Source organism: Amaranthus tricolor, chromosome 11 (genome assembly GCF_026212465.1).
Source record: "Amaranthus tricolor cultivar Red isolate AtriRed21 chromosome 11, ASM2621246v1, whole genome shotgun sequence".
NCBI classification, from domain to species: domain Eukaryota; kingdom Viridiplantae; phylum Streptophyta; class Magnoliopsida; order Caryophyllales; family Amaranthaceae; genus Amaranthus; species Amaranthus tricolor.
The window spans coordinates 15,615,214-15,687,302 of record NC_080057.1 but is presented as its reverse complement, the minus strand read 5'-3'; the positions used below and the strand labels follow the sequence as shown (position 1 = coordinate 15,687,302).

The following is a 72,089-nucleotide window of genomic DNA, read 5'->3' as shown; positions in this document are numbered from 1 at the left end:
GTTGGGTCAAAGCAGCGATATCCCTTTTGGTTAGTACCATAACCCATAAAGATACACTTAACAGCCCGGGGTTCAAGTTTATGCCGAACAGGTTTTGGCAAGTGAACAAACACAACACACCCAAAGATTCGGGGGGGTAAGGAGTGGAAAGAAGGAACAATGTTGTAGGAATGAAGGACTTCAAGGGGAGATTTGAACTGAAGGGCTTTGGAGGGTAGTCTGTTTGTGAGGTAGGTGGCAGAGGCAATGGCTTCAGGCCAAAAATAAGATGGGACATGGGCTTCAAACATAAGAGCACGGCCTATTTCTAGGAGAGTGCGATTCTTTCTTTCAGCTATGCCATTTTGTTGTGGGGTATGGGGGCAAGAGGTTTGGTGAATGAGGCCATGGGTAGTGAAGAATGTTTCCATATGTTGGTTCATGTATTCCCCCCCATTGTCGGATCGAAGTATCTGAGGTTTGGCTTTAAATTGGGTGACAATCATGTTGTAAAATTTGACAAAAACATCAAACACCTCAGACTTGTGTTTCAAGAAGTATATCCAGCACATTCTAGAACAATCATCAATAAAGGAGACAAAGTATGAATAACTCTGTTTATTAATTTCAGGAGCAGGGCCCCAAACATCAGAATGTATTAACATAAACGGTTCACTGCTATGATTGGAACTAGGAAAGTAGGAATGTTTGTGACTTTTCGCAAGAATACAAGCTTCACAATCTAAGACTACAGTACTTTTAACTAATGACGGAAAAAGATGTTTCAGATACCCTAGTGATGGATGTCCGAGACGTCTGTGCCATGTCCATAACTGATGATCTGTGAACCCTTGAGCAAGCAAAGTGTGACCCTTTTGAATCGCCTCGTCCACATAGTATAGACCATCGCGTTCAGTACCACGACCAATAATCTTCCCTGTCTGAGCATCCTGCACAATACAACCAGAAGAAGACATAAGCACAGTACAGTTTAATTCCCGAGTCAATTGACTAATAGATAATAACTTGTGAGATAGGCTAGGGATTAAAAGACAATTGTTAATTTTGAGAGAGGGAGAAATAGTAACGGGCCCAGCTTGGTCAACACTCACGCACTCCCCATTAGCAGTTTGAATGTAGGTTCGGGTTTTTGGATGGGTAGATAAAAGGTCACGGGGGTCAAAGGTCATAGTATCAGTGGCCCCGCAATCAAATATCCATGGGGATGATGGGCAAGGTTTGCATATTAGACCAAGTTTATTATAATTGGTTTTGTGAGTGATGGGCCGGTGGGGTTTAGTGGGCTTAGGGTTTTTAAAGGATGAGGCTATAAAAGAGTGGGAGTGGTGCCCTTTCCCTTCCCCACTTGCTTCCAGATCCTTCCCTTTCCCCCTTTCTCTCTCTTCTGATACGTCATTTTGTGCGGAGTGGTGCCCTTTCCCTTCCCCACTTGCTTCCAGATTCTTCCCTTTCCCCCTTTCTCTCTCTTCTGATACGTCTTTTTGTGCTTTCTGTTTCGTTTCACCTTCAACACCATTTATGTCTTCCTTTGCTTCTGTGTGAGTGGTTGGTTTGTTGGTGGGAGAAGAAGTGCAGGTGGCCAAGTGAGCCTTGCCGCCGGTTCGTGACGGAGCCTTGGTGGCGGCTTTTCGCTGCCGGTGTTCCTCCCACCATTCCGGGAAGCCAATGATTTTGAAGCATCCTTCCTTTGTATGACGGCTCCCTCCACAGTGACTACATCTCAGGTGAGTTTTATCCTCCATATTACGCCGGAATGAGGTATCCGACCGGTGTTTAACGGCCAACCCACTCCCTATCTCTGAGGGAATTTTTCCCGATGATGAAGCGTGACTCATAATCCCACGCCTTGAGATTTCTCGTCTGATTGTAGCATAGGCCACTTTCACTGTTGGAAGTGGATCTTGATGTAGCAGGTCACGTTTTTTTTTGTCAAAAGTGTCATGAATTCCGGCCAAGAATTGAAATAGCCGTTGCTTTTGAATAAAGGTGTTAAAGATTGTTATATCCTCTGCATGTATCATGGGATTTGGTTGTCTTCGATCTATTTCTTTCCAGATAGTGTTAAGTTTCCCATAAAAGACCTCTAAAGGGTCTTGATTTTGCTTCAAATTATTTGCTTGAGAACTCAGATCGAAGATCTGGAGTTCGTCCCTTCCACTGCTTAATAGGACCTCGATCCCTCTCCATAAATCTTTTGCAATAGTGTAGTCTAAGAATTGGTTTACAAGGTCTGTACTGATATTCGAAATAATCCAAGACAAGACTATCAAATCTTTTTGTTTCCATGCTCTGTAATTTGGATCTGAGATGCTAGGAGGATCGTCGATGATGTGATTGAGACGTCCCCTGCATTCTAAAGCTATTTGCATCATTTTGCACCAAGTAGTATAATTCTGATAATCTAGTTTTTCGGCCAATTTCAGGTCAGGGGATATGGTTTCAAGGTTTGTGTTTGGTTTATTCATTTGTTGAAACAGTTTGAACATTTGTTCCATCTGTTCCATGGTTACGAGTTGGTTTGGGTTGGTTTCTGCCATTGTAGGTATGTGTTTAGGGTAGATGATGATAGCCAATGGTGTTGTCGGCCCCGGAAAACACCTTTGGCTCTGATACCATGAAGAATTAAGACAGTTAAGTTTAGGGTTTATGAATACTGTTTGTATTAATTTTTATTGTTTACAGATTCAATATTTATACAAGGATTAGGCCCTAATTTAGGAAGGAAACTAAGCTTGGAGAAACAGTAATTTCCCTAATTACAATGATCTAAATAAACCAACTAAATATCTTCAGAATAACTTGATTATTCCTACAGTTTTAGCAATTTTTTTGTGTGTACTTAAATAAGAATCTTTGAAATAGAGCTTGTTTTGTATAATATCACTAACATAATATGTATAAATGTCTAATAGGAGTATTATTTTGTAAGTTAGTTTTTGTTGTGTACCTAAATAAGAATCTTTGAAAAAGAGCCTTTTTTGATAGCATCACTAACTCGATAAGTATAGAATGTAGTAATTCAGATGATTGCATTTGCCTTTTTCACTAGATGTTTCCACGGATGGTAAGTGGTGCTTCATTGTCATGTGGGTGGTTCCTCATTCTAGCACGTATGTGGTCCGTTGGGAGAACCTTAAAGAACGCCTCGTCTCATTTTGTCCATCATGCTCCTTGTCATATTATTACGCTCCTCCAGCACCAAAGAACTCCTCATCCCTCTACTTGCTGAAGTTTTGTTGCCTTGATCGAAGAGGGTTGTTATATGGTATTATCTGATGGAAACATCCTTTTCTTTTTTTTCAGTGTTGTGTGTTTCTCTACTAATATGCTTCCTGTTTCTTATTTAGATGTTACCCATGTACTCTGTGAGCTTGAGCTCTCTATTGAGAGGGTAAAAGTGACGACAACTCCAGATGGAAAAGTTTTAGACCTCTTTTTTATCACTGATAATCTGTAAGTATTCTTTTGTTTTATGATTAATTTGTCTGGTTCTTCGACAACCAAATCCCATTTATGATTTTAGTTTTAAATTTTCACTCATTGAAGTAGTTGTTCTTCTTGCTCATTCTTTCTAATCATGTTATCTGTGGAAGGGTGCCGCCAAAATGTTTTTGTTTTTTGGATGTAAATGAATATGTTTTTTATCATCTTATTATCTGCTAAGTTTTCTTTATGTTTTTCATCTACTTAGCTGGTATTTTTTTGTTGTGATCTGTATTTGATTAAGGTATAAAACAATAAGTTATGACTTGTTATATCCTTAACAACCACAGAATATCTCATACTTTAAAGTTTGTTATTTTTATTTGGAGAAAAGGGATTTAAAAAGGAACCATGCTTATTGATGTGAACGGAGGAGAAACAGTTTTGGATTTCCAGTCTACAGAAAAAGAAAGTTATCTTTAATGACTTAATTACAATGATTGCTGAGTGATGAATGATGGTTGTGACTCGATATGAATTACTTGGATTCATGTTCGTCATTAACATATTGTTGTAAGCATGTCTCTTTGTATATATCTCTTCTGTGTCTAGTTCAAGGCTTCAACCAAACAAATTATGTTGCTGTGTCATAGGAGGCCAGTGTTATGTTGTTGAACTTGTTAAACATGATATTTCTGTTTGACTTTATTGTTTGATCTGTAAAACAGGGAACTTCTCCACACAAAGAAAAGACAAGAAGAAACTTATGAACAACTACGTTGTGTTTTAGGTGAATCTTGTATTACCTGTGAACTTCAGTTAGCAAATTCACAACACGAATCTCGTCATGGGACCTCATCCGTCTCCCCTATCGTTGCCGAAGAGCTCTTTGCATCTGAGTATTCGAAGAAGGAATGTCATATGCAAGCCCTTAGCCCAGACTTGACTCAACTGAAAAAGGCTGTTGTCAATGTAGATAACTCTTTGAGTCCGAGCCAAACACTGCTTCAAATACATTGTGTTGACCACAAAGGTCTTCTTTATGATATAATGAGAACGCTGAAAGATCATGATATTAAGGTATTGGCTCCCTATCTTTTATGCTGTATTAATCACCATTCCACTGCAAGAGCTATTAATTGCTGAAGTGAATAATTACAACTGCATTTTTAAAACTCTGTTCTTTACTATTCCTTTTTTGGCATATGAGCAGTTCTTATGTGACAGAATGAAACTATTTTGGAAGGTATTGTCTTTGAGCCCATTTACTGGTCCAATGATATCCAAATTACTTCTGATTCTTATGAATGTCATATGCCTACTTGGGATTATGGCATTCATTGTTGTACCTCTTGGCATTAAGAGTAATGGAATGTCCACGACAAAGTCTAGGCATGCCTTTAAAAGTAATGTGGTCTGAAGTGTATGACCTATTAATGATGAATTTTTGCTTGAGTGAAGCTTAAGGCTGATTATCACTTGACGATCCGTCTTGAATAGGTTTCACTGTTGCGCGTTCTTGTCCTTCAAAGGGTTTGTCCTTGGGTTGTCAGTCTAATTAGGGTCTTGAATCTCCAATGCTATTGCACTATTAACGGTTTACAAACTTGTGGCTATTGCATCCTAATATCGCACTAAGCTTAAAAACCTTTGTAATGCAGTTGTGATGCAACCACTGGCCTGAGTGTTGACTCCATGATCTGACTAAGTGGAGGTTACTGGCCATATTGTGAATTGAATCATGAGAATTATAGTTGATAGGATCCAAGGGTTGTTGGCATGACTTGTCACTTTAGGCTACCAACCAAGATGCAAAGTATTAACTAGAAGTTTTTATTTTCGGAGTCATCTACACCCTCAGAGATGAGGTCTATGGCTCAAAACCGTATGATATACTGGCCAGACCTTTTCATTTGCCACAGTTCCAGCACCTACACAATTTTTAGCTCCTGGTCAGATTGAGTATGTCTATGAACTCTTTATTTCACCTCATGTATGATGAACTCATAGTGATGGACATTCAATAGTGCAATATGACACTTTCACACTTCATTTTTGGCCAAAAGTATGCATGATGTTCATACTATTATTAAGTTTTATACTTGGAACTTGTTTTTGTGTACACATTAGCTGTCTGAATCCAAGGAACATATAAGATATACTATCAAGCTATAATAGTTTTGACACTAACAATATGTTTGGATAGCATTTAGCAAAGAGAGGAAGGGCAGGGAAGGGGAGGGGAGAGGAGTGTAAGGAGGGAAGGAAGGGGAGACTATAGAGTTTGTTAGTACAAAATGTAGGAACATTTCCCTTCCGATTCCCTCCTTTCAATTTCCCTCCCCCTCCCCTTTTGGTATGCAAAAGAGGGAAATGTCATCCCTCCATTTCCTTCCCCTCGCCTTTTGGCACCCAAATGAAGGAAATGTTATCCCTTCGTTTCCTCCCATCCCTTTCTTTTCATTTCCTTCCATCCAAATATAGTGTAAGCTCTATGTTTGTTGGGATGCCCAATGAGTATTCCATTCTCTATTGAATTAAAAAAGGAATAATGATTGCTACCTACTAAACCAACAAACAGAGAAGAAAGAAAATAAAAGATTGTTAGCACCTTCACTTCCGCAACCTTATGAAGTTCATAGGGTGCTAATTAGGGGGATAATTGTAGAGGATTTGAGACTTCATGATAACATCCGGGGATTAACTTGTGTACTTGAAATAGTTTGATCTTATTTGTAGTTTCACTATAATGTCAGGACCACTAAGATATATAACCCTTGAAATTGGCTATATTTTTCCAATTTATATTAGATGGCATATTCATTCAATTTTTCAATTTTCTTGAGCCTTTCCATTGCTGTTGAGGAATTTTGTCTCCTGGCCATTCCTTATTATACCTAATTTGAGGGTTTGCAAGAAAGGGAAAGGGTATTTCTGCAATATTTGCATCTCGACACCATTTCAAGTTCAGCAGATCTTATGTGCAGGTTATATGATCTCTAAACACGCCGTTATTCCATTTTGAATCTCATTTCTTGAATGGTTCAACTGCTGGAGGCTGTTGGGGGAAGCATTTAGTTTTTTAATTTCCATAATTTTCTTTCAAGTGCCAATGTCACTCAAGAAATACTTTATTCGCTCCTCCAATTTGTTGTATCTTCTAGAGACATTATGTGTCCTCCATTGTCTAGTTTCAGGAAAAGTGTTTTAATCATGGCTTGAGGTCGCAATGTTGCATCTCTAGACAAAGCCATTCTCAAGAGTGGTCAATAATGTGGAGGCTATTATCAATACCAATTTGTAGGTTCTAGTTCAAGATGGCCTCTGTATTTATTGAGATAGCTGGAATACCATGGTGTTGCAGTTTTCTAGGCTACAAAGCAAAGATGTATGCTATTCTAATCCCTATTTAGGCACATGTGTGGCTTGTAGCTCCCAGCTGTGGTGGGTTACATGCAAGTTAGGCAACATTACTTATGTATTGCATAAGTGATAAGCCTGGTGAAGTGTCATTGTAAGTTGAGGTTTTCATTTACTGTCGGACCTTGAGTCCACTTGTTCTTTTCACATGTATTCCTTTACCCAAGAGTCTGAAGATGGAAAGACAGGTCAAATATATCTAGTTTCTCTGCTCCTCAGTGATGGGCATCGCCCATGTCGGATCGTCTGTCGTCTAATAGCTTGGCTCTTTGACTTGGTAACCCGTGTGTCAGTCATTGACCTGCTTGTTGCTAGAAGATCATTGCTTGTATGCATTTTGATTTTAGCCTTTTTTTTCCCTTCTGTAATTGGGAAGGAATGCATATCATATGCACTCACTAATTGTTCTCAACCCAGATTTCATATGGTCGAATGTCAGCTGTTACAAAGGGACATCGCGACATAGATTTATTCATCCAACAGAAAGATGGAAAGAAGATTGTGGATCCTGAGCGAGAATACTTATTATGTTCCTGCCTTAAGATGGAAATGCTTCACCCATTGCGTGTACTCATTGCGAATCGTGGGCCTGACACTGAACTATTGGTTGCTAATCCAGTTGAATTATCCGGACGGGGGAGACCTAGAGTTTTTCATGATGTCACTCTTGCTCTTAAAAAGCTTGGCATCTGCATTTTCTCGGTAAGAGTAGAAACAATACTTGATTTCTTAGTTCTTTTACTCCATTGTTAATTTGTTGAGTTCATATACCGGAATATATACTCGCGGTAATGTTCGCCAAACTCAAGTGTTAATGAAAAATTATGAAGAAAGATGCTCGCAGTTTGAAAATAATGATAATCCTATGAACCTTTTGAAGCAACTTATGTTGAAAAGAATGATATAGATATTTTGTTACCACTACCAAAAAAACCACCTACCAGATATGCTGGTGTCCAACAGCAATGAACAAACATAATATCTATTAACTTATTATAACTTCTAATCATCTGCAGGCTGAGATCGGAAGGTATTCTGCATCAGATCGGGAATGGGAGGTTTATCGGTTTCTTTTGGATGAGAATTGTGAGCATCAAATGTCGACAAAAGGAGCGAGGAATCAGATTGTTGACAGAGTTAGAAGAATACTAATGGGTTGGTGATGGGGTTGAGGGGAGCTCATTGCTATCAAATTTTGGTTCTCAAATCCCAACCTTTTGCACCTGCACGGTTGTATTGTGTTGGTGAGCAATCAAAATCTTTGGTTTAGACTTTAGACAATCATTCATTTGCAGGCGCAAGCTATATGTGTGATATAGAAGTAGGTAGTTCATGGTGTGTGATCGGCTGATGGCTTTGCCGATGATACTGATTGCTGAGTTGCCTTACGCAGTCATTGGGCATCCAAATTATGTTTCTGAAAGCTGCTAAGGCACTTGGGGCCTAGGGGACTCAGATGACAGGATGTGCAGGGAAATGCTAGTGATTGATCATTGGATCGGTGAAAAGCTACATCGACCCTCATTCCTGCCATTTGCAATCTATGCTGGCCCGTTGATGTAATAAACATTGGTTTTGAGTTTATTTATGATAATAATTTTAAGAGTAGAGTTGGATTTTCATTCGAGGTTCGAAGCACTTACCTTCAAACATGGTTCTCTATATAATTTAATATACAAACTGCCTTTTAAGTGGTTAAAAAGATGGTGGTGGACATCTAAGAGGATTTTGAATTAATTAGGCTTAAGTTAATTAAAAAATTTAAAATTAAGCTTTGCTTTGAGCGACTCTCTCCCAAAATACGTGATCCAAGTCCACGGTCAAATTTAGTTTATTATTATTAAAAGCGAATAAGAGAAAGCTGGTTAAAAAGTCATTATATTGTCTTCGGACTCTTCACTGTGCAAAATAATAACATTTTAAACCGCGCCTTCAATGAAATTTTTTTTTTTCAAATTAAAACAATCTCATTTTCACTTCAAATTTCCATCAATTCAACTGAAAAAAAAAAAAAAAAAAACATACTCATTTTACATTATAAATGGTTTTTGTACCCCAAGATCACCGGTGTGCAAGGAGCTTTGAATGAGCTGGGATGATTCAAGAATCTGGGTTGACTCGGATAATTTGGGTTAGTTAAATCTTTGAAAATGATTTCTAGTATCTTTAGGAATTTCTAGGGTTTGCTAAAAAGAGACCTCATAAAGGGTTAAGTTCAAATGGGAGCAAAAAAAGTTAAAAATTGAAAATTTTTAGGGTTCGTTTAGATTGAGTGTAAATATTTAAGGGATAAAAAAAGTCAAACTAATGAAATAAAGGTAAGTAGAGGTGCAAATAAATTAATTGAAATATTTGTGAAAGAAGTAAAATGAGAGTAAACTAAAAAGGACGAACAAAAAAAGAAAGATGATTTTCTTTATTTGGAAAAAAGTATTCCACCATCATTTCCTAGTGTAAATTTATACCCCAATAACAGGGAATTTCTTTTTTTTTTTAACTTTCTAATTATTTTTTCACCTCTCTAACAGTCAAATTCATTTAATCTTCTATTTAATTAACTTTATTTTCCTATTTTTATTTTTATTTACCCCTTAATTATTTATATTATTTACCCCTTAATTATTTATATTATTTACCCCTTAAATATTTATACTACATTGGTAAAAATTTTTATTTCTAATGGTTTGATGTTAAAATTACTAATTTGAATAATGATATAAAAAATGCAGTTGAATATGAGAAGGTTGATTTTTTTGGGTGATTTGGAAAGTTACGTGAATGATATTAAGGCAAATGTTGAGTTGATCTTCTTGATTGCCAGGTATCTGCTTGTGGATTGTGTCAATAGTCATTGTCTCATTGGTTCAGAAGATGCAGGAAGAGAGAAAAAAGCCAAATCAGAACAGTAAGAAAATGAAAGAAAATATAGTAGTGAATAGTGATTAAGGGTTTGACTTGTTTAGATATTTGGGAAATGAAAGATAAAAAAAAAAAAAAAAAAAAAAAGAGAAATGTTTGTTGGTTGTTAGTATCGCTTATAACGCTAATAGTGAGCAAATTTTATTGTTATATTTACTAACTTATGTTTTGTTTTCTGTTTTTAAATGTAACAAATATTCTCCTGTCAGACGGTTATAGTTGTGTAACTAGTCTAAGCCTAATAATGTTTTTAAAATATTTTGACAATACTAATTTTAAAACTTAAAATAACAACTTTAAGATTGAAAAACCTAATTTTAAGACTTAAACGGTCAATTTTAAAATTTTAATATCAATTTTAATGTTTGAGTCATCCTACTTTAAAGTTGAAATGAAAATTTTAAGTCTTGCAATTAGTCTTTTAAGTCTTAAAATTGATTTTTTAAGTATTGAAATTAACCTTATAAGGAGAGTCTATTCCAAAAATAATGTTACATGGAAACGTACTTTCAACATTGCATTGTAGGGAAACTTAATTTCTGGTCTATTGTTCACGTAGTATAGTTTGTAAAATATTTTTTTTACTTTTTTTTAGCAAACCGCCATCTGAAAAGAAGGTTTCGTCTGAATTGTTTCAACAAATAGCTTTCTAAAAACATAATTTGAAATAAATGATAAAAAAAATTATAAATGCCAAACCGCCATCTGAAATGGCAGTTTTAACAATTTTGACATTTAGTTCATCTTAAATACAAAATTATATAGTAAATAGAAATTAATATATCACAGAAGTCCTTTTGTCCCAGTTGGTTGGCGCCCATGTATTTGACTGGAACATCGTGAGATCAAACTCCAAGCGTCACAAGTACAGCGATTGAGGTCGTGATATTAAACTCTAAGCGCTACAATTTATGTTTTATTTTGCTTTATTTCAATTTTTGGGTAAAAAAAGTAAACCGTCATCTAATGGTCATTTTAAAAGGCGGGTTCCGCGGGAATTTTTTTTTTTAAAAAATATTGTTTGACGTGGACAGTAGAGAGGGAATTAGTTTTCCTGCAATATAGATTGGAAATTCACAAATTCTTGTGAGAGATGGTCTCTTTGGGAGACTATCTCTAATTTGGCCGGTCCACTATATATTTTTTAAAATAATGTAAGTATGCATTAAAAATGATCTAAGTAGACATTTAAGATATTGAAAGTAAGCATTAAGGATACGGTAAGTAAGCATTAAGGATAATATAAGTAGGCATTAAAATATGGTAAGTAGGTATTAATCTTTAATGGGCTGGGCTTAAGATACGTCTCTCAAAGAGACGGTTTTTCAAGAGACTAGCCGTTGGGAATTATATTTTGATTTTACAATATTTTGGGAATAGACTCATTTTTAAGTCTTAAAACTGTCAAATTTCATGACTTAAAATGTCAATTTCAAATCCTTAAAATTGATCTTTTAAATCTTCAAATTGACATTTTAATTTGTAAAATTGGTAAAAAAAAATTGAAGGGGCTCAATAACCCAAGTTTTTGTGTAAATGTAATCTAACTCATATCACACACTTGAATAAAAAGACCATTGTTTTAGTATAAAAATTAGTTTCAAAACTCAAGAGATGCTTATTTTTAAAAAGTTTTTAAATTAAAAAATGTTCATTTACCTCAATAGTATGGATTTACTAAAGAAGCCTCGAAAGTTAGGAGCAGGTAATTTACATTATTGCATCTATAATAAAAGAAAAATTCAATAGTGTAACTTGGAGGGTTGCGTGATTAGTGCCCTAATTACCCGACACAAATATATAATAACTTTAAGAAAAATGCATTCTTTTAGCTAATTAGTTTCTTTAAAGATAATTCATTTATTTGATATTTAAGAAATTAGAATTTCTAGATGTGAGATAATGATTCTAAGTGAATCCATATTTACCGCTATGAGTTGAAGTTATATATTAGTTTAAAGCATTAGGCTAGAAGTCACATCAAACAATGTCAAGTAGAGTTGGTGATATAAACATAATTAAGGGAACCTGATCTAACATCTGAAAACTTTGGCTAGATCTTGCTTTGTATCTCTTAGACTTGTTTCATATTATATCCAAGCACCAAGTGGGAGAATGATTACTTAAGGAAAGACATTCTTGATTTATCACAAAGAAGTATCAAGTTATAGTTTATTTCCTCTATTTACAATACTTCACCTAATTCAATCACTTATAATATTAATAAAGTTTGTTATTTTGCAATAAGTGCTTTCCCCACGCAAATCGTCGTCGTCATCATCATCATTTCGTATCCATCGTGTCTCTCTTATAGAAAACTATGATCAAGGTCTAAGAGGGGAGGGAGGCGGCAACCCACACCCATAAAGGAGGACCCGACCAAAGAGTCCTCGACTCGAGAAAGATCCTTAGAGTGAGAGGTTTCTACAACGAATAGGACTGAGTAAAGCTAAATCTGCAAGCCTGCATCTAATCACATAAGCTTAATCCTTAATCATAAAGTTAAAAATAATGAAAAATACATATAAATAATACTCCCCCCGAACCAATTTAATTGTCTCATTTTCTTATTTGGCAAAGTCTTTTTAGTTGTCCCATTTCTATTTTTGTCAATATTTTTTTACCTAAATATCCTTCGTTCACACAAGTAATTACGAATATACCCTCATATGCCTTACTTACCCAACTACCCTTCACTACTTACCCTTCACTACTTACCCTTTACTACTTACCCTTTTTAATGGACCCCACACCATCCTTAATAACCGTGCCCAAGCAAATGGGACATCTAAATTGGTTCAGAGGGAGTACAAAAATAACTAGGAGAAAAATGAGTAAAAGAAAGATATGTAAAAGGCAAAGAACAAGAACACCAACAGGTAATACAAGCTTTATCAATTCTAATATTCTCTACACACTCATATTTTTTACCTAAAATGTAATGGGAAAAGGTGTTTTCTTATTTCGTACTAGCATGCGTTAATGATCTGTTTGATGCTTATATACCAACGTAGAGGAACAACATTTAATGTTCTATCATCTCTATTTTGGTATATTTTATATTCGAGTATATAACGTGGAATTTATGCATTAAGGCCATATTCTACTATTTTGATAACTCATATTATGATATGCATGTAATCCTATTTAGATGTTAAGAGATTATTTCTTGAAATTTCACTTTACGCATCTATATTCCTACAGTGATTCTAAGTAATCTATATTTAATAACCTAATCCTGACACAAATATATCTACTAAATTTCAAGAATAATGCATTTTTTTTAGCTTTAGTTTGATTTTTGATTAATTTATTTATTTTATCTTTAAGAAATTAGAATTTCGTAATGTGGGATAGTGGTTCTAAGGGAACTTGTATTTATGGCTTTGAGTTAAACATCTATATTAGATTTGACTTGTGAGATACAATAGAGAACCAAAGGATTTTTTTTTTTAAATGCACTAACTTCACCATCTTATCATTTCAGTTTTTTTTTTTTTTTTTGAGATAATCTTATCATTTCACTTTTATTTTTTTAAGATGTGTTGAATATAGAAACAATATATTTAGAATAATGTAATTAGGAAAACTTTATATTTTGTAATCATTTTATTTTAGGCAACCCTAGGTAGCTCTTATGTATATAAACCTCATTAGTATTATTGATTGAATATACAGAATTATAGAACACAAGATTGAAACCCCATAACCGTGTTCTTCTTCGTATCATGGTATCAGAGTAACAACAGTTCTGAATCGTTTTTGCAACTTCATCATTTACCAAAACTTACTTACCTTTGACAGAAAAAAAAACAAATTGGAGAAAGACTCCAAAACCATCATAGCCCCAGATTAGCCCGTGACAATGGGATAGTTGTTGCAACTGTTTCAACAGTTAAACCCCAACAAACCACCCACTGAACCCTTAGCCAATACCCAGTCTCTCTCAATATCCAAAAAACTGACAAACCAAAATTATACCAAATTGTCCAGGCCGATGCACTTAGCCATTAGTGGCCGTGGTCGGCTCAATCACATCACTGCCGATCCACCATCCAAAAATGACCTAGAGTACAACCAATGGACTCGATACGATTCGATTGTCATTTCATGGATACTGGAAAACATAGATCCTAACCTAGTGAATCAATTCCTTGATTTTCCAACAGCCAAAGATAAGCAAGGGATCGAGACACTATACAGTAGCGAAAGGGATGGGCTACAGATTTTTGATCTCACGGTCAAAACAAACAAAATCCAACAAGGAACAGAACCCATCGAAAAATACTACAGTAAATTAATCACACTTTGGAAAGAAATCGATAGAAGACAACCAAACCCAATGAAAGATCCAAATGATATTATCATTTACAACCGGTTAATACAACAAAATCGATTGTATCAGTTTCTAGCAGGGATTGATGAGTCCTTTGACAAGGATAGAAGAGACTTACTCCTTCAAGATCCTCTCCCCACGGTGGAGCCCCACGGTGGAGGAAGCTTATGCAAGCATCCGGAGAGAAACACTGAGGCGAGGAATCATAAAAAAAGAGCCCTCATTAGATCTAGATTCATCGGGCATAGGAGGAGGATTTGCTGTCAAAGGGAGGACTTACCGGCGTGATGATGAAAAAAATCACCTTAAATGCACTCATTGTGGTGGTACAAGACACACCAAAAATGAATGCTTTAAGTTGGTGGGTTACCCTGAATGGTGGTCGAATGCAAAGAAAAAGGGGACCAAAGGAGTGATCAGATTTTTCAATCACAACAGAACCGGCAGGGCTGCGATTGGGCTAAGCATAGACGATGGCCTCATCAGAGAAGAAGAAAGGGAGGAAGGTGTGGCCTTGAACAACACCACAGGTAACGAAGAGAGGGGGAGTCTCTCTTCCTCAAACAACGCCTTAAGAGAAAAAGGGGAGATAGGGTTTGATGACAGTGTAACATCTCAGAATAACTCGGGTCGTACGGAAAGAGAAGATGCCTTTTGAAAACGAGGCAACTATAATCCGAGTCAAACCGGGATGTTAGAAGCAGTTTAAAACGGTTTTGAAGTTAAGGAAAACATGCGGATCGAGTTCTATTAGCGTTATTAAGAACTATTAGATAATAAGAAATTCTTAGCAGCGGATAAGAACGAAAAGTTAAATCTACTTATTACAACTTGAGAACGAAAATCGCCTCATAAAAACCAAATGTTCTTCAAACTTAACTAGAAATTCTAATGATTTATTTCTTATCAAACTTCTATATTCTAATGATTTATTTCTTCAAGGGTCAATCCTCACTCCCCAGACCTGCAACTTAACTTACTGCTAGTCATTGCCCAGATAGGAAACAACATCATCGCAGGGTCGTTAAGACCAAAAGTACACGTCAGCAAACGTCACATACCAAATAAATAATAACACAAGAGAAAGTTTTAATTTATTAGCTGACAATTCACAGAACCTTACGCTTCGATCATGCTTATTAAGAATAATTATTTTCATGTAAAGGTTAGTCAGCCATACTGCTGTACTACCCAGCCATACTGCCGGTACACTCCAAGCTCCATAAGTGAGACAATACATTAGGGGGAGCTAACCCCTAAGCAAGTCTCTAACATAGACACTCGCCTTACTTCGGTGCCTATGGTTAAGTATGCATACCCCCGCGGTGGCTCATAATGCCCTCATAAACCGCGAGTAATTCATTTCCACCAATTGACGTCATACTACGTCCACTTTAAAGTTAGTGAGGTCATACTACCTCTGCTTATCAAAACAATGTATAAAAAATTATTGATTCAAAAGATAACATTATTCGTACTATATATCCATACTTTACTTTTGTATACCATTATTATATGATACATCGGACTAATGCGAACCACGCTGCGTGTACATACCTTAAGCAAGATAACCAACTCACAAGCGTCTTAATCAATTCCCGGTCACAAATCGACTTCCTACAAGGTTCAATCGTATTCAGGAAATAAGCACACATACACATTTTCCTCAAATCATCCATAACACACATATACAATCACATCCATACCTAGAATTCTACATACAACATGAACATCCATCACATACTATAACATGGTAAATACACAAAACAGGACAGCCTATAGAATTTGTCCAGAAACTCAACTTAAAACTGTCAAATTGAAAATCCGACTTCACCGTTGCGTCCGGAAGGCGTCAAAACCCCCGGGTACCAATTTTCATAATTTATAACATAGTATAAGTATTTTTAACTTAATTTCAAAGCCAAAAATGTTCCAAAAACACATTTTTTTCACCATTTTCAAAACCTACGGGATTTTGTCATTCCATCATTTTTTTATCACAAAAATATAAATATCAATGTTTTATGTCCTATTAAATCTAAACAAAAAAATTTACATAAAAATAAATTTTAATGAATTATTATTATATATATATATGTCATGGTACTGTTTATTCAATTAATTTATTTATTTAATAATTAGCATCATATTACTAAAATACCCTTTGACCTTTTCAGTTGACCTTGACTTTCGATCAATGAGCTTTTTTTGGAATTACCATTTTCCTTGAATGGCCCATGGGCCAGTTACCTCTAAAAAACCCTAACTCCCCACTTTCCCACAATGTATGGCTCTCCTTGTTTCAAGATGAATAACTGTCCATTCTTCCCATGACCAGTCCACCTCCCATTACTCCCACTACTCCCATGATAGTTCACTTCTTCTCAGATACAACTTCCCTTCATCACCATTATAAATAGGGGCTACCATCAAGGAGGGAGGATAATCTAAAAAATATAGCTTTCCTAGTATCCTTGCTTACATTACTTCCTTAGCCTACCCAAACACTAACACTAGCAATCTCAATCCCGACATTTCCTCTTGCATTCATTCTACAATCGTTCATTCATTAATTTCCGATTTACGTTCTGACTTGAGCGTCGGAGGGGTTTTCCGGGAGATCACCCCCGGACAAGGCTAACGTGTTGTGTCTCAGGAATTCAGGTTGCATCCTCCTACGAATCGCTGCTCCCGATAACACTTCCACTTGTGGTATCTTAAGTGTCTTCCACTTCCTCGTTTCATTACCGAAACAATATATTTTTTTTTTCAATATAATTCTTTTTACACAAATGTTTTCACACATACACATCACATATATACATGTATATTTTTTTTACCAACATTATAAATTCCTTCTATTAATCAAAAATAAATAAATTTCTAACACCACATACATTTTTTTCCTATATATATATATATATATATATATATATATATATATATATATATATATATATACATATATATTTTTCAATCATCCATCAAACAAATTCTTCACACACATGTAACATATCTAAAACCCTAAAAAAAAAAACCATACATTAATTTAGATAGAAAAATACATCATACTTTCACACATGAATTTTAAATCATGAACAAATCATAAACCATAAAAGAACACACATAAAAATCATAGAAATTTAAATTAAAACTTAAAAATAAAAACTAGATGAAGAATTACTCACAATTGCTCAAGAACAAAACACCAAAATTGATGAACCAATGGAGGATTAGGCGTGAGGATTAGAGGGTTTTGGGAGTGTTTTCTTACTTGCAAATGGTTTGAAATGAAAAGATGTAAGGAAATTAGGAGATTAAGGAAATAAAGAAATTAAGGAAAATTAAGGCAATACTTATGGAAGGCAATAACTCCTTAATCTTTCAATATCCTAAGAAGTTACAAATCCCCCCAAGATACTCCATATGGCCGGCCAAATCCATTCCAATTCCCACTTTTTTTTTTTTTTGAAATTAAAGATAGATTAGGAAAAAGGTTTGGACTTAAAATGGTTTTAATTGCCTTAAAAGTTGAAGTCTCATGATCTAACTTACTAACAAAATAAATAATAAAAAGAAATATATTCTTCTAAAAAGAATAATAATAATAATATTACTAGCAAATCATTTAATATATCGGAAAAAAATATCGGGGTGTTACAGACAGAGACACCCAAATTAAATGGGTTCATGCTTTAAATAAAAGGGAACGTCAGAAGGGTCACGTGTCCCTCCAAAATCAAAATGACCCTTCTCCTTCTTTGAACAATGCTTTATCTGTTTTCGGAGGTGGTTGGATTTTCGACTGTGGGGCCACAGATACCATGTCATATAACCCTAAAGATTTTTTAACTCATGTTAAACCGATGAAAAATATTATTAAAACTGTTAATGGGGAAGGAATTAAAGTGGAAGGAGCCGGGACTATTTCTCATTTTGAAAAACTGTTTGTTCATTCCTGATCTCTCTCATAAATTGTTGTCTGACAGTCAACTTACAAGAGATCTTGATTGTACTGTTCTCATGAAACCCGATTGTTGTATTGTACAGGATGGTCAGACAGGACAAACCATGGGCGTGGTATTGAGAGAGGTGGACTGTACTACTTGGAAGAGGAGGTTCAAAAAGGCAAAGCAGTTCTTGCTCATGGTCAAAGGAAAGGCACCTATGGACTTGGCATCGTCGGATTGAACATCCATCTATAGGGTATCTAGAGAAACTTTTTCCTACTTTAGCAAGGGTAAAATCAGATTTTAAGTGTGAAACATGTATTCTTGTAAAGAGTCATAAACATTCGTATCCTAGTAGTATGAATACAACCAATGTTCCTTTTATGCTTATTCATTCAGATGTTTTGGGTCCTGCTCCTGTAGTAGGAATGCATGATTTTTTATATTATGTTATGTTTATTGATGATTATACCCGAATTAATGAGTTGGATTTATTTTCTTAAACATAAATCTGAGGTGTTTCAAGTGTTTGTTGATTTTTACAACATGATTTGTACTCAATTCCAAGCGCAACTCCGCATTTTTAGAACTAATAATGGTGGAGAATACATTAACTCAGACGTGCATCAATTTTTCACCACTAAAGGCTTAATTCATCAAACCTCTTGTCCTGATACACCCCAACAAATGGTGTAGCTGAACGGAAAAACAAAAAATTGATTGACATGACTCGTGTTATCATGTTTGAATCCCTTGTTCCCACTTCTCTTTTGCCTGAAGCAATCGCCACAGCTAACTACCTCACCAATTAACTTCCCATAAAGAGCCTTAACTATCGCACACCCTTGGAGACCCTGAAAAACCATAAATTGATACCGTTCGCACATTCCTACCTCTTAGAATTTTTGGTTGCACAGTTTTTGTTCATTATCCGAAATGGGTGCGAAATAAATTTGAGCCAAGAGCAATTAAGTGTATTTTTGTTGGGTACGGAAGAAATCAGAAAGGTTACAGATGTTACAATCCTCTAGCTCGAAGGATGTACACCACCATGGATTGTGAGTTTATTGAGAAAGAGTTCTACTACCACCATCTTCGATGTCAGGGGGAGAAGAAAAATGACGATCTCAGATGGTTAAATAGTCCATGGTTGTCCAACCTAGACCCAACAGTGCAAGTAGGCGATGCTACAGAGCCACCTATCCAGGTTTTGTTCAGTGTAGCAGTAAATTTAGATTGGCCCCTTCATCATTTCGATGTAAAGAATGTCTTCCTTCATGGGGAACTTCAAGAAGAGGTGTATATGCAGGCACCACTAGGGTTCACTACAGGTTTCTCAGCAAATGAGGGTTGCAGACTAAAAAAGGCTTTGTATGGTCTGAAGCAAGCTCTAGAGTATGGTTTGGGAGATTTACATCTGCTATGAGAAGATTTGGGTACAGACAGAGTAACTCCGATCATACTCTGTTCCTTAAAAGAAAAGGAGGGAAAATAACATGTCTCATAATCTATGTTGATGACATGATCATTACTGGGGAAGATTTAAAATCGAGAATCACAAAAGCAAGTTGTTCCGAGAATTTGAGATGAAGGATCTTAGAAGACTTAAATATTTCTTGGGAATTGAAGTTCTTAGATCAAACAGAGGAATCTTCATATCCCAAAAGAAATATGTTTCGCATTTGTTAGCTGAGACAAGGATGTTAGATTGTAAACCCGTCGAGACACCAATGATGAGGAATCATGGATAACAGATGCATGAAGGAGGGGAACCAACTGATCGTATGGTAGTACCAGCGATTGGTAGGGAAGTTAATTTACTTAGCTCGTACGAGACCCGACATCGCATACCCAGTAGGAGTAGTTAGTCAATTCATGCACAAACCACAGATTCAACATATGGAAGCAATGTTTCGGATCTTGAGATACCTCAAAGGATCCCCAAGAGGAGTCTTATACCAAAAGAATGGTCATCTGAATTTTGTTGCTTACACGGATGCAGACTGAGCAGGTGACAGAGATGACAAAAAGTCAACTTCATGGTAATTTACTCTAGTAGGAGGAAATCTTGTAACATGAAGAAGCAAGAAACTGAAAGTGGTTGCTATTTCTAGTGCAGAGGCAGAATTCAGAGGAGTTGCGAAGGGAATCACTGAGATCTTATGGCTTAGGAAGTTACTAACGGAACTTGGGTTTACTCCCACAAGAAGTAGTGAGTTTTATTACAATAATCAAGCTGCTATTAATATTTCAGAGAATCCAGTCCAACATAATCGCACAAAACATGTAGAGGTCGACAGACACTTCATAAAGGAGAAATTAGAAGCGAAGGTGATTAAACTTCCTCATGTGCGCTCAAAGGAACAACTAGCAGATATTCTTACGAAGGCAGTAGGAGCTCAATTCTTTGAAGAAGTCTTGTGCAAGTTGGGTGTCGATGCCCCTACGACCCAACTTGAGGGGGAGTGTTAGAATATAGATGTAACAACCCGGCTTAACGTTGACTGAATAAACAGGATCATCAAGAGGTTCATTTCCCAAGAAACTGAAATCACACTTCCAAAACTTGAGCAAAGGGGTCACCAGCTCTTTAACGTAACTAACTCAGCTAAATCTCAAAACAAACATCTAACTAAAACACAAGATAATCATACAATTCTCTACAAGTCCAATATAACCAAAACAACCAAGTCAAATTTACATTTATCCAAAATCCTAATACAAAACTACAAATTCCTACGTACTCAGCTCAATATACATCCTTGGAACCTCTAATCACCTCCGCTAATCCATTATTCCTATCTGGTTTCGATCTGTAGACAAACTAAAAGTTGAAAACCACAGAGGGTTCGATTAAACTAAATGAGAAGTAACAATCCAAAACAACAAAACACGGCAATTCAAATCATAGGTTTAAAAGCAACATCAGTTTCCTAGATCTATGTGCGCACGGGGAGTCTACTTTGAAAGGTGCCCCGTAGCTCTAAGGCTATGTCGCTCTCGGGTGAAGCTAGTCAATATCTGAATGACAATTCGCTTAAAAACAGGGAGCAAGAAACAATGTTCCTCAACTCCGTCAATGACCAACTCGCAAGCCCGATCCATTGACCTTATCATAATATCAGCATAAGCATTCACAACAACATTTGTCTCAACAATTTCCAATTCAAAAGAGCTCTAGTAAAAAGTTTATTTTCAAGAATGTAGTCTGGTCAGACCCTTTAAGGGACTGTTACTACTCACCAAGAACGCTTCAAGAAGCTAAGTCTGGTTCTTCGCGATCACTAGAAGGGTTTCTTGATGATGTCGCCTCCTGAAGCATAACAAATATAACATCACAACAAAGCATACGATACTACAAACTAGGTTCATATAACTCATTGCATCTCCTCCTATGACAACATTTTCGTTCGAGCTTCCATTCTAATATTTCTAATTTCAAAGATTACGCAAGCTCTAACTCCAACCCCCAATATCATCAAAATATGTAACCTTACTTTAGACTATCTTATATTCTTGTAAAGATCATTCGACTCCACAATTCCCTTTGTGTTTCCAATTCAAACACTTATATGTTCTTCCAAACTCAAACCAAGAAACTAAACGAGATTAACAAACTATCCAAAAAGAAGAACACGGCTAGTTTATCCATTCAACTAATAATTTCCACATGAACCCTGATACTCTCAAGAACAACCAATCATATATAATCAAGGGTTATATCCAACACTTACAATTACCCAACTATTCGATTAATAACAACTACAAGATTTATCCACCATTAGTAATTTCACAAGAATCTCCTAATATTCAAGAACAACAAATTTTCATAATCTTTTTACATCCAACATCCTATCGATATTCTAATCTTCATAAATTTCGTATTAATTAATAATTCCAACAAATTGTTTCAACATTTCACAATCTACCATTTATACATCATAAAACCCAAATTACATTTGATTTTAGAATTCTTCCCCAAAACTCCCCAATCACAATCTCTTATAATCACATATCAATCATCACTAGATACATTTAATTAAAAGTAAACACACACATATAATTATACTTGAGGTTCCCCATAAATTTCTCAATTAAGAACTCATCTAATTAATTTATATAAGTTTCAAGATTCATAAATATTTAGGGCTTAATACATGGTTAAGGAATAAGCAAGTGAAAGTATGCCAATGAAACTAACCTCTTTATGAATAAGAGCATGATTATTAAGGAAAAGCAAAAGAAAGAGATCGAGAAGGATTATCTTCTGTTAGCAACAACAAGAAACGAGAAAGAACAGATTCAATGCTTGATTTTTGGCTTGAATTTGATGTCTACACAACCGGACCAAACTCACTCGAACTTCCCCTAATTCGGCAGAATCCAGGTCAAGGAAGGGAAATTTTCAAATGATTCTTGAAAATCACAAAGGGAAGAAGAAGGACTCACTGATTTCGCACGCAGGTCCTTCGAAGATCAGAGGGAAGAAAAACGGGTCATGCCCTCACAGCCATTGACGTTTTTTTCATAGGAATTTAGAGAAATACGGATTTGAAGGTTCAAAGAGGAATGTCGTGGAAGGGAAGGTGTTCTTGGTTGGGTTTTCTGGGGTGTCGACGTGAGAGAGGGAGAAAGGGTTTGGGTATTTGTATTTGTTGTTTTTTTTTTTTTGTTTTTTTTTTTGAAAAAAAAAAAGATTTAAAAGAAAAGGAAAAGAGGAGAGAAATAAGATTGGGAATGTATATTGAGAGTGTTTTATGTCATGTGTATTTAAGATCATTTTCGTATTAATAATTCTTCTTAAATTCACTCGTCTTAATTATTAATTTTTCAAATATTACAATAGAAATAATATATTTAGAATAATGTAATTAGGAAAACTTTATATTATGTAATCATTTTATTTTAGGCAACCCTAGATAGCTCTTATGTATATAAACCTCAATAGTTTATTGATTAAATATACAGAAATATAGAACACAAGATTAAAACTCCAAAACCGTGTTCATCTTCGTATCAAGATGATCTTATCATTTCACTTAATTCCTTACAAATTAGGAATTAGAATTAAAGAGAGAGAAAGATTTTTGGCATCATGAACTCTTTACAATTTATACAATTCACCTTAAATTATTTTTTTATTTTAATAAGCTGAACTCATTAGAAGATATTGCAAATAATTATATAATTTTCTCATCATATATACTATTAAATCATGATAATGGTATTCAACTGTAATCACATTTGATTCAATAACTCCTCAATCCTTATATCAAAATCACTGAGAAACTTTTGTATAGATTATCTCACGGTGAAATATATTTAATGTAATTTTTTTAAATAATTTAAATGGGTGTTTTAATATTTAAAATGAATTTTAACATTTAAAACGACGTACTAAATATTAATAAAATTAAAAGTGAATATTTTAAGTATGAAAGTCTTGAATGAAGTTATTATTCATCGCACCTTGATTATGTCAAGAAAAAGAAAGTAAATAGGTAATCACAATCTTAAATGAGATCTTACGATAATATCATCTATTTGATTGACTCAATGTAAACATAACTAACTCACAAATTACAATCTTATGACCAATTATGACGTTAAAGTGATACTTATAATTTTAAAGTGGTTACAGTGACAAATTAGAAAACGAGTTTGATTATTTGATCTGTCTCATGTTAGGAGGTTAAGTAATTAGTTCTTTTTGGTCCCCTTTGTTGTAAAACTTGAATCAAATAAGCATAATTATGTAAAAAAAAAAAATTAGTAAACTAGGTATGGGAAAATTTATTTCCCAAAATAAGCACGAAGTTCCCAAAGTTGTAGTGTAGTTCTGTTCGTCGTTACTAACAGCGAACAAAGAACAAAGTCAATAAAAGTTAAAGACTTTATTCATTGTTAGTAATAGTGCACAAAGATGCTGGTCAATAACATTTTTGTTCCTATTCACTAAGTGGGAATAAAGATGTTGACTTTTTTTACCAGTATCGTTGTTCGCTTTTACAAACAGCGAACTGATGGGTTTGACCAGAGCTTCTTTTGTTCGCTGTTAGTAACAATGAACAAAGTGCTTGACTTTTATTGACCAATTCTCCTTTGTTTGCTATTAGTAACAAAAAACAGATCTACACAATTTGGGGAGTGTCCTTCTTATTTTGAAATTTAAGTTTTTCCATGCCTAATTTATAAATTTTTAAATATATTTGCTTATTTTGTTCAAATTTTCACTTTGTTAATCAAGAGGCCCAATAATAATCACCAAAACTTGGCCTAAACCGTCTCAAATTGAGACTAAGAGTGGGCCGGCCCAATTCGCGCGTGTAACAACATCACACGTTTTCCCTTGTTTTTTCCATTTTCTGAACATTTTTCAATTTTGACCTTAAAGGTATCAATTTCAACGTAAAGCAATACTTAAACATATCAATTTAAAGTAAAAAATTTCAATTTGAACCTATAAGTGATTAAATTTGATGTTAACCTGATCAATTTCTACCTAAATATGGTTCTGTTTCACAATTTTAGAACGAAGTTATATAAAATGGTATTATTCTATCATCCTATGGATGAATTTCAAACAATAAATGGTCAATAAAACTATCAATAATAGTGTTTAAACTATTAACATATTAAATTTGAACTAAATGCTATACAATATATCTATACAATTTGAATATTTATTTTTAAAACGATAATTGAAGATTGAGTTAGATTATAAAATATCATTGTCAAATTATATGTCATAATTTAATTATTGACATATTCAATTTGAACTAAAACCTATACAATATCTTTGTAGACTTTGAAATACTTATTTTGAAAACGATAATTGAAGCTTATACATTCAAAATTGAGTTAGATCATAAAACATCAATTGTCAATTTATGTGTTATAATTTAACTATTAACATATTCAATTTGAACTATTTACAAATATATATATATATATATATATATATATATATATATATATATATATATATATATATATATATATATGCGCTAAGGAAAGAGTAATATCATTATGATGATTAAAGAGTACAAGTACTCTTATGTTCCATTACAATCATCATGTTGAATTGAATAAAAGTACTTATATTGACAATGTTTTAACACTATTATTCATTTCTTGTTTAAAATTCATCCATAGAATAATAAAGTAATAACATTTTATTAACTTTGTTCTCAAATTGTGAAACTGAACCATATTTAGGTAGAAATTAATCATTTAACGTCAAAATTGATCACAAATAGGTCAAAATTGAAAATTTTATGTTAATTGATATGTTTAAAGTTACTTTAAGTTAAAATTGATACTCTTTAAGGTCAAAATTAATATCTATAAGATTAAAATTGAAAAATATCCAAAAAATTTATAAAAAAAAAACGAAAGAAAGCATGTGATTTTGATACAGACGCAAATTGAACTTATCCGCTCTTGATCTCAATTTGAAAGAGTTTCGGTCAAGACCAACCGAATAATAATTCTATCTAATAATACCTTCATTTATGTGTTTCAAACCAAAAATAACTCCCACGTATTCATTTTTTTCGTCCTCGTGTCAACTACTTCTCTACCTTCATCTCTCATCAAACATCAATGTCTGTCACTGTTTTGCATAATCCACTTTCCAGAAATAAGTATAACTTCCACTTTTCCTTCTTTGTTACGCCAAAACCATCCCTTTGAATTAGTATAACTTCAATTGATATTCATTCGTTTGTTTCCAGATTTTCATCTATTCAATTTCTCTTTATCGGAGAAGTTTGCCTAATGATAATTTGAGCAAATTGCTTTTCGATGGTGTAAATAATGATTTCATTATCGGAGAAATTGATTCTGTTTTTAGATCGCATTTCAACAGTGTAAGCGATTCACGGATGCTATTATTACCAGAAAAATGCAGCAAATTTCGGCGACTCGAAGGCGCGCTTATCTCAGCGCTCTCTCTCAAGAAATCCAGAAAAAGCTTCAACGAGTGAGCTTCTTTTTTTTGACAGATATATATTTGTTTTTTTGTTAATTATACTTATTACAGAAACTTTACTACAAAGTAAATTAACTGTTGATTGAGATTTGATTTCTTTTCCCTGTAGTACATAATGATTTGTGGCATCTGATAAGTTTCTCTTTAATTTGAGAAATTTGTTGCTTTATCTTCAAGTAATTTGGCAGTTCTTTTGATTCTTGGTTTTTTTGATGGCATCTTGTATGGATGAATTGCTGCATGTGATGTTTGTTACTAGTTTGTAGTTACTTGGTAGTGGACCTTGTGGTAGTTTTTGGAGGAAGTCTGGATTAATAACAGAGACAGATAACAAGATATGTGAATAGTAAACTGCTAAAATAAAGCATCTAACGCTTAATGCCTATGAGATTTGGCGTTTTCTCAGTTCACTTGTCTTATTCTCAGATTGTAAAATGGTCATGAGTAATTAGGTCGGATTCGGTAAACATTTGATTTAAAATAAGTCAAATATGTATGTATATAATGTTGTTGTTTGATGCAGGCAGAAACAAATCCTGCGCAGCGGCGAAATTTATTGCAGGAGTTATTTGCTGATATAGCTTTGGAAGTTGATGATCGTGCGAAAGGTTTATATCTTGTATCTCAACAGTATTTTGTGCCTCAGTTTCAAAAGAAATGATGTCCATGTGTAGCACAGTGAATCATAATGCTGAAATTGACGGTATAGCAGAGAGAATGAATTATGCGGATAAAATTAAAACAGTCAGAATGTGTGGATGAGATCGAAAGAAAGTGGTAGACAATTGTCAAAAAATAAAAATGATGAAAAATAAAAATGATGCAAAATGAGAGGGACAACCAAAATGGAAAATGATGAATGATGCTAAATGAGAGGGATGGATGGAGTAATTAGATGGCTTGAAGGCCATAAGTTTGTGACTTATAATGCAAAATCGTCGGAAGTGGAAGTTACTGAAATCATTTTTTAGGATGAGGATCCATTTAAATTTTTGGCTTCCAAAATGGAAAGTAATGCTAAATGAGAGGGAAGGATGGAGTAATTAGATGGCTTAAAGGCCATAAGTTTGACTTGTAATGCAAAATCGTTGGAAGTGGAAGTTACTGAAATCATTTTTTAGGATATGATCATATGAGGATCTATTTGAATTTTTGGCTTTCAAAATGGAAAATGATGCTAAATGAGAGGGATGGATGGAGTAATTAGATGGCTTGAAGGACATAAGTTTGTAACTTATAATGCAAAATCATTGGGATTGGAAGTTCCTGAACTCTATTTTTAGGATATGAGAATTGAGAATCAATTTGAATTTTTGGCTCTTATAAAATTGGGTCTTGTTATTGATAGTGTTCAAAGCTCCAATCCACAAATGTAAATGACCTTTTAGTTAATTGTGATTAAATATTCCATTAAGGTGCTCAAGAGGTTTGGTCGTCATGACTTTTCGCCCACGAGGCCCCATCCATGCTCGTTGTCGTCATGGAAGCTATTAGACTACGCGTGAGGTTTCCATATTTTCTTTTACCATTGAAGTGTATTCCATACTTGACTTATATAGTGTTTGAGATGAACTATTGAGAGGCGTTAGATGGTTGTGTTTCTTCTAGCCTTTACATGTTATTTATTTCATTACATGAAACATTACAACTTTTAGCTTTTGGCCTTTAGTAGTGCTTAGTTAATATTTTATCGTTTTTTGTACATGTATGGAAGTAATTGTGCAACATTGAGGATTCTTTTAGGTTTCTGACTACACATGTGATGTGTCATGCCTCCATACCCTTGTGTACTCTTGAAGAATTGAACGAGGATTGGGTGTCTATGTGTCGAGTGATCATGACCAACCTTAAAACATGGTAGGTCTGAGGTCCACCATAATTATACAAAAATAATATTTTCAATTGTATAATTTATTAATTAAAAGTTAAAACTAACCTTAATAGTTCAATCAATTTTGGCTATTAGGCCCTACGATTTGCCTCGATTCCAGTTCGTAATTATTCAATTGTTGAGCTTGGGAGTCCTTTCCATCCATGGTAATTCTTTCAATGTTTTCATTAATTTTAACTTTCATTGACTTCAAATGATAGAAAATTCAGAGCAATGTTGGAGATGTATGGTTTGCTTATTTTAAAGGTTGCATATAGACTATAGAAGCCCACTTTACTGCTTGCAGAATGTTAAAAAAACTTGAGGATATGAAATATACTTTATGTTCCCCTCATTCTATGCTCAAATCGCCATCTTATGCTTGGGGTTAATGGATTACTGATGGTCTAGGCTTTAAGATTCAGTTGTTTACTTGTCCAAACCAAAGATTGTCCCCAAAATTTAAATGCGCATCAGCAATTGAGAAAAATATGGAAACATCATTCTATATTTTGTTTCTTTTATATTTTTCCTGTTGATATTCATGGAAGAAGGTGACGTTGAAGACTCATACCACTGAAATGTTGTTGTATTATAAATTTTTTTACACCTTCAACCATTTTTTGAGGGGTCTTTTTCTTGGTAAATCGTGGTTTTTGGTCTATTTAGCCACTTTCTTTGTTGGTTATTGACATGGATGTTATCTGGAAACTCATTCCAAGCCAAACTCGAGTATTTTTAGACTAATTGGACGATTCCATATTCGAAGGGAGTATCAAAGTTTGGGTAACATTGCCTCCACAGCCTTTGTTATGAGATTTGAGAGATGGTATAGGCCATTTCAGAGTTCAGATTGGTGTAACTTATGGTAGACTTGGTCGTGAAACTTCTGGCTAGTGTATGGTAATATTATGACTTTTGGCCTATTTTAGAATCAAATAGTGTTGTTAATATGCATTACAAATTTCTTAAAATTTTAGATAGTCATGATGGAGCTTTTGGTGCTACTTAGGAGTCGGGGAAATTTCCACTCTTTGCTAGACATTACTTGAGCATTTATCAAGCTATCTAGTTCTGAGTGCTTTTGATAACGGTGAACCTAAGAATCTGGGATAGTGTAATCATATTATTGGCCTCCTTTGGAATTTGAAGTACTAGTGTAGCTTTTTTGATTGATAATCCATTTCCTGAATAATTGCTCAAGTAGTGAGTGTCCCCGAGAATATTGGAGCTCCATCATTGTTGTTTTTGACTCAGATGCTTGGACATTTTATCTTTTGGTGATTTTAGAAGGTTCCTTGGAAGTATCTATAATTTTTTATGGACTTTCACATCAACAATGCTTTCTTCCACCTTTGTATATGATGCACTCTGTTTTATCTACTCTTATTAATATATGTAGCCGAGAGTTTATTGGAAAATCTACATTCAAGTTTAGCTTCCATTTACGTATGATCTTGTCACCAATTTTTCTTGGTATGAGTTTTGGAACATGTGGGTTTGAAGTCATTTTTGTTCAAATGATGTTTATGGAAAATTTGCGGTCCATTGAGGCTATCAAAGTGAAAATGTTTCTTTGTTTTGTCCTTTGTAGACATTCTAATGGTGTTGAGAATTGGCAATCAGTTAACATTCGTTTAATCACTATATGAGCTCACATTTTGCTCGAAATGTTCCACAATTAAGAGGATATATCATATATCTTGCAGATGGAAATGTTGCCTTCAAGTCTTTTTAAGACATTTCAGTGGTGTCAAGAATTGGTTGTTTGTTGCCACCTTTTCATTCGTAAATCATAATTTGCGCGAGAAGTTCCAAAATTTGTAATTCACTTAAATTTGTAAATGGAGGATCAAGTGTTCTTTGGTGCAGGCTATTCGTTTACGATATTGTGCTTGTAGTAGAAAAAAGTGAAGAAATCAATTTGAGACGTGAGGATTGGGTGACTATAAAAGGAAAAAGGGTCTCGTATTAGCAATGTAATTTTAGTAGGGGCATTGATGAAGATGTAATTCATCGAATGCAAGCCATATAGCTAAAATGGAGAGTAATAATTGGAGTGTTGTGTGATAGGAGGTTTCCAATTAGATCAAAAGTAAGTTTTACCGAGTTGTAGTTTGACTACCTTATTATGTGCGACACAGATTTGGCCTGTTAAGAAGATAAATGTGCTGAAAACGTCATATTTGTGTCGTAGACCATCGATAGTTTTCTTTACCTTGTTTATCGGGTCTTGCCTTTATGATGTGTTTTTATATCTTTGGTTTATTGTTTAGCCTTAATATTACATGTCTTGCACTGTTTTATCTTCCTACTTTTCTTGTCTTGCATGCACATTTCTTTGAGTCGGGGGTCTTATTGGCCGCCTCCTCATCTCCTTTAATAAGGATAGGGTCTACCATCTTCCATGCCCCGATCCCAGATCTTGATCTTAATCTCTGAGTTGGATACATTGGGTATGATGGTTATGATGATGATGATGATGATGGATGAATTAGGTTACACCGGTTCATTGTATTAATCATAGTGAAACATCCAATAGTTAAATATGATTCATTACTTTTGTTGTTATGAGAAAAGTTAGGTTCGTGAAGGAAGAGTTAGATATTAGAATCAAGTTCAGAATACAAAAAAGGTTATGTAAAAAGAGTGAAGGAATGTTGATTGGGAAATTTTTGCTTAGCTAGAACAATTGAAAGTTAACAAGCATTCTTGTGCTAACATATCAATAAATCTAATCTATCTTTTGTGCTCTAAAATACTCTTCTTGTCTGATTTGAAATCTGAACTAAGCAAGTGTATTGCATACATTTTAGCGTTATACATGGTAGATTGGTAGCTCTCTGTCATTATGTCTGTCTTTATGTTTGTAATTTATAGATTAAGGGATGTGCCTTTCGTTTTTGGGTGTAATTCATGGTTAGAAAGGCCAATTTTCAAGTGAGCTAGAAATCCTTTTTTATCGTCAAGACATTGCTTTTCCATGTGTACTCATGCTCAATTTTTGACCTTGACTCTTCCATTCCATCACCATTATGTATTTGTGTCCTATATGTAGCCAAATCCTCAAAGGTGTTAATCCTGGATTTCTTTTTTTCATTGACACCCCAGGGTCTCAAGAAGATGACTAGCTTCTAGTAGGGATGAGATGACGAGGGGTCAGACTCGAATCGGATTGTGCATACTCTGTTTGCTCCAAATTTAAGTCGGACTTTTTTTCACCTCCACATCCTATTCAGACTAGGATTTACGTAGCCAACTTTTCTCCGACTCAGATTTTCGGACCTCTGTCGGATTTTGATTTCTTTTTTTGAACAATTTAATATTTTTTTCGTTCCCGTTCCCGTTCCCCGAGTCAATCTTGGATGTTTTACTTGTTTTCGTTCCCGTTCCACTTCCAAACTGAATGCCGTTTCAGGTAACAATGGTTCCAAACGACCCGGGTTACCTCTTTCAAGTTCAGGCGGAGAGAATTTTTGGGGAACCTTAGACTTTCCCTCTTGGTGTACTATGGTTGCAACTTGCTAGTTTCTGTCTGCATAAGAATGGAGGCTTATTTTGTTTATTGAACTTCTCCTCCCTATATTTGGGACATTGTGTGCTTCTATGTGTTTGTGCGTTTGATTTTTTTTGTTACGAATATTTTCTTGTGCTTTCAATGGCCTTCTCTCCTTGTGTGTAAACTTTCCTGTCAGATTTTGTTACAAATATTTTTTTATCAACGTATTTGGCTGAAAAATTATTTCGTCAGTGTTGTTCATGTGTTATCAGAAATTTACTGCATGTGTGTTGTTTTGGATCAGCTACATGTCAAATATTTCATATTTGTCTTTTCATTTAGAGTAGCAACTTAAGAAATGATTATTCGACCAAATATTTTGCTTGACTTTGCGGTCTGTATGTATTAAAGAACTTCTTTATTGTCAAATATTACCCTACATAATGTTACACTCTTCTTGAGTAACTCTTGTAATTTGTATATGCTGTTTCTGTCTTCTACTTGGCTATCTTGTTTTCCTAGTCTTATAATCTAATTTTCTGACTGAAAACAGATATAATTCTCAGCAGGGGTTCAGATGCCATAGCTCCTGTAGATGAGGGCTTTGAAGATCAGCTGTGCTTCTATGATGTGCTTTCTGTTCATTTTGTCCAGGTTCCAGAAGATGGGCAACCTATTCTTGACCTGATTGTGAAGCTGTGGAGCCAATCATTTGCCTCTCATATATTTGTCCTTCTGTTCCACAAATGGGTATGTTGATTTCCATGAAGTCTTGTGGGCTTACTTTACAATTTTGTAATACTATCTATAAAGAGAAAGATGTCCCATCATTATGGTATGCATAACTTTTTCTGTACATTTTATACTCTGTTTGGTGGGGCAAGGTCCATGAGTCACGAATTGGAAAAAAGCGAATCATGGTCGGTTTTGGGCTATAACTTTTGGCTATTTTGGGTGGGATTACAGTTATAAAAAGCGAATTAGCGCCAGCATTATCTAATTAAACCTATATTTAACCAATTAGAAAGTTTGTATTACTCCTAATAAATTATCTGTTCTCACTTTCTAATTTTTATACTTGTTTAGATTGAGGGAATTTGAGGGAAAGGAAGGGGAGGAATTTGGATTTATATAATTTTCTTTGTTTGGATACCAATACACTGATTACTTTACTTTGGGGCCATTCAGATCATGGTTATATTTTTTCCCCTTTTTTACTCTTTTGTGGCGGTTGGTGGATGTACTGGGTTTAGGAATTGGGATGAATGAATACAGAGGATATGATAGAATAGTCCTTTGAGCTCTTTGGTGAGGATATACATGAAAATATTTGGAGAACTTTTCCTGGAAAATGAGGACTAAGCTATATTCTTTTGCATTCAATTTGGTTCTGATCTAAAATACAGTAGCATCAAAATAAACTTTTTCACAACAGTGTTGAATGGGGATAGTTGAAGTGAAAATCAGTGCAATTAGTAATGCCCATTTTTAAAACATCTTTATTTCCAGCTCCGTTTTGCGTTGAGTTTTTTGTCAGGGCATCAAATGTGCTTGTCTCATTTTGCCTTTAAATCATAAACTAGTCCTATGATAATTTATTGTGCAAGTCAAGTTTGATATTTTGCAAGTCAGTTTTGATATTTTTAGAGTACTTCATAATCAATGGGGCTTGCTCACAGTCTGCTCTCATTTCATTGATAGGAAGAGTGATTAATGTGATTATAGGAATTGGTTTTCCCTTTCTTAAGCCTTTTCCCTTTTATATATAAGAGAGAATTTGTTTCTAATAACATTTAAAGTAGACTTCATTTTTGGTGATTAGAACCTAATACTCTGTTTTCACAACTGCTGATGAATATTCTTTTGCTGGCAGCTATTTGAAGTTGAAATTGAAGACTCTGAGAAGCTTCTTCGTTATTCATCTGCTCTTGTTCAGGGTTCTGCAAATGTTTTTTGGTATGACATTTACAGTAATTGGCATGCATCATTACATCTTTTGCTTTTATGATTTGACTGCTGGTTTTTGGTTCTTTTACAATTTCTCTCTATAAATCTAATCTTTTGGGATTAATGCTCAGGCATTATTGTTGTGGTGGTGTTGGTGTGATGTTTGATACTGGTATTATTTTCCAAGTATTACAGATTCTTGATCATAAGCTTAAGTGATTCTCCTTTGCTCTAATTACTTGTCTCATCTCACTTTTCAATGTGAAATTTTTATACAATACGGGGTAAATGCCAAGGGGTGGAAAGATATGAATTTGCTTTCCGTACTTATGAGGGCATATTTTTTCCTAGGATCGATATCCAGACGAACACAAGACGTTTCCAGTCTCTCTTTCGTGTAAGTTTCTTGCACAATTGAATAAATGTCTGTATCATTATTTCTTAGGCTTTTGGCAGTCTTTATTGCACAAACAGATTTCTGATTTCATGCGACATCCAGTATCTTCTCGAGGATATCACATTGGACCGGTCACGGCTAACTAAGCTTGGTCTGCAGGTCAGATCATGAGTCTTGAAGTCGTATTTTGACATATTTCTTCTAATTCTTTGGATACAACATTTGTTAGCATCTCAGGAATTTAATTTCCCATTTTGTCAGGCTCAGCGAGATCTGTTCCTTCTGCTGTCTAGGACTATTTTCTTTTATAATGCAGGTGAGTAATTTAGTTGAAGTTCTGTTGCTCACTGAAGCACATCAATTTTGCGATTAACACTTGGTATTACCTTAATGTAGTTGAGAAGCTTGGTGACTTTCTGAACAGTTTTCCTCCTTTTCCAAATTCTTTCCTGGTTGGTGGTCCAGCCGACATGTTTGTGATTGAGCTCACAGATCAGGTAAGAACTAGTCTGGTTGGCTAACATTTATTGCATCTAGTAACTCCATTGAATCATATTGTCACGTATTTTCATGCACAGCTTCAGAAGTTGAAGGTGGAACCTGTTTTGCTGCATTACTTATCACAAATTAAGGTTCTCCAAGGTGATATTAGCTCACTGAGATCTCAGCGCTCATGTTTTATGCCTGTCTTTTTGTGTTCAGTTCAAGTTTCATAGCTTTGTTAAGCCTGACAGAAGTTATTGTCCCAGGTTTGGAGCTCAGGATGACTACTAGTACACGGCTGAAGACTTGCTTGTACAGCTTTACTTCTCCGGGAGGTCCAATGTATCCTACAAGAGCTGTTCGCCATGCTGCTAGGAATGCTTTAGATGCACTTTTTCCTGTGAGTAACTAATGTCTTATTAGTTACACTTCATGTACCTGTAGTAACTCTTGTGGTTCGTTCAAAAAGATGTTGCAATTATCGTGATTTTTTAAGAATGAGGCTGTACATATCTGAACTTGACGGAGTTGGAGTTCGAAGATATACTGGGTCAGATTGTTCTTGTTTATTTGTGTAGACCATTGAAACCGATTCTGATATCACTGGACGTGTTTTTTTATGTGTCTTCATGTGACCTTGTGTAAAAATGTGATTTATTTGGGTTTCTATTCAAATGCGGGATAATGTCAGACTGAAGCACTAGGACAATGGTAAACTAAATTTATAGACACAAGCTGTTCTGGAAATTACTCTAGCTCGAGTTTAAATGTGATTCCTACCATGTGAGTTTTAGGAGACTAGGAGATTCGGACCTTAAGGACAGGGTTCTTGAGATCTAACTTGATTTGAATGATTATTATGTACTTTGGCCTGATGGCCTCTTCGTGATTTTGTGATTATGGTAGTATATAAAGGAAACCTCTCCTTAAGGAGGTACCTTAGAAACACTTGTCTATTTTCACAGTAGTTAGTTTTGCTCTGTAGATATCTAACGAGCTGGAAGTGATAGTTTCCAAAAAATGAGTGAGTGATTGGTTCGTAATTGTCTTCTTGTACGTGTTTTTGCTAAACGATTTCCCCTAATTTTCTTAAACATTTAGCATTAGAAAAAGATATCTTTAATTATTGCAATATACTTTTGCTATCTGTATAATTTGCTTTGTATAATTTGTTTGCTTTATAATCAAGTCATCTACATTTCACCGTACAGGTGGGGCAATATCCTCGGCATCTAATCAGCCTATTCTTCCGGTTGTTGTATCCATGGTATTGGCCATCTTCTTGTTGGTATTTTGTAATGTCTTGCGTAAAAGCTTTGTTTTATTCCTTGATAGGGTTGATAGTCTCAAGCTGGGAGGGAATAAGGGGGCACAAGATGTCCAAGAGAGATATGTTGTAGTTCTTTTTTACCGAAAAACTCTGAAAGAAATTGTTTGAACTCTTTTTCTTCACTTTTTGAATTTTTAATGTTCTAACAGAAATTTTCTCATGTACATTCAGCTTTGTAAAGTGGATTTCCGATTCAGTGTGTAATGGATATTAGACACCTTGTATTTGATGCTACATCAAATGTCTTCGTATTAAGATGTATCAAATAAGATTTTATTAGATTATTTGTATCATAAGAAGTGATTACAATTGATAAATCGTGTTTTCTATGCAACTGATTTGAGTGTAAGTTGTATTTCATGTAAATTTTACTGAACATAGCTGTATACCCACATGGCACATAGATAGGAAGTTTACTTGGGAATGGTATGTTTCACAACAATTAAACACCACATGGCACATAGATGGGAAGTTTACTTGGGAATGGTATGTTTCACAACAATTAAACAACACTTGCGTACAACAGAACAACAATATTAGGGCTTTAATCCCAAAAGATTAGAGTCGGCAACTTGAATTAATATATTAGTTTCAATGGTCGTCTACATGGTTTCTTTTTCATTTATTTATTTTCTACAATCATAATATATAAGTCTAGGTTGTTCATATTAATTTTCACTCTTGTCCTTCAAGTCATTTTCCGTGTTTTTCGCCTTCTTTTAAAGTTTCTTCAGCTCTAGCTTTATATAGTCTTTACCGTTTTGGTAATACTCTGTTTTTGCACATACCTAAATCATCTTAAATAATTATCTTTCATCTCTTCCTTAATATTTGCAACTTTTGAACTCTTTCTTATATCATCGTTTCGAATTCTATCCCTCAATATATGCCCACTCATCCATCAAAGCATTTGCATTTTTTGCTACTCTTATATTTCTACTATGATCCTTTCTAAAAGACAAACATTCTAATCCATATAGTAGAGTCGGTCTAATGGTCATTCGATAAAACTTGTCCTTGAAGATTAAAGTCACACCTCAATCACTTAATATTTCAGTAATCATTCTACATTTTACCGCCCACACTTAATTCTATGGGTCGCAATTTGCGTATCATATTTGAAAATAGTGTCGATTTCACCAATTCTACCTATCAGATTCTCTCCCAAAGCGGAAACGTGCCTAACCTTAGTCAAAGTTAACTTTCATCCATCACAAGTCCATGGTCTAATGGAACCAATACTTGTCACCCTACATGGCACATTGTGACCAACAATAACATCTCCGTTGCAAGCATCATAAGTATCAAACAAATCCCAACGTGGACGCATATTAAACGAACAATCAGAGTCAATAACCCACATATTAAACAAATCACTAGACCTAACGGATACGACTAACACGGTCTTTTTTTGGATTATAACTTTCTTTAGGCTTACTTTTTACTACGGGGACTTGGGACTTGTTCTTTCTTGCATGACAATTAGCCCTGAAATGTTCTGGTTCATGACAGTAATAATAGGGTTATCGAATATAAAGTGTTCCCTAATATAAAGTGTTGGCTTCACTTCTTCTAGGATTATGGAATCTTTACCTAGCACAAAAGACTCAACAAAATTTTTATAATTTGACAATAAAAAAACAAGCAGAATCCTCAACATCTATCTTAAAATCTAAATTACGCAGGGTCTAAGAAAATAGAGTTAAGTTTTCTGCTCTCTTAATGACGTCTTTGACTGCATTTGGAGGCTAAATAAATGTTGTTTCGGAATCAATTTGTTGGTTAAAGATTTTGTCATATACGACTTCAATTTTAACCATAACTCTGCAGTCGTAACCCTACTAGCAACCTTCGTGATGATATGATCATCCGAATTAGCAAAATGGTAGAGTGAGTCTTCTCCTCTATCACCTCTAACTGCCCCTTGGTCAATCTGTCTCCAAATCTCGAAGTGAAAGCCACAATTTTAGGGATCAACGAACAAGAAATTTGTGGTTGCTTTAGCAACGCCTTCATCTTTATCTACTACAGCCCGAAATTGTTCTTGCCTGTAAATTTCTCAATTCTAAATGTTGAATCACTAGCCATTGTTTCCCTTAAAAAACACTCTAAGATTGAATTGATGCCAATTTTGTGCAAACAACGAAAGCAATAACCCAAAACAATCGAAAAACAATATGAACAAATAAACAACAATAAGAAAACATACTAAGAATCTAACGTGATTCACTATTTGTGTGCTACATCCACCAAGCACCGAAAATAATATTTTATATTTCACTGTGTAAAGAGATCAAAATAAAGATGATACAAAAGTATTTTGTATACTCACCAAAAACTCTCAACTTGTGGCTCTTAATTTTAATTTCTCTCATCTTAAACCTAAACTTAAAAGCACTGGGGGTTTATACGTTAATACCTAATTACAAAGAGAATTAGGTTTATAAAAAAACTAAATAAAAAACCCTAATTGTCGGAATAATAAGTGAAAAACGTGTACTGACGTGCTCAATCTCGACCAAACTCAGAGTAATCTCATCTGAGATTTACAATTTCGCCCAAAGCCACATCGAGTCTTGCCTCAGACACAATCTCGTTATAATTATTGTATACCACAATCCACAAACTATTAATCTCAATCGAGATTATCCATCTCTCCCAAGACTAACCGAGCCTCGCCTAAGACTCCATATGTCAAAACCTATGTCTTTTCCTTGTATGTTGCTGACAGTAACTCATTCAACCACTCCTTGTTTCTTCTCATATTTCAAACTTAGTTTAAATCACCAAACATCAACATTAATAATTAACAAAATATACAGATTGCTGCATATAACAATATGCAAAACAAATTTACAAGAAAAATAACAACTATTAACTGTAAGATCAAATATATAGAAGGTATTCAGAATATAATAAACGATTCAGCATTACAGAAACGATGAGTACGCAAGAATTTCAAAGAAGCAATTCCATTCCATAAGACTGTAAGATCAAATTCTTGGTATCATACATCATTAACCAATCTATTCAGAAAATAACCTAATTTTATCTAACCAGTAACCTCCAATTTAAATTAACATTTTTTTCCTAATTTTTTCGAACCTAAACCCTAATTATTACCTCGAATTCCACAAAGCAAAACATTATACCAAGAATTAAGTGCTAGTAAACTTGGTGACAGCTTTAGTTCCTTCAGAAACAGCATGCTTGGCCAATTCACCAGGAAGAACAAGTCTAACGGCAGTCTGAATTTCCCGAGAAGTGATTGTAGGCTTCTTGTTGTACCGTGCAAGTTTGGAAGATTCCTGAGCAAGCTTCTCGAAAATGTCGTTAATGAAACTGTTCATGATACTCATGGCTTTACTAGAGATTCCGATGTCAGGATGTACTTGCTTCAAAACCTTGAAGATGTAGATCTTGTAGGTTTCGACGCTTTTCTTCGATCTCTTCTTCTTCTTGTCTCCAGCGGCGGCGGCTCCGGCTTCCTTTGGAAGCTTCTTTCCGGCTTTTGGCTTCTTCTCTGCCGGAGCCTTTTCGGCGGCGGCCGGTTTCTCGGCTGCGGGTTTCTTCTCGGCTTTTGGTGCCATTGATGAAATCAAAGAAACTTTTGTTGTGTGTTAGTGTCTTGGTTTTGGTTTATGAGTTTGTAAAAGGAAAAACAATGTAACTTGTGTTGTGAATGATTATGAATGAATTGATATATATATATATGGTTAAATTATTGATATTATTGAAGAATACAAGAAGGCACGGATCAGTGAGGTGGCTTTATGTTGCACGTTGATTTTATTTATAATCTGACGGATGATTCGCTTGGAAGGCGCAGGATCGCTGATATGGCAGCTTTTTTTTGTAGCTTGAAAATTAAGCGGGAAGATGTGGGCCCTAATCATCTTTGCAATTTCCGGTTCAAATGCTTGAAATTGAACTCCCACCTTGGACCACTCCCATTGTTGTTGATTGAAAATGTTTTGGTGAGTTTTTACTTTCATTAATAAAAATCTAAAAATTTATAAAAATAAATTGTAAATGTTTCTAAAAAATTTCTAAGTGAGTAAAAATTTTTAAGACTTTCTCTTAAGTGCCCCACCATCCAAAACAAATTTTAGAGTGCTTTAATACACTAATTTGATGGTTAATTTCTTTAATTATACACAACAAAGGATTATATTTCCTCTGTTTTAAAATACTTGTTGTATTACAGTTATGAGCACTGTTCATCATTTAAGGTTATTTTATATATTGAGGCTAATGTGTAAGAAATCAAATATAATCAAGTGGAATTTTGTTTCTTATAAGTCAATATTTTATATGAGTTGAATCCACTTAAAAAGACCAACTAAGTTAAACCTAAAGCCCTAATATATAAATACCCTATTGAGGTAAGTAAAGGAACTTTTTAAAAACAAATTTTGGCCTCCCAAAGACATGTTAGACTTTCTCTATCTAAAATATTACTACTACATCATATAGCTAATACATGGGTATTAATTTGGGCGTCGGGGGAACCACCCCTGAGGGCCATCCCTAAGGTTCTTGGTGTTATTTTGCAGAAATGCCACGACTTTCAGGTCAACTACCGTTTTACCACCATCACCCAAAAGGTACCTTTTTCTTAATAGATTCCTCCTTTTAACAAAAACAACTTTATATACTTCTTAGATTAGATGTGTATAATTCAATACATAAATAATCACCATAATATATTGAATTGCGTAAAAAGTCAAATATAACAACTATAATATAAAGGTGGAAGTAAAAGTTAAAAATCAATCAAATTCACATTGAAACGATTCAAATAAGATTTCATATAACTATGTTTTAACTTATAGTTTGACAACAATATGAAATTAAGTAACACTAATGAATAGTGCGAAAGTATATTTGGGTGCAAGTAAAGAAACGAAGGAAGTATATTGTAGTTCCATCGTTCCAAATTATTAGAAATATTGAAAATGTTGCACCTTTCTTTTATCACTATTAATTTGTGATTAATTTTTAATCTATAAGACATAAGTTAAACGGCTGGTCTTGAAAGCGATGGTCTTAATATGAGACCTGCTCTATTAATCCAAGCTTATTATTCAATTACCATTTAAAAAGGAAAACAATTCTAAGTAACTTTCACAAAATGCGCAACAATGATTCGGGGAAGAAATAAAAAAAGTTGTGCTCTTTCACAATTCCCATCAACATCGACATTTCTTTTTCAACGTAATAATCAATATAATTGGTAATCCATCAATTTCGGCATTTAAATAGAGGATTTGATAAATAAATTCGACATGAAAATAAATTTATTATTATTTTGAAGAGAAAAAAACGAAGTTGAAGGTACTATTATGAATCAACCATTATCTACTACTTATGGTCGTGTTCAAATGGACGATGAATGAATACCTGTTGAACTAAAATTAATGAGTTGTTGTTTCACAATTAGGATTTAATAATGATAAAATTATGGTGGTTTATAACTATGGTGGCGAAATTCAAGAAGAAAATAATGCGATTTAAATAATTGAGACAGGTATGTCGCAAAATCATTAGAAACTAACAATCTTCAATTGTCGTATTATATTATTCAAATTTATTCTTATAGTTTTCTGTCATATCCGAAATATTTTTAAAAAATAATAAAACTAAATTAAACAAAAGTAGGAAAAAAAATTATTAACAATGTAAAATGCAAAAAAATAAATAATAAAAATAAGTTTGTTAAGGAAAAACTAAGTTAATTAAAAAAAAATAAAAATAAAAATTAGTTTGGCCAAAACTAAATTACACGATTACTCTCAAATCTTAAAACTTCCCTCTCCACTTTCTAAAATAACTTCGTCATGTAACTCCATTACTCTTTCATTCTCCCCTCTAATTCCCTTAACTTACGTTATTCCACTATTATAAATGAATCAATTTACTTATTAATTCTTTCAACAAAACAATTTTCTCTCTTCTCTTTCTACTTCTTTTTCTCTCATTAACCATCTTTCTTTTTCTTTTTCTCTTTTAGAGTATTTTATTTATAATTTTTCATTTTCTCTCTACAATTACAAACAACAATTATACTTCAAACGTCAAATTCGTAGATGAAGACTACTAAGATTATATATTCTAGGCTCGTTTCACAAGATAATTCTTAATGTCGATTCAATTAGGATTATCCCGTTAACATGATGTACCAAGTTATAATTAATGTGTTTAAATGAGATGCGTGATTTCATATGATATTATTTTGTCTGATATTATATTTTATATATTTAATTCTCAAATAACATTTACCACTATTTGTTAGCTATTTAATTTATAACATTATTATATTGATGAAATGTATATTGTTAGTTTAATAATGATTTTAAATGCGGTTAATTTTGAAAAAGAAATATTTATGATATTAATTGCTGTTGACATCAATTGATGTTAAAATGGTGTTTTAGAAAATGAGATAACCATAAGATATAGGTTTGTTGGAAAATTTATGATCATAAAATAAAATATATTATGTTTAATTCAATGTTTGTGTCCTCATAATAATTATTAAAATATATTAAACCACGTAAAGTGAAATACAATGAAAATGAAGTTTTTAAATTTGTTATGATTCAAGTATTAGGGTGATGAGTTGGTTGCTCTGTTTGGTTAATATACATGTCGACAGGTATTTTTGCTCTTCTTTATATTTATTGTGATCCAAGTAGGTAGGGTGTGCACATTAGGGTTACATGAGATTACTCTGGCCTTGAATTATTTAGGGTGACGACCTCTTAATGAAGTAGGTATAATCTAACTGTGAACAACTATTTTGTCAAGTTTGGGAATTTCACGCTTACTTTTGAAATAAGTTTGAAACTTCAATTATTTTGTTAATTTTTTTTTTCACTTATTGATTTCAAATTTTCAATTTTTCTGTGCCTAATCGGTTATCACATATGACATATCTAGTTACTTTATTAATGGTCTTTATCTCAGGAGTTTCAACTGGCATACTTTTTATTATTTATTATGAAATATTCGCTATATTATTCTTATTCACCTTACACATAGTTCAAACTTATATATCATATTATTATCATTATTGATATTATCTTAGGAGTTTGAATCGTCTAAACACATACTTATATAATATTAATACTCCCTCTAATTCATTAGTAATATTTCATTTTCAACTGAGATCCTGTTTGATTCGTCTCAGTGCAAGCATTATTCATATCAACCTTTCATAATTTTTAATTATGCACAATTAGAGATATTAAGAATTTGATAAGTACACTGGATAGAGACATTATTAGTAAATTGGATGGAGTATTAATTTTTTATATTTTATATTGGAATGAAAGAATATTTGATAAGCTTTTTTGTGCAAATCATTGGTCTATGAACGGGAGAATTTTTATTTTTCAATATCAAGACTCCGGAGAATACTCATTTGCAACTACTGCTAAAGACATTATCTAGCTTATACATATATATATATATATATATATATCTCATTTTGAAGAACTATTTGCGAATTACAGCCTTAAAATTTAGCACTTTTGCAAATTACAACTTCAATGTTTATTTTTTACGAATTACAATCACCAAAGTATCAAAGTTTACAGATTCAGGCCAATTACACATATTTTCGACCACTTAACGTGAAATCCCGACCACTAAAATGGTCGGAATTCTGTGTGTTGGCCTAAACCTGCAGACTTTAATACTTTGATGGCTATAATTCGCAAAAAATACACAATGAAACTATAATTCGCAAAAGTGCTAATTTTAACACTATAATTCGCAAAAGTGCAAATTTTAACACGGTAATTCGCAAATTATTCTATTTTAAATTGTTCATCACCCAAACGAATTAAGTAAAAAAAATAAAATACCTTTGAACTTTAGGAAAAACCTAAAGATCTAAGAAGCAAAGCAGAAAAACCAACAATAAGGGCAGAAAACAAAGTTGGGATAAAAACATCCAATGCAGACCTCTTCAACATTTGTGCAGGTAAGCATATTCTTTCACCAGGCATATCAAGTGGGATCCTCACATACCCATCACCGCCACACAACCTCGAGTAAGGCGGGGAGAGGGAAACCGCAGACATGAACGCAAGCTCTGGGGAGAAAGATGCCACCACCACTGTCAAAATCAGCAATACTGTCCATGTTCCTGCATAGTAGAGTGTGGATCTCAGAGTTGCAACCTGTCGGTATATTGATATGAATAGTAAGAACAGAGACATTACTAATTATAAGGCAGCGTTTTGATGTTTTTGTAGTTGTAGGAGGGGTGGTTACTTAACTAATCTAGATTAAGTCAAGGTGGTTCATAACTTCACAAGCACAAAAAAAGTGAACAAGGAAACATATGCATGACAAACCAAACTCTCCCTCAAACACATTGTATGTAACACTTATCTTTTATATTCTCATATTTCCAATTCTTCATTATCTCGTTCGCATATTACATGATATAACCTTCATTATCATTCATGTACGTGTATATATAAATTAAACACGAAGTAAAAACTCATAACTTTTAAGCGGGGAAATGGCATTAGGGTTGCACACGGTTCGGTCTGGTCTGGAAATTTTTCAGACCATCTACAACGGTCTGGTCTGGTCTACGATTTTTTCCATTTTTATGCATTTTTTATTAAGAATCTAAGATAATATATTCAATTATTTATCGATACGTAAATAAATATTAATATATATTCCGAGTCTTTAATTGAGTCTACAAAATCATTTAATTTAAGTACATGAATAGATACTAAGGAAAAGAAGAAATGACACAAGAAGATAGAGTATATTTCTATACTTTCTCCTTCCCATATTTTCTCTGATTTTATATTTCTATACTTTCTTCTTCCATATTTTCTCTACAAGTTTATGAGTAAAAGAATCTTGCAAACTCTTTTCACTTTATTTCTTAAATTACTTTAATCAATCTCGTGTTCTTCACATTGTCTAGGTATATAGTGCTTATACTTTGATGCAAACCGTTGTATTTTAAAAGTGTATTCCAAATTCAAGTCTAGGCACCAATTAAGCGAATAATGCTTTTAGGAAAACTAAATAGTGCGTCAATTTTGTATCAAGTTTCTGAAGACATTATTGTCTAAAGATCTTTGTTTTAATGATAGTGTAATCGCAAGTTCATCATTAATTTAGTAAGTTCATTTTCTTAGTATTTTGTAGTAGGTTGTCCTAGACTTATAATCTTTGTTTTTGATGCTTGTGATCTCTTTAAGTTTTAGTCAATATAAGCATATAACACTTAGGGAGTGTTTGGTATCACGAGTGAAAATGTAATGGAAAGGGAATTTAAAGGAAAGGGTAAGGATAAGGTAGAGGGTTATTTTTTAAAGTTGTTTGGTATAAAAAAAATTGAATAGAAAGGGTAATGGAAAAACATTTTTAAAATTCTCATATATTCATTCCAACATTACTCACCATCTCACAAGTCAATAGAAAAAATCTATTTATGTCCAAGGTTTTCTCCACCTTATAAACCACCAAAATTAGCTGACAGTATTTTTTTGTGTCCGCCAGCAAACCACCAAAATTGACAGTGCAATTTCCTATTTTTCTTTCTCTTCTCTGCGAGGGTAATAAATTTCATCTTCATCAACATATATACAATTATAATTACTAAATTTTAGTTTAAGATTCTATATCTAGAATTTTTTTTTCTCTCAAATTAAACCATAAATGATGATTGTTGTGGTAAAAGTCCAATTCGATTTAGTTTTTCATTTGTAAAAGTGTTATTGGTTGTTCTCTTCTTGTTGCTGCTTTGGCTAGTCATCAGCAGTGAAGGCGGAGAATGGTAGAAGTTTATAGATGGTGGTGTATGTGTGGTGGTCGTTGGTGGAGGAGGTGAAGTGCCGAACTCTAATACGAACTCAACAATGGTTGCGTTGAATTTCTAACAGTGATATGATTGGTTGTTTGAAGGAGAAAATTAATTGTTTCCCTAACTTTTGTAGAGGTAACAAAACACATGTAACCATTACCCTCAAGTAATGTTATTTGTTATTCAATATTTAAAACAACTAGTAAGGAATTTTGTTACTTGAATCCATTACCTGAGCATCAAAACACCATACCAAACAGCCTCTTAATATACATGAAAAAGAGATCTTTTAAAGCTAAAATTGAGTTTTTTTTGAGTTTGGAAGAACATGTAGAATCTGGAGAGGTTCAATATGTCATATTGTAGCACAATCGAATAGTATAGACTTTGAATTGCGATTTACAATTGTGCTAAGCAAGCATTACCAAAGGGAAAGCCAATAGGCAAAAGAAGGAAAGATATTTTCGATATGTTTTTTTTTAAAATTTAAAAGTAGACGAGAAAATTTCTACATGCGAGAAAGAAAGAAAGAACGTACAAATCAAACTCTTATTACATGGGTAAAACTGTAGATAGAGGCCTATGCACGAGAAAGAAACGAAGAACGTAAGAAAATTCCTACATGGTCAACAGCATTATGGACCATGTCTAAGATAGTCCAAGTAGGAACTCATGAAGTCATGATTCATAAGGGATCATTCAATTTTTCGTTTACGTTGCATTTAAGTACCAAGCCTTATTAGATGTCCAATTAAAACCACATAAGTTGGTCATCAGTATCGCACAAATGTGAGTAAAAGATGACAATTTGACGATCACTTCCTAGTTCGATACAGAAAAAAGATATCAAATTTCCAAATGTTAAAAATGAATCTCGGAAAATACATTTTCATAACTCTTACGTCATAAACTCAACCAACAAAAGCCTGGTGGCCGGTGGGTGCATAAGAGCGAGTGTAGACAGACCATAAACACATACTCACTCAAAGCAAGACAAGACAAGAGATCGAAGAAATGTATAGGTGATGATAAATGAAATTCCAACAAGACAAAGCTAGATATTCATACTCACAAGATTGAAGAAAGCCCGGTGTATATAGCAAAACAAACAAAATGCCGAGAGCTATATCCAAATTCAATAGCCTTTGTTTTAAAAAAGACAGCGCAAATGTGCTGTACAACCCCACAAATGATACATACTAGCAAGTTGAATCCAACATGATTCAGTGCAAATTTATCGCCAACAATATAAATGTGAATGCAGACCTAGATAGGCACACGATCTCAAAGTCGAACTTGGGGGACAACTTTAAGTAATTATATAACATCCAAAATCCACCATCAACAAGCTAATAACGTCACTTACTTTTTCAAGTTAAAAAGGAAAAAAAAGCATCTTCATAACTAGCTTGTACAATTCAGTGAGCCCGGCTATTGAAAACATCGAGATCCATCTCAGTACGATCGGTTGCCTGAAGCTCCACCTGAATGCCATCCAATTCCCTCTTGAATCTGTCCTTTGAACTTGCGTAAATCATCTTGCTTCTCACTCTTGCAGTATCAGGAGACCTTCATAAGTCATAGGGAAAACCAAGCAGTTTTAAGTGTTAAAGACATGATATCCAAAAGTTTTATCGAAATGAAATTCAAATTTTAGCATGCCCCATTACCATGCAATGAAAAAGATCTTGCTTTTTTGGCAGTTCTCCTCTGTTACAAAATCAAAGTCAAACACCGCGTAGCGGCATTCATCAGCAGGAAGAGCTGCATTAAAAGCTTCATGTGTTTCAGTCGGCTCTCCAATTTTCTCAACAACTACCTGCTTCTGCTTCTCTTCAATCTTAAAAACAATAAAACGATATGTGCGCTTAGCTTTCAGCTCTAAAAATTTCAGCTTGCAGTCATCATGGACTGCCATCCCAGAAGCTGCATTGGCCTGCCAATTAAGAGAAGTTCATCATAAATATGCCAAATATACAAACCCTAGTGTCAGATTGACTAACCCGCTCAAAATTTAAAACTAATTATTATCTGTTGTCAGCTGTGCATGGACACAAATAGATGCAAGTTGCAACCATAATCTATACACATACAAGCAATGTAATGTTGAAATATGCAATGGATCCATACAACAGTAGTGCAGTCATAATTGAAAATTTGTTAATATAGATTCACCGACTTCATCCTAAATGACGGAGGTTAATTTCAAAAAGAACAGTAGCAAACAACACAGCTAATGCCAAAAACATATCCAACATTATAGGACTGGATATGCTAAAATTCTTGTCTCCATAGAAAGGCCCCTAGACAGTAGGCTAGTTTCTCATATTTCCTTCCCCAGGACCCCAATAGCAAAACTCCATATGGTATTCGCATGTGCAGCCACATCTACTTGGAATCTAAACATAGGAGTTTAAATCCCCTGCTTTACAATGTGATCAACTATTTCAATCTTTCAAGGACACTCACAAAAAAAGAAGCCTGATACAAGATTTAGCTGGGGGCACAAGCATCTAACAATGTCCAATTAAGCAAAAAGATAACTCTGAGGTTCATTTGGTTCTAAAATCTAGATTCAACACTACAACATCGCTCCAATGTCATTATAGTGGGTTACCTACATCAGGCATCCACATGCAAAGCTCACATCTCTTTAGATCTCCATATCTCACTATCTATCAATTTCCTACAGAAATTACAGAATTCCTTTGATTATTATCTGTTTTCATTTATAATGAAATATTCTTGTTTCAATACTACTACTATAAATGGTTCTAATCCCCAATCCCCATATGCTAACCCACCAAGTCATTTTTCAACTCCTCTGCCACAAAAACTAGATCCCTTTTATCCATCATTTACATACAAAGCAACAAACACTTCGCTTATATATATAGACCCACTCTCCACTTCTAATTCGTTGTTATGCCACTCGTCTCAAAGCAATAAACAACAAAGTCTCCTATTTCACAATAAGGATCCCCCTTCCCTAAACTTCTCCCAACTCAGTAATAAAGATCCACACATAAAAGGTGGCTCTTAATGACACAATGCGTTCCAAAGGTCAGATTTTCCACATATAAGACTGTTCTTGCTATCGGCCATTCTTGTTTCTAGTTTGTCCATGACCGTCGTAGGGCCATGATTATGATATGAGAAATCTGAGATGCGTGTGCGGCAGCTGTATTAACGATACCAAATGGAGTAATGATGGTGGCACAACTAGTGGGATCACAGTTCACACACATACTTTTTTTATTTAACAAAGCAAAAATACTCCATAAAAACTAAATTCATGACTTTGTGCCAAAGCATCATACCATACCATTTTAATAAAAATATTGAAAATTTTCAAATGTCATACTCGCTAAACCCTCCAAATGGAACTTTATTGGTTAATGCCGGCTTACATGACAAATGAAAAAACAGACAATCATTTTCTGAATAATTTATCATTTTCGAGAAAGGAAAAAAATTTGTATGACTTTGCCTTTTGATTGAGCTATATAAGATGATTCTGTTGTCAATTTTATTCTCAAAAATTACATTTTTACATACATAAATATTAAAAACTTTGTGCATTACATAGGTTTCTATACTAGTGCGAAATAAAGTGCAAGGAGTATCCAATACAAGAGTGACCATAAGCAAAGAATCACTAGTTCAGAGTTCAGACCATAGGAAATTTTGAAACGAACACACAAAACTTGGATAGAATAATACATTCTATAAATGCCAAAATCGAAATCAAACAGCTCCTTAGAACATTCAACCCTAATTAATCCTTCACCAACTCAACTCATAAAACACAACTGTGACCTAAAACTGTTCCAGATTAACCAGGAGGACTCTTTAACTTCCATCTCATGGTAATCACTAAAGCTAAGCAGCATGCACCAACTTTAAATCATTGGCTATACACAAATCACTAATCATTGCGAAATCAAGTACCAAGTCCAACAAGCAACACAATTATTACATGATCCACCGACAATCGGATTAATATAAATCAATAAGCTCAAATTTCGCAACAATTGGACTTCGTCATAGCAAGTAAAACCGCAGATCCAAAGGCGGCTCCAACTCAAAAGCACTCCAGAAACGATGCCAAAACAAAAAGATAATCCCGATTACAGATCAAAATACCAAATTTTATATTTTCAGCACAAAAAATCCTCATTAATTACAATTAAAAAAGAAAAAAAAAACTGAAATCAAACCTGATTGTAATCAAAATAAATAATAATGATGATAATAAATAAGTACAAAAAAAGGAGAGAATTCATTACCATAGCTAGCGTGAGTGACCAGAAGTAGAGATTATTTAGGGGAGAGAAAATAAAGGGATGAAGACTGCGTAGAAGTGAAGTCCGAAGAGGTGTCTTTTATGGTCCGGTCTTTCTTTCTCTCACTAGAATTTGTATGTGTCAAAAGACAGATGAATCAATGGCAATTATAAGGGGCCAAGGGGGTGTTTAAAGAAGGTGGTGTGACCCTTTTGTCCTTCAAAGTTCTCTTTATCATTCCCACCTTCCATCTCTAAATTACTCCATCAGAGAATGATGGAACACATATGCGTGACAACGGAGATATAGAGAAAAGTCGGTTTAACGAATCATTTTGTGTCACGTGGAATTTTGTAATTAAATTAAAATTTATAAATCTCTTATTTGCCTCTTGCATAATAAAAATCTCGATTATTTAAAAAAAAAATCTCAATTATTAATAAAAATCTCTTATTATTTATTCATTTAAAATGCCTTTTAAATGCATTCTATTGCATTTTAAAACTCGTATAATTACACTCAAATTCCTTTATATTGCAAGACTTATTTTATCACTAGAGAGTCATAAAAATTCATATCAATATAAAGCAATCAAAAAATATTCTAGATGAATAAATAATTTTACGTGTGGGATTTTTATATATTAGTCAAAAAGTGTAATTTCATTATTATACACGGTAAACTTGAACATTTAAAATTTTTTAAATTATATAGTATTTTTTATTTTGTTTGATGTTTTATTAAAGGAAAACTAAAATTTTAAAAATGCACATTAACCCTGTGATATATGAACATTTTCACCTGTATATATCATTTATTCATTTGAAGAACTTTTTGATAGGATTACTTGTACATGCATTTAGAACATGGGCACATGGCATATATTAGCCTAATTGTTAAGTCAAGTTGGAAACGGAAGTCGAATTTGCTTTTAAATTGTCCTATAAACTAATAAAATGACATTGTTTTCTCTCTTCCTCCCTTTCTGATCCATAATTCTTCCTACTTATCAAAAACTTCATAGCAGTCTCCATATCTCTTACAAAACACCCTCATAGTATTTGTTTATTAACATCCTACACCTGCTTAATCTTGAAGTCAGGAAAATCCTTATACCTTCAAGCATGGTAAGGTATCCTAATAGGCTAATACCCATTATTGGGGCTAACCAAGGTATATGTGGGTCAGGACTTTGAGCTCTACACAAATATGCATGAAAAATTGTACATTTTCTTCATCTAGCAGTTTTTTGGCACATTGATAGGTCCTTATTTTATGCTATCAATGGATGCCTTTTAAATTCACTTATCAAATCATTTTGATGTAATTTATATCTATTTATCCATTTATTATAAAATGTGGTTACAAAGAACTTATTTGTTAAAATATAATAGTTATCAATTTCTAGTATCAAGTAATTAAACTTGATCACAAGTTGACAAATAGATAAGTGAAGTATTACTCTATTTCAAGAAGAGATTAATGGGCTAAATACTACATAAAATTTTATGAAAGACAGTCTCTTTGAGAGACTGCTTTTAGATGAGCCAGCCCAAAAAAAAATCAAAATTATAATTTACTGATTTTTGTTTAATTAATTAAATGCATTTACTTAAATTGGAATCTGTACCCATCATTTGACTGCCTCATTGTTGCCTGCGCCAATTAATGTGGTAAGCTGCTCATCATTAAACCAAAACACCATTTGAATTCTCACTGGTCTTTCTTTCTCTTCATTCTCAAAAACCCTTTTCATCTGGTTTTCATCTTGTCAAGTTCAGTTCACCATTTTTGTCGTTTTGCCATTTTCGTGTTTCTCGTGACCCAATTTATGAAGTGGGTTTTATCATGACCCAATTTATGAAAAAAGCTTCATGACCCAAAAGTGGGTTTTATCATGACCCAATTCATGAAAAAAGCTTCATTAATCTTGCTTAGTTTCTTCCATTTTTGAGTTCTTCTCTTTCATCAAAAAGCTTGGTTAGTTCATCATTTAAATCAGGTATTTAAAATTGTCAAGCAAATTTATGTTTCTAGGTTTTGCATTTGGGTTTTTTTTCGTATTTCGATATAAATTTTCAGTTTGTTATTTTATTGCATTTAATATGTAATCTTCATCAATTTTCAGTCATGGATGATGATGATGATGATGAACAAACTTTAGGCTCTGTCATGGAGAACTTGAAAAATCTCATCTCATAAGGAAAGGAGCGTTGATGATGATGATTCAGGCCTTAATCCTAAACGCAAGAAGACAAAATTATGCTATATGAAAATGTAAACAGATGAAGGATCGTAAGTAAATTAGATGTTCATAATACATTTGATTCATTCTGGTGTTTTTGTTTTCATGTAAATTGACATTATTCTTATGGGAATTGGCATTTATTCTTATATAAGTTGAGATTATGTTTATTGTAAATCGATATTAGATATGATATAAGTGGATATTAGGTTTATTATAAGTTGGCATTAAGTCTGATTTAAATTGAAATTTATTCTTATATAAATTGGGATTATGTTTATTATAAGTTGAAATTAAACCTGATATAAGTGGAATTTTTCTTGTTTTAAATTTGCATTAGATCTAATGTTATTTGGCATAAAGTAAAATCAAATTAGCATTTAATTTGAGTTAAGTTGGGATTATGTTTGTTGTGAGTTTGTATTTAATCTGTTTTTTAAGTTAGAACTATGTTTATTGTAAGTTGATATTATATAAATTTTAAGTTGGCATTAGTATGATGTAAATTGATTTTAATTATGATATAAGTGGATATTAAGTCTATTATAAGTGGACTTTAAGCTTAAAATAAATTGGCACATAGTCTGATGTAAGTTGGCATTAAGTTGTTATAAATAGGCATTAGATCTAGTGTAAATTGACTTTAAATCTATCGTAAGTTGGCATTTAGTTTGTTCTAAATTGGAATTCTGTTTATTGTAAATTGGCTTTAAATCTATTATAAGTTGACATTTAATCTGTTCTATTCGGATTTTGTTAATTGTAAGTTGACATTATATAACTTATAAGTTAGCATTTGTATGATGTAAGTTGACATTTAGTATGATATAAGTGGTTCTTAAGTCTGATATAAGTAGAATTTAAGCTTAATATAAATTGGCTATGAGTTTGATATAAAATTTACTTAATTTGTTATTTTGCATACAACACTGAGCTATATATACTAATAACAAACCACAACTTTTTTTGTGCAATGGTTACTCCAGCACATATTGGCGATGTGAATTCTATCAAATTTTTAGGCTTGTTAAAGGATACCGTTGATCAATGTTGAGCGCTCAAAGCAAAAAAAAGAGCAAATGGAATAAGAGAAGCTTTTATCATTTAGACAACTTGGGTTATTGATTAAAACAATTGTGGATTTTGAGAATGGTTTAAACAAGAGAAGCTTTCATCATTTAGACAACTTGGATTATTGATTTAAATAGTTGTGGATTTTCAATGTTTTTGAGAATGGTTTAAACATTGAATTACTGTGTAATTGATTTAAATAGTTGTGGATTTTTTCATGATGTATCATGTAATTTCATCATTTAGACATCTTGGGTTATTGTCTGTTATTTTGGAATCAAATTCAATCAGTGTGAAATCGGTTCATTATATTAAGATTGAATAAGTTTGCATGAAGTATGATATAATTGCGTATTTAATTGCCATTGAATATTATATAAGTTGGCATTAAATATAAAATAATTTGTCATTAAGTTTTATTTAAATTGACATTAAGTTATATGACGTTAGATTTGATGTCTAATGTGAGTAGAAAATAGCTATAATGTAAGTTGGCATTAAGTCTAAATTGAATTGGCATTAAGAATAATATAAGTTGGGATTAACTATAAGTCAAAATTAAATTGGCATTAAACATAATAATATTTTATGAAGTTAGATTGATGTCTGATGAAAGTAGAAAATTATAAGTTGACAGTGAATATTATTATAAGTTTGCATTTAATCTGAGTAAAGTTTCATCAAGTCTTATTTAAATTGGCATTAAGTTATATGAAGTTAATACTATAAGTCAAAGTTAAGTTAAGTTAAAAATAATATAATAATACTAGTTTAAAAGCCCGTGCAATGCATGGAGTTTAGTATAGAGACATAAATAAACAAACTTTAGAGAATAATGCAAGAAAAAAACTCTTTTGTTTAAGAATAGTATGTAAATATTAAATTGATACATTTGGCAAAGCTCTAAGAAGTCATTATTTGTTATTTTCCAACTCTTTTTATTAATATTTATGATTATGATGATAATTTAAATTAATATATTTTTCAAAAATAATTTCTTAGTTATGTATAAATTATATTTTTCTTAAAAATTAATTTATTTGTGATTTTTATTTAGATATATAGAATTAATGTAATAATATTTACTTAACCTACTTTAACTCTAAATTTATTTAGGTAAATAAATAGTCACGCAATAAATTATAGTCCTATCAAATTAATATCGCAATGTGTTATTTTTCAATTCTTTTATTAGTATTTTTGATTATGATTTTGATAACACTATAAACTCCTATATATGATATTAGTTTTAAAAACAAATCCCTAAGTATGACAATAATACATGTTATATTGAAAATTATTCTCTAGAGTTTATTATTTAGGTATATGTAGTTATAAGATCTTTAGAATAAGTAATCCTTTTTTTTAAAAACCTGGTTAAAATGATGTGTTGATTTTGGTAATTAGTTATCTAATTAATTGAAACATAATGTGTTAACTATTAAAATAATGACATTTGGCAAAGCTCTCATGACTTGTCATTTGTCATTTTACAGCAAAATTATTAAATAGTTTGATTTTATAATAATATAAGTCAAATTAAGTTAAGTTAAGAATAATATAATAATATTTTATAATATAACAGTAGAAAATTAAGTTAAGTAAGAATAATATAAGTTGGGATTAACTATAAGTCAAAATTAAATTGGCATTGAACATAATAATATTTTATGAAGTTAGATTTGATGTCTGATGAAAGTAGAAAATTATAAGTTGGCAGTAAATATTATTATAAGTTTGCATTTAATCTGAGTAAGTTTCCATTAAGTCTTATTTAAATTGGCATTAAGTTATATGAAGTTAATATTATTATAAGAATGATGTAAGTTGGGTTTAAGAAAGTATAAACTGAAATTATATATAACATAAGTTGACAATAAAAATGATGTAAGTTTGCATCATAAAAAAGTTATCAAATAGTCATAAATAAACCTCTAAGCATACGTTATATAATTTTTTTGTTTGGTATTATGGAACCAAACTCCTTGTTTTTAGTTGTTCGACTGTGTTCTCTTCTCAAAATGACCTTTAATTCTCTTTATTCTCCCCTTTGTCACTGTCTTTTCATTATCAAGCACAATATATCTGTCATTGTCAATATTTGTTTGTGACTGACATTGTTGACCTTTAAGTGTCGCAAGAACATCTACATTTTTAAGGTCACTAATATGTATTCTTACTTGTAGTGGATTAGCATAATCAATATTTTATGTAATATCATCACTATTGTTGTGGGGGATAACTTGTAGTTGATTATCACAACTATTTCCTGTTAGCATAAGAATGACTCACAACCTCAATTACTATTTAAAGTATTTTCAGCAAAGTTATTGATTGTAACACTTTTAAAGCCAAGTTAAATAACATACAATGTCAATTTACAGCAAACTTAATGTCAACTTACATAAGACATAATGCCAACATAATATCAACTTAATGCCAACTTAATACCAGCTTAATGCCAAATTAGTGCCAACTTACATAAGACCTAATGTCAATTCACATAAGACATGATGCCAATTTATATAACACTTAATGCCAAATCATAATAAACTTAATGCCAACTCACATAAGACTTACATGATATGTAATGCCAACTTTCAACAATTTTAATACCAACTTACATGATACATAATGCCAACTTACATAATATTTAACACCAATATTCATGCAATATAATGCGAACTTACATAATATTTAATACCAACTTAGCATAAGTTTAATAACAATTTACATATTTAACACCAATACTTATGAAATATAATGCCAACTTATAACATATTTTACACCAACTTACACGACATTTAATACCAATTTACACGATATTTAATGCCAATTTCTAACTTATTTAATACTAATTTATAACAAACTTAATACCAACTTTTAAGATATGTAATGCCAACTTTTAACAGGTGTACTCTCGATTTACATGTTATGTAAAATCAACTTATAAGAATTTTAGTGCCAACTTACTACAACTTTAATACCAACTTACAACAAATATAATACCAACCTATATTATATTTATTGCCAACCTTTAACAAATTTAGTACCAACTTACATGATACTTAATTCCAGCTTCCAACTTAACTAATACCAACTTATACAATATTAAAATGCCAACTTACAACTATTAACAGGTTTTATTTACTAACCTTCGTATTGACGTACTGTCATTCGATCATCATGCTCGAACATCAATTGTTTGAACTTCGTCAAAATTAGTCATATTGACTTAATAAACATTTGATTTATCGAAGTATTAATCATACAAACATAAGAAGAAAAGATTTTAACATACCTATATCATCCTGCGAAATTGATTTCGTTTGAGCTTGTGTTGCAAACTGCTCAAATTCATCCATGAAAGCATTTACGGTGTTTCTTTTATGGAGAGAATGTGAATAAATTTGAAATTGGAGCATGAATTCATATTTGAATCTGATTTTTTAGTTATATTTATTCATTGGTTATTCAATAATTGTTTGCATCAGTTTTCAAGAAGAGTAGTAATGATGGTCATTGGAATATGGAAGGTTTTTGGAGAAATGAGCTCTCTTTCTGGCTATTGTTGGGTGCTGTGTAATTAATTTTTTATCTTTTTAAAGTCCAAAAATATTGAATGGGTCTTGAGGAACGTCTCTCAAAGAGACGGTCTCTCAAGAGACTTACTGAAATACTAAGAGAGAAAAAGGAAATAAAAAGTTCAACCCAGACGTACGGGGCACGAACTCGCACCTTAACCACTGAGGGTGCGCACAAAAGATTGGCCTAAGACATGTGAAACAATGTTCGCAAAACGCATGGAATCACATTATTTTCTGATCTTAGTTTACAAATTCTTTCCATATCTGTTATACGTGAACTATTTACACATATACTACTTTTAGTTTAGAATAACTTTTAATACAAATAGTGTCCTTTGGCCATTAGTTGTAAAGAGTCCTTAAAAACATAGAATATATAATTTATTTTATGTTTTCTCTCTCTAATTATGTTTTAAGTTTTCTTTGCTTATATAGAAAGACCACACTGAACATCTTAGGATCATACTCCAAACTTTGCGAAACCATTAGTTTTAAGTTTGAGAAGTGTGAGTTTTGGCCAGAGTGCGTTGCCTTTTTGAGGCACATTATCTCTCGTGATGAATTTTCTGTTGATCTACCAGAGATTGAGGCAGTATTATCTCGGGTGAAACCCAAGAACACATCATAAATTTGCAGTTTTTTAGGTTTAGCTGGTTACTATCAGCGTTTTGTTAAGAACTTCTCGAAGATTGCGCGACCTTTGACACAGTTGGCTATGAAGGATTGTAAGTTTGTGTGGGATTACTAATGTGAGGAGGCCTTTCAGACTCTGAATTCTTGTCTCACATTTGCTCCAATTCTCGTACCTGATGGTGATTCAAATATTATCAAAGGCCCATTATCAAAGGGGGCCCTAAAAAAATTTTTTATACTTATTTGATTTATTGTTTCAATTACCGTGAATACATGTATACTATTTTTTACAAGATTAAAGAGCCAAATATAATTAGTGTAATCAATGGAGATATTTTTTATATACTAGTATTTTGATTTTTTTTCTTTAAATTGTAAGGATCTATAACATAAATTTGACACGGAGACCCCAAAATTTACTAAATGTCCATCTCATAATTTAAGATGGAGAAACAATATAGTGAATAAATACAAAATTCGTTTTATTCAAATCTTTTCAAACTCGCTTCTTATTGGTTCATTCAAAAGCACACGGATCGCGCTCTACATATTTTTAGACCATCGATACATTCTAATCTAACGGCTCAAACCCACGATCCGCTCCGCACAATATTTCCCACTCTCAAAACTGCACTATATAAACATTCTCCCTCCGTTCTAGAATACCATTGTATTTAAATTTCTTTAATCTCAGTCTCTTCTACTTTCTCAACCAAAAAGCCTAGATTGTTTTAGATAAAGAAAGCTTTAAACAGCACATTAATGGATACCGCTGGAGGAAAGGGAAAGAAAGGAGCCGCTGGAAGGAAAGGAGGAGGCCCTAAGAAGAAGCCAGTTTCAAGATCTGTTAAAGCTGGATTGCAATTTCCAGTTGGAAGAATTGGGAGGTACTTGAAGAAAGGAAGATATGCTCAACGTGTTGGTACTGGTGCTCCTGTTTATCTTGCTGCTGTTCTTGAATACCTTGCCGCAGAGGTATAACTTCTTTTTTGACATACTCTCAGTTTTTCTTTTGCTATTCGTTTACAAGTTTTAGGTAATTTGCTATTAAATCGCGTTTACAAGTTATGAAGTATTTTAAGATTTTGCTTCGTTAAATTTGATTTCAAATGTAATTTATTATTTGCTATTAGAAGGCGTTTGAACATTGTAGTTATTTTTGTTCATTGATAATTTAATCGAGATTATTTGGGATTAGATCTGGACTTCTTGTTTTAATTTTTGGTTATTTGGCATTTTTGAAAATATCCGAAAATTTGGGAGTTTATATAGCCAGGTTTACCTGAATACCGAACAACTGATTTCAAAATAATCTGGTAGATCTTTCGAATTTGATTGATGATTTATCATTTATTTCTAACGATTGTTTGGGTTTTGAAAATAAATGAAGGTGTTGGAGTTGGCAGGAAACGCAGCAAGAGACAACAAGAAGAACAGAATCATCCCAAGGCACGTTCTTCTTGCAGTGAGGAATGATGATGAACTTGGAAAGTTGTTAGCTGGAGTAACAATTGCTCATGGAGGTGTTCTTCCAAACATTAACCCAGTCTTGTTGCCCAAGAAGACTGCAGAGAAGACTCCTAAAGAGCCCAAGTCTCCATCAAAAGCAACCAAATCTCCAAAGAAAGCTTAGATTAGATGATGATGATAAAAATGGACTTGTTGGTTCTAGTTTAGAGTTATGATTTCTCTATTGCACTTTGTAACTACTAGTTAGTTGGATAAGTTTAAACAAGAATATGAAAGAATAGGGTATATTGTAATGATGATGAGCTAAGGTTTGTTCTATGGGTATTGGATCAATAATTTATTGATTTTCCTTCTCTTGTATGAAATTAAATCCTAAATTATGATTGTCTTTTTCTTTCAATTTTGCAAGCAGTTGTAACGTTTTGAAGTACTAGTAGTGTATTGGTTTAGTTTAAGATGGATCCACAAAGAGTAGAGCGTAGATACCAAAAGCTAGTAAAAAGAGGACTTGTTTACCAAAAATGGACATCATATTCCTTCTTAAACACGGAATTGTAGGATGTGGAGCCTCCAAAATCTTCCTGTAATTTTCATATGCTAAGCAAATTGAATGTTCACGTCACCACTTGATAGCTTCTCTGCTAGTATCTGGAATTTCAAAGGTCCAGTCCAGTACATCTAGAGAAGATTAGAGCCTGAATGTTGGGTTTGATCTCCAATTGAGCTACCTGAGTTCACAACAATATTAGAGTAGGCTAATAAATGTGGAAGTGTAGGCTTAAAAGTGGTACGAAAGGTTAATGACCATGGCTTTAAGGTGTACTAATAAAACATGGTTATATGTAAGTATTAAGGTAATTTAAGCAATAAAAACTAATGTAAACAAGATATCAAGATTTAAGGTGATTTACCATTAATGAGGCTATATCTTACACGTTAGGCTAGTGTATTATTATGTGTTTAAAGGATAGAGGAGCTTGAAAGCTCATTACAATGTTGAAGGAATTACATTAATAGAGTTTGTGTGTGTGAACATTACATTGAGTAGAGAATTAAAGAGAGTGGTAAGGATAGATAATGGGAGGCTCAAGCTTTGTAGCTTGGCTCTAATCAATACGATAAAGCACTACACATATATGTAGGCCAAGGGGGACAATGGGGCAGCAACTTTGAAACAGCAAGCAGCAGTATGCAATTGAACAGAACAGGGGGCTGCAACTGGCTCTGGTGCACTTTTTCCAGCCTGTTGCACAGTCCTCTAGGTCCCCTATGGTCTCCCTATGCTCCCATTGCTTGATCTAGCTTGTGTGAACTACATTGCCTTATTTATAAATGACAAACCCATATGAAATACTCCATACACTTGTTTTATGCACACAATAAGAGTGTATACTCTTTCATGACTTGGAGTGTCTTTACCACTCATTATAATACATGTTTAAGGTCTAGTAATCTTAGTTTGTTACTTTAACCTTTTAAGACCAAATTCTTCTACTCTTTTGATTGTCATCTAATATATGACTAATTGGTGCAAGACTCAAGTCACACTTCTTTCGAAGAACTCAAGAGATTAGTCCTAAATAAATAACACAAGACGAGATTGCAACAAAAAGAGAAGAGGAAATTATAGAATGGGAAAATGGGAAGCAATGAAAAACTACCTATTTTTAATAACAGTTCATGCTTGCACAAATTTGTAACAGTAGACAAGACCTTCCGCTACTTGGTAATATGGTATGCAAAATAGCACCAACTTAAATGGTATGCAAGGACTAGCTGTGTGTTATCTGAAATCAGGAATCCTGAAGAAATGAAATTCATCACTTCATGATCATGAAAGTATTGAAGAGATCACTTATGAGTTAAACAGAATAGCAACATCATTAAAAAAGTAAGGAGCAGGGGACAATTCATAGAAGTGTAAGAAAATCCGAGTAAATGGAAGTAAGGTCATCATATGATTCTCGTATGTCATCCCAACCATCTTGTCTTTTTTGCTGCACCCAAAAGTTTATGAATCAAACAAACATTTTATCAATTTTAGCAACTAAAATAAGAGACGTAGCCTAACTAAAAAACTGATGCATCAAAGTCGTTCGAAGACAAAGATAATACAACAGTCTATAATGGACCCTATTCTTGATTCCTGTTAACTAATGAAGGCAATGACCCAGGACTTCAATTCACTTACTGCAGGAGGAAAAAGAAGAATGACGTTGCATAAGCCACTGAAAGTTACGTTTCTTCTAGAAAGGGAATCTAAAAGTCAGTTCTGTTGAGGGAGGGGCAAATTTGCTATATTTGTTATATGGTTCTGTTACGGAGGAATGGGGAGTCTATATAAGTCTTGTATATAGATAGGGGTATGTGGGATTATATCATTTATACACTATAGAGTTACTGAACCAGTCAAAGAGTTCAGGATGTGCATTCAGCTTATCTAGATTACATAATACAATATAAGCATTCCCTCGGTTCTTGCTTCTTCAGTTAATTGTTCTTCTCTTCTGTCTTCTTCTGCTTTATTGTGTTCTTTTCTTTCTCAAGTAGATTCTGGAGGATTACTGACTACATTACGTAGTCAAGTTGAAGACAAGAAATAAGCATCATGTTCAATAAAAAAACCCTGTTAAAGACCGAACTCACTAAATCTCCTCAGTTGTTATAGGTACATTTGGTAGTAAGATTATAATTAGTTATAAGTGGGTATTAGTGATAGTCTTAGTAGTTAGTACTATAAAAGGGATATAAGGGTGTATTAGATTTTAGGAAATATAATGAAATTCAACAACCATAACATTAGTATTTGAGCAGCCACCATCCACGCTGCCCTCTCATCAAAATGTTCATGACAATAGGCACCCCAAGTATTGAAGAATAAACAAATTAAATTTTTGTCTTCAAATCTTGAAGTCTTTTAGTACTGATATTGCATTTTCTTTTTAGATTGAAGCAATCTGGCACCTATAACTAGAAAGACAGTGGCAATAGAAGAACAAGTAAAAAATTTGGAAAGGACGCTAGAAGAACAATCCCAGGCTACGCAGCAGGTGATGCAAATGCTTGTTGAATTGAAGGACCGAGCCTTAGTGGATTCACCAAGAAACAATCATTAAGAGGTCAAGTCCACCAGACCTCTAGGTATGGCACCTAAAATCCAATGTCCAACTTTTAATGGCATAAATCCAAGAAATTGGGTTAAGAAGTGCAATAGATATTTCAGTTTATGTAAAATTGCTGAAGAGTCAAAAGTAGAATTAGCTTCTTTATATATGATAGATAAAGCCGAGTCATGGGTTCCAAGTTACCTGGCAAATAGAACTGATGTGAGTTGGGAAGATTTTAAATGGGTCCTAGCTGCAAGATTCGAAGATGACATTGGGGATAATGCAGTTGAGCACTTTAATAAACTTTCCTAATTGAATCCTTTGGAAGAATATATAGACTCTCTCGAAGACTTAAGATCAATTTTGCTTCAAAATGGTCATCGATTGAATAGTGCATATTTGTTGCAAAGTTTTATAGGGGGTCTGAGGGAAGAGACTGAACCTTTTGTTAAGGCTTTTAATCCCACATCCATTTCAGATGCCATTAGGTATGCAAGATTACAAGAAGAACAACTTAAAGCATGTGCAGAAAAATTAACAGTAAAATCATTTGCAAATAAATCAATGAGTGCCTATAAACCTCAACAACCTTACACTACTAAGACTATCACTAATACCCACTTATAACTAATTACAATCGTACTACCAAATGTATCTATAACATCAGTTCGTAAGAATTTCAACATAATTGAATAATTGAGCCAATATATGCATCTATTCAGAACTTTTAGCCCCAACCATAACCCATTGGTGTACTCCTAATAAATCTCCCCTAGGCCAAACCCTAATCCAGAAAAATAAAGAAACCCTATAAACTCACTTTTTGCTTGTACATCATTCCACTCACAACTATTTAATTCTTTCAAAAAAATTTATCTTCGTCAATTTATGTCCTATTTTGTCTGTGACTTTCTTCATTATGTGCTACATACAAAGTTTATATATTGCATTTGGAAAATATTCTTAATTGCAATATTCATTGTTGGGTCTTGATTAGTTATCAAATAAGTATGCATATAATCCCTCATAACGTATGAAAAAGTCTTAAACAACCACTCAAATGACTTAGTATTCTCTCTAGCTAACAAACCAACACCAAATGTAATACAAAACCTATGATGGTTTACATTGGTATTTATTAGTATCATAAGTAAAGGTGATTATCTCTCCAAATAGGGTATAATTCTTTCCTATTTTTTACACCACCCAAAAAAGACATAAAAATGCGGTTATCCTCATCTAATGCATAGTCAAAATAAAACCTCGAGAAAATATCTCTTTTCTTAATGAAATTCTCAATCAACATCTTTCCATCATCACTTTTGATGTAATTTTGAAATCTCTATGAAAATTAACTCATGCGTTTTTTGATATCAAATTCTTGTTTTATATAGTTATTTTCCTATTACCCCTTAAATAATGTCGTGATGTAGGGGTAACAAAACAATGACTATGTCCCTCAATAACTTGAAGACAAAATACATTCCTTTTTTTTTTTTTTTGTCAAATTTCAATGTGTTATACTTCTTAAATAAAGGCAAAGGTACTATGGCATTGAAAGAAGCAACTGATAAATCAAGACTCAAACAGCATGCCGTGGAGATGTGGGATTGCATCCTACAAAGATTCTTGGAAGATGATCAGTTAGGTTTTTCCCATGAATTCGAGTCTTGTCACTACACCATTAAACTTTTGACTCTGATATTACTTACTACTGACACCTCCAGGCCTAAAATAGCAACCAAAATTATTCTCTAGTTCTTTTCTTTTACAGTTTTAACCCAAAACTATCACCTAGTATCAGAGCCACAATCGATCAGTAGGGTGAGTCCCACTAATTAACAACATTTAAAACAGATTGAATAAGATCTATAAAGAATGGAAGATCTGTTTCACTAGGTAACTACCTTTTGAGGTTGCAACCTTGGAGGAAAGAATATCCAAGAAACAAGAAAACAACGAGAACGATATCGCCAATGCAGAAAAGAACCTTGCCCTTTTGAGGGAATGACAGAACAAGCTATTGAAGAGAGGTCATCAAATTCCTCAATCTTCAGGGAGTAGAAGCGAAGTACCATTTGATGTGGGAAAGAACGTGAAGGGGTCCAACGGAAGTGGATTCAAATCTCACCAATTACTGGGGAGAGAATTCAATCAAAGGGGAGTGAATAATTTGGAAATACAGAAAACTAGATCTACCTAATTTCAGTAGTGAGAATCCTGATGGGTGGATCATAATTTATGATGGTTGAAAAATATTTTTCCTTTTACTGATAAAATGAGATATGAGAAGGTGAAGGTTGCAAAGGTTAGTCTAGAAGGAGAGGCACTTCTTTGGTATCAATGGGAAAATCAGCGTTCACCATTGCTAACTTGAAAGGAGTTGATGGCATTAATTCTCGAACATTTCAGGTCGTTTGATGAAAGGGATTCATATGAGCAGTGGTTGTTTACGGAGCAAAAGGGAACCCTGGTTGAGTATAGAAGGGATTATGTGAAATGCGTAACTCACTTGGAAAGGGTGCAGTGCTGGTGGGGGCTTTTTGCCAGGTTTGAAGGATAACATTAAGAAAGAGTTGAGGATATTAGGGCCTACAACACTTAAACAAACTGTGGGTTGAAAAGATAGATCAGAAGCTTAGGAGAAATTCGTGGTTGGGATGAAGTGCACCAAATTAAGGGGTGGATGGCACAACTTAATTTTCCCAAAGATGATGAATATGGATTGGAATAGAAAAGACACGAACAGCACTCAAAACACCACACAAAATCAGCTTCAAGAAACCAAATCTTGATTTTCCGGTTGACTGATTACCCTCCAATGGCTTCACTCACCACCTTCGTGTAATGGAATATGCAACCCAAGGATTGACTACCTTGTGGAATGCAGGATAAACTTTGAAGTTGTGTGACTAACAACTCAAAGAGATGAGTGTGTGACTAACAATCAGAGGCTCAAACAAACAAAGTTTGAAAGAAAAACAATTTGATGTTCTATTCTGAAAAAAATCTTAAATCCTACGTTTACAAGGGTTAGGCCTCTTATTTATAGAGCTATGAGACCTTCTAAAAATAGCTAAGACTAATGTTTATGCAGACACACAATAATCACGGCTAAAAAGTATCACGTGGCTATCATGTGCACGTTTTAAAAACAGAAATCAGAAAAAAGAATGCTTGATTCATCCTGCAGTAATATCCGCTGAACACCCGACCTTCAGCATCATTTCTTGGGCATCTTCTGTGATTTTCAAGAGGCATCTTGGACCATGGAAGTAAGGTCCATGTATAGAGATTCCAAAACTACCCTTGGTGTCTCCTGGGATGCTCAGGTTGCCTCTGTGGAAGAGCTGCAAGGTATGCTGGTCAGCAGGTGGTGGCTGGCAGCTCTGTTTGTGCTGTTGGTCTTCTGTGCTGCTGTCTGTGCAGTCTAGTTTTTGTATGAGGACTTGCTCGGCTTCATCTTCATGCGTATCTTCCTCTAGTGTCATGCTAAAGCCATGTGTGCCTTGCATACTTGGTTCAACTCCCCCTTCTTGAGGAAGAATTGTCCTCAATTCTGTAGGTTCAATGTATGGTTTGAGATCACCTATGTTGAAGGTGTTTGAAACACTAACCTCTTCTGGAAGATCTACTTTGTATGCATTATTTCCCAACTTTTGTATTATCTGGAAGGGTTCTATGGCTCTAGGCATGAGTTTATTCCTCCTTAGATGGGGAAATCTTGCTTTCCTTTGGTAAATCCACACAAAATCCCCTTCTTCTAGCTGCTGTTTGGAATGATGGCCTTTGTCTGCTTTGAGCTTGTATCTTGCATTGGCCTTCTGAATGTTTTCCTGAATCAATTTGTTCAGTTTCATCATCTCTTTAGCTTGCTCCACAGCATCTTTGTGTACCCTGTCATTTTCAAAATTACAAGTTAGAGATAAAGGTAGTAATGGATTCTCCCCATAAACACATTTAAAGGGGGAGTGCTTTGTATTATAACTAGGACTTCTATTGTAAGCAAACTCTGCTCGGCATAACTTGAGATCCCAATCCCTTAGATTTTTGTTCATTAAGGTTCTTAAGATTGAGCCCAAGGTCTTGTTGATCACCTCTATTTGCCCATCAGTTTGAGGGTGATGAGATGTACTATACAAGAGCTTTGTGCCTAACAGTCTCCACAGGGTTTTCCAAAAGCAACTAAGAAACTTGCTATCTCTATCAGACACAATGGTCCTTGGTACCCCATGCAATCTTACAATCTCTGCAAAGTATAACCTAGATATATTTTGAGCATCATCCACCTTGTTGCAAGCAACAAAATGTGCCATCTTGGAGAACCTGTCCACAACAACCATAATAGAATCCTTTCCCCTTTGAGTTCTAGGTAAGGCCACGATGAAATCCATACTAAGGTGTTCCCAAGGCTTGGTGGCAACAGGTAAGGGAATGTATTCCCCTTTGTGAAAAGTAATCTTGGCCTTAATGCAAGCTTCACACCTAAGTATGTGTTTGCCAACAGTGCCTAGCATCTTGGGCCAATAAAAATGTTAACTAAGCATATCTAGGGTCTTTTGAATACCAAAATGTCCTCCTAAACTGCCTTCATGCACTTCCTTTACTAACAATTGCCTTAGATTGGTCTTAGGAACACAAAGTCTATTTCCCTTAAATAAGAACCCTTGGTTAATGCTAAAATCCCTTGTGATCCTTCTAGGCAGCTTGCATAAATGTCCTTGAAGTCACTATCCTCAGGGTAAAAGTCTTTAATCATCTCGAATCCTAGGGCTCCAGCTCCTAGTATGGCTAATAGGTTGTGCTTCCTACTTAAGGCATCAACCACTACATTGGTCTTCCCTGTCTTGTATTTGGCTGAAAAAGTCAAAGGTTTGGAGGAATTCTACCCATCTTGCATGCCTAGGGTTTAACTTGTGTTAGCCATGTATATTTTTGAGGGACTCATGGTCAGTGTATAGTATGAAAGGTTGAACCTTAAGGTAGTGTGCCCAATGTTCCAAAGCTCTAACCATAGCATAAAATTCTTTGTCATATGTGGAATAGTTGAGCCTACCCTTGCTTAATTTTTCACTAAAATAAGCTACTGGTTTCCCTTCTTGCAGTAGAACTACTCCTATGCCTATGCCACAAGCATCACACTCTACCTCAGATGGCTTTGAAAAATCTGGAAGTTTCAACACAGGGGCCTTACACACATGAGGTTCTTAATTTGTTCAAAAGCTAGTTATGCATCTTCAGTCCACTGAAATGTGCCCTTCTTTGGGCACTCTGTAATAGGGGCCATGATAGCACTAAAGTTGTGAATTAATCTCTTGTAAAATGAGGCTAACCCATGAAAAGCCCTAACTTGGGTAATGGTGTTTGGTGTAGGCCAGGTTAAGAGAGCTTCTACTTTAGCAGGATCTACCTTTATTCCTTCTTTCCCAATAATAAACCCTAAGAACACTTCCTGCATGAAGAAACTACATTTCTCAAGCTTGCCATATAACCTCTGATTTCTTGGAACATCAAAAAGTTGTCTCAAATGGTCAAGATGTTCTCCAATTTGTTTGCTACACACAAGGATGTCATCTAAATACACAACAATGAATCTGCCTAGGAATGGTCTCAACACTTCATTCATGAGTCTCATGAATGTACTAGGTGCTCCTGTAAGTCCAAAAGGCATCACCATCCATTCATATAACCCATATTTAGTCTTGAAGGCTGTTTTCCATTCATCACCTTCCTTCATCCGGTGATAACCACTCCTTAGATCAACTTTGCTAAACCATTGTGCACCTGCTAACTCATCAAACATGTCATCAATCTTAGGTATTGGGAACCTATACTTCACTGTGATGTTGTTGACACTTCTACTATCAACACACATCCTCCATGTACCATCTTTCTTAGGCACTAAAATAGTAGGCACAGCACAGGGACTAAGGCTTTCCCACACATAACCTCTCTGCATAAGTTCCTCAGTCTGTCTCTGAAGCTCCTTAGTCTCAACAGGGTTTGTCCTATAGGCAGGTCTATTTGGTAGGGCAGCTCCAGGTATCAAATCAATTTGGTGTTCCATGCCCCTAATAGGTGGTAGTCCAGGTGGTAGCTCAATAGGGAACACATCTGCATACTCATGCAGTAAAGGCTTAACCTCTCAGGTAGGTCTACAGGTTGGTCTATCTCCTTACTAAACATCAGATACACTTCCTCTTGGCTCTTGATTTCCCTCTCACAAGCCTTTCTATTCATCAGCTGTAGGTTTTGTGCAGGGGGTGGTGGTAAAGGAATCAAGTCTTTGAGCTTTTCCTCATGTCTCACTGTGTAAGTATTAGCAAAACCATCATGTGTGGTCTTCCTATCATACTGCCAAGGTCTGCCCAGCAGCAAGTGACATGCACTCATGTCCAACACATCACACCAAACTTGATCCTTATATGAACCAATCATGAAACTCACCAAGCACTGCTTACTCACAGCTCCACTAGCCTTATCATCTAGCCATTTTAACTTGTAGGGGTGTGGATGGGGCTTGGTCTTCAGTCTCAACTCTTTAACTAGGTCTAAGCTAATGCAATTTGATTCACTTCCTCCATCTATGATGAGAGTGCAGGTCTTATCCTTAATCTTGCATCTAGTCTGAAAAATATTTCCCCTTTGGTCAGAATTCTTCTCCTTAGGTGTAGCATGGAAATTTCTCCTAATGACAAGGTTATAGTGTCATCTTCAGGTAAGACTCTTTCCCTTTCCTCTTCTGTCTCAGATTCTTCCTCACTGTCCTCATATCTTTGCAGTTTACCTGAGTCACTCACCCTATAGGTCCCATCTGGTTCTTCCTCTCCCACAGGAGGCCAAGTCTCAAACTCCTTGCCATTTTACACTGTGGTCCTTGTTGATTTCTCTCCATTCTTGCATAGTGAAAGCTCTAGCATTAGGACAAGCACTTTTATAATGCCCCCTCTCATGACACTTATAGCACACTATGTCTTTTAAGGGTGTATCCTCTTTGTCCTTACCCTTTTCCCTACTGTCTGGCTCCTCCCTCCTAGGTGTGATGGGTGTCTTGTTAGGTGTTCTGAAGGATTGATTCCTAGGGTTCCTAGTGTAGCTTGGCGTGGATTGACTAGCTTTATTCCTATTAGCAATTTTCTCATAGTTTATGGCCAAGTTACACACCTCAGCGAAAGTGAGATTGGGTGTGCCAAGCATCTTTTCAGCTAAATCTTCCCTTAATACTACCACAAACTTGTTTATCCTTATATCCTCTGTTTCATGCACATCACATAACAATAGGAGTCTCACCCACTCTTGCACATACTCAGCTACAGTCCTATTTCCTTGTGTGAGGTTGTTCCATTGCATGTATAGTTGTTGTTTAAAATTTGAGGGAACATACTTCTTCCTAAGATGTTTCTTCAACTTTTCCCTGTTGATCCTAGGTTTGTCCTCCCTTCTCCTCTGTTTTTGCATGCCTTCTAACCATATGGATGCTAACTAGTAAGTTTGATCTTAGCTAGCTTATATTGCCTTTCAATGGGGGTGTCTTTAAATTAAAATATTTATCCAAACTAACCTCCCATTCAATATACACTTCAGGGTCATGAGTTAATCCATCAAATTCAGCAATATCTATCCTAATTGTCCTATCCTCATGGTTTCTTGGTGTGAGGTTGGGATTGTGTTGGTTATTGGGTCTGTCATTGTTCATCAAGCCTGCATTGGCTAAGGACTGTGTGATCTGTCTTAATGCTTCCTCTAAATTATTCATCCTAGCATCCATAGTCACAGAAAACAGAAACAAAAGCAACTTAATCAACAATTGATGCACACAAGACTTCAAAACAGAATCAAAAAAAAACAGAATCAGACAAGGTTTTCTGAAACAAGGTCTTGATATAAACGTTCTGTATTGCACAACAGAAAAACCAAGTATTGAATCCCTGTAAAAAAAACTTTCTGTAATTATTTAACAAACACAACAAAGAAATCAGCAATGCACAAAGAGCAGCAATACAGAATACAGAAACTAATTTCTGACAGCAATTACAGAAATCTGCTGTATGCCCAATTTTGCAACACACACGCTGTTTAATCTCTTTAAAACCAATCTTTCTTTTAACAAAAAAATACACCAAATACTCACACTATGATTACTTAAGGCTGTAATCAAAGAAAATTGGAAAAATCTCACCAATCTTGAAATTTCAGAAATTTCAGAAACTCTTCGATCCTCTGTCTGAGTTGAGTGTTTGTGAGTCTTCTACTGCCCTTCCTCGAACAAAGCTCTGATACCAAAATTGCACCAAATTAAGGGGTGGATGGCACACCTTAATTTGCCCCAAGATGATGAATATGTATTGGAATAGAAAAGACACGAACGGCACTCCAAACACCACACAAAATCAGCTTCAAGAAACCAAATCTTGATTTTCTGGTTGACTGATTACCCTCCGATGGCTTCACTCACCACCTTCGTGTAATGGAATATTCAACCCAAGGATTGAATACCTAGTGGAATGCAGGATAAACTTTGAAGTTGTATGACTAACAACTCAAAGAGATGAGTGTGTGACTAACACTCAGAGGCTCAAACAAACAAAGTTTGAAAGAAAAACAATTTGATGTTTTATTCTGAAAAAATCTGAAATCTACATTTACAAGGGTTATGCCTCTTATTTATAGAGCTATGAGACCTTCTAAAAATAGCTAAGACTAATTTTTATGCAGCCAAACAATAATAACGTCTAAAAAGTATCACGTGGCTATCATGTGCACGGTTTAAAAACAGAAATCAGAAAAAAGAATGCTTGATTCATCCTGCTGTACTATCCGCTGAACACCCGACCTTCAGCATCATTTCTTGGGCATCTTCTGTGATTGTCAAGAGGCATCTTCGACCATGGAAGTTAGGTCCATGTATAGAGATTCCAAAACTACCCTTGGTGTCTCCTGGGATGCTCAGGTTGGCTCTGTGGAGGAGCTGCAAGGTATGCTGGTCAGCAGGTGGTGGCTGGCAGCTCTGTTTGTGCTGTTGGTCTTCTGTGCTGCTGTCTGTGCAGTCTAGTTTTTGTATGAGGACTTGCTTGGTTTCATCTCCATGCGTATCTTCCTCTAGTGTCATGCTTGAGCCATGTGTGCCTTGCATACTTGGTTCATGAAGAAATGGGCCAAATCATAAAATTCCACCTATCAAAAGTAACCTAAACCCTACCTAATTCTCAACCCAAAACAACCTTTCTTCAAATCAAAAATTTCCAGTGACTCAACCCTACTCTTTTGAAATAAACCTTACCAAAACTTGTCCACTAAGTACAAACTTGTATATCAACCCATTGATGTTTAGTTATTGAAGGAGACTGTTCCATTTTGATGAGGTGGTTCTTTGACATCAATTTAAGCTTCATGTATCATGAACTCTTCACTTTATCTCAAGTACCTGTAATGGATCCTTGACACTCGAACATCGGTACAACACGTGAAAACTTTAATTCGGGTTCAAAATGTTGAAAATTTCATAAAATAGCCAAGTTGGACACTTGGACACGTCACACGTGACAGGCCCGACTAAATAATCGGAGCACTGCTTAGGCCCCATTTTGTGGAAAGCTCACAACTTCTTGAACTTTAATCCTCCATTAATGCGCCAAATTTATTAAATTCTTTCTTTGAGTTCTTTCCTATTTAATTCTCCAAAGACCATTAACTTCTCCACGTCATTAAGGAATGAATATATAGGAGAACAAATTGTAAGTTGCAACAGTTGATAGTAGTAATTTTCAATCTCAGGAGGAACAAATTAACCATTTTTGGTCTTGGTAATTTGGCTGAAATGATTCAAATGGTTGTCGTATCTTCATCTTCTACCTTTACTCCACCATTTTTATTCTTCCTTTGTTTCTCTCTTTTTTTAATTATATATTTGTTTTTAAGAGCCTAATTTAAATAAATTTTAATTTTTGCTTATGGCATTAAAAATATTAAAGACGGCCGTGACATGTGAAAAAATCATACATCAGTATAAGAGTTCATGTAATATAGTGATCACTAATTGAGATCCATGAAGTCATATCTTATATCTTATACTCCTTCTGTCCCGCTCATTTTGGATCAAAGAGAAATAGTGTTATTTAAGAAAAAGAAAGTGAATTTTGATAATAAATGAAGATAGAGAATGAATTATGTGAATAAAATTAAGAAAGAGTTAAAATGTATGGATGTAAAAGAAAGTGGTGGACCATTGTCCAAAAATAATAATGATACAAAATGAGTGGGACGGAGGGAATATAAAAAA

At 34.0% G+C, this 72,089-nt stretch overlaps 6 protein-coding genes and 2 long non-coding RNA genes across 9 annotated transcripts in view; 4 read left to right on the top strand and 4 right to left on the bottom strand.

Annotated features, from left to right (window-relative positions):
• Positions 1-8,451, top strand: part of LOC130826818 (ACT domain-containing protein ACR9) — a 12,802-nt gene extending 4,351 nt beyond the window's left edge. The window contains exons 2-6 of the mRNA XM_057692407.1: positions 3,050-3,265; positions 3,348-3,453; positions 4,152-4,503; positions 7,261-7,545; positions 7,860-8,451. Of these exons, the coding sequence (XP_057548390.1) occupies positions 3,050-3,265; positions 3,348-3,453; positions 4,152-4,503; positions 7,261-7,545; positions 7,860-8,006 (1,106 nt within the window). The 3' untranslated portion in view covers positions 8,007-8,451. The remainder of the gene's footprint in view (positions 1-3,049; positions 3,266-3,347; positions 3,454-4,151; positions 4,504-7,260; positions 7,546-7,859) is intronic.
• Positions 8,452-25,559: 17,108 nt separating this feature from the next.
• Positions 25,560-36,180, top strand: LOC130827211 (uncharacterized). Of its 2 annotated transcripts, XM_057692865.1 has the most exons (12): positions 25,591-26,032; positions 26,565-26,649; positions 31,964-32,160; positions 33,284-33,366; positions 33,709-33,754; positions 33,857-33,913; positions 34,016-34,070; positions 34,151-34,251; positions 34,333-34,396; positions 34,504-34,637; positions 35,449-35,504; positions 35,573-36,180. In XM_057692865.1, exons 1-12 carry the CDS (start codon positions 25,955-25,957, stop codon positions 35,673-35,675), a joined length of 1,059 nt encoding a protein of 352 aa, XP_057548848.1. In that variant the 5' UTR covers positions 25,591-25,954; the 3' UTR covers positions 35,676-36,180. The 2 variants fall into 2 exon arrangements, with proteins under 2 accessions (XP_057548847.1, XP_057548848.1); XM_057692864.1 differs by having other exon boundaries at positions 25,560-26,032; positions 35,449-36,174.
• Positions 36,181-38,523: 2,343 nt separating this feature from the next.
• LOC130827245 (histone H2B-like) lies at positions 38,524-39,257 on the bottom strand. Its single transcript, XM_057692911.1, has one exon. The coding sequence runs from the start codon at positions 39,155-39,157 to the stop codon at positions 38,726-38,728; it is 432 nt and encodes a 143-aa protein (XP_057548894.1). The 5' UTR covers positions 39,158-39,257; the 3' UTR covers positions 38,524-38,725.
• A 3,737-nt stretch (positions 39,258-42,994) lies between these two features.
• On the bottom strand, positions 42,995-44,055 carry LOC130827249 (uncharacterized). Its single transcript, XM_057692916.1, has one exon. It carries the CDS (start codon positions 43,793-43,795, stop codon positions 43,448-43,450), a length of 348 nt encoding a protein of 115 aa, XP_057548899.1. The 5' UTR covers positions 43,796-44,055; the 3' UTR covers positions 42,995-43,447.
• Positions 44,056-46,487: 2,432 nt separating this feature from the next.
• On the bottom strand, positions 46,488-49,975 carry LOC130827248 (actin-depolymerizing factor 2-like). The gene is made up of 3 exons (XM_057692914.1): positions 49,701-49,975; positions 47,082-47,347; positions 46,488-46,980 (listed from the first exon to the last, which is right to left on the bottom strand). Exons 1-3 carry the CDS (start codon positions 49,701-49,703, stop codon positions 46,830-46,832), a joined length of 420 nt encoding a protein of 139 aa, XP_057548897.1. The 5' UTR covers positions 49,704-49,975; the 3' UTR covers positions 46,488-46,829.
• Positions 49,976-50,689: 714 nt separating this feature from the next.
• LOC130827250 (uncharacterized) lies at positions 50,690-53,101 on the top strand. The gene is made up of 3 exons (XR_009047186.1): positions 50,690-50,870; positions 51,826-51,992; positions 52,929-53,101. It is a non-coding gene; the product is annotated as an uncharacterized LOC130827250 (long non-coding RNA).
• Positions 53,102-57,663: 4,562 nt separating this feature from the next.
• On the top strand, positions 57,664-59,103 carry LOC130827244 (histone H2A-like). Its single transcript, XM_057692910.1, has 2 exons — positions 57,664-58,208; positions 58,624-59,103. Exons 1-2 carry the CDS (start codon positions 57,996-57,998, stop codon positions 58,864-58,866), a joined length of 456 nt encoding a protein of 151 aa, XP_057548893.1. The 5' UTR covers positions 57,664-57,995; the 3' UTR covers positions 58,867-59,103.
• On the bottom strand, positions 58,875-59,799 carry LOC130827251 (uncharacterized). The gene is made up of 2 exons (XR_009047187.1): positions 59,615-59,799; positions 58,875-59,431 (listed from the first exon to the last, which is right to left on the bottom strand). It is a non-coding gene; the product is annotated as an uncharacterized LOC130827251 (long non-coding RNA).
• Between the last annotated feature and the right edge of the window lie 12,290 nt (positions 59,800-72,089).

What these genes read in the sequence shown, in the direction of transcription:
- LOC130827211 (XM_057692864.1), top strand. Translation starts at nt 25,955, where the DNA reads ATGCAGCAAATTTCGGCGACTCGAAGGCGCGCTTATCTCAGCGCTCTC. An exon ending in TCCTTCTGTTCCACAAATGG is followed by an intron (nt 32,161 to 33,283) that starts GTATGTTGATTT and finishes TTTTGCTGGCAG; the next exon opens with CTATTTGAAGTTGAAATTGA. An exon ending in ACAAATTAAGGTTCTCCAAG is followed by an intron (nt 34,397 to 34,503) that starts GTGATATTAGCT and finishes TTATTGTCCCAG; the next exon opens with GTTTGGAGCTCAGGATGACT.
- LOC130827245 (XM_057692911.1), bottom strand. Translation starts at nt 39,157, where the DNA reads ATGGCACCAAAAGCCGAGAAGAAACCCGCAGCCGAGAAACCGGCCGCC.
- LOC130827249 (XM_057692916.1), bottom strand. Translation starts at nt 43,795, where the DNA reads ATGTCTCTGTTCTTACTATTCATATCAATATACCGACAGGTTGCAACT.
- LOC130827248 (XM_057692914.1), bottom strand. An exon ending in AAGATCTTTTTCATTGCATG is followed by an intron (nt 46,981 to 47,081) that starts GTAATGGGGCAT and finishes TGACTTATGAAG; the next exon opens with GTCTCCTGATACTGCAAGAG.
- LOC130827244 (XM_057692910.1), top strand. Translation starts at nt 57,996, where the DNA reads ATGGATACCGCTGGAGGAAAGGGAAAGAAAGGAGCCGCTGGAAGGAAA. An exon ending in TTGAATACCTTGCCGCAGAG is followed by an intron (nt 58,209 to 58,623) that starts GTATAACTTCTT and finishes AAATAAATGAAG; the next exon opens with GTGTTGGAGTTGGCAGGAAA.